Source organism: Esox lucius, chromosome 23 (genome assembly GCF_011004845.1).
Source record: "Esox lucius isolate fEsoLuc1 chromosome 23, fEsoLuc1.pri, whole genome shotgun sequence".
Taxonomy (NCBI): domain Eukaryota; kingdom Metazoa; phylum Chordata; class Actinopteri; order Esociformes; family Esocidae; genus Esox; species Esox lucius.
In genome coordinates, this window is record NC_047591.1 from 23,827,965 (window position 1) to 23,888,912 (window position 60,948).

General features: G+C 44.2%; 3 protein-coding genes across 5 annotated transcripts in view; 2 read left to right on the top strand and 1 right to left on the bottom strand.

Moving 5' to 3' along the window:
* thap1 (THAP domain containing, apoptosis associated protein 1) overlaps positions 1-3,702 on the top strand; it is a 4,275-nt gene extending 573 nt beyond the window's left edge. For 2 of the 3 annotated variants that reach the window (XM_010887620.4, XM_010887622.4), the window contains exons 2-3: positions 469-661; positions 903-3,702. In XM_010887620.4, coding sequence (XP_010885922.2) covers positions 469-661; positions 903-1,355 — 646 coding nt within the window. In that variant the 3' untranslated portion in view covers positions 1,356-3,702. Of the gene's footprint in view, positions 86-468; positions 662-902 lie in introns of all 3 variants that reach the window. The other variant, XM_010887623.4, reaches the window with a different exon arrangement.
* A 2,513-nt stretch (positions 3,703-6,215) lies between these two features.
* On the top strand, positions 6,216-28,814 carry LOC105020504 (MOB kinase activator 3B). Its single transcript, XM_010887619.5, has 4 exons — positions 6,216-6,561; positions 13,638-14,314; positions 25,398-25,600; positions 27,112-28,814. The coding sequence occupies exons 1-4, from the start codon at positions 6,554-6,556 to the stop codon at positions 27,139-27,141; spliced, it is 918 nt and encodes a 305-aa protein (XP_010885921.2). The 5' UTR covers positions 6,216-6,553; the 3' UTR covers positions 27,142-28,814.
* Positions 28,815-30,429: 1,615 nt separating this feature from the next.
* tek (TEK tyrosine kinase, endothelial) lies at positions 30,430-58,056 on the bottom strand. Its single transcript, XM_034290140.1, has 27 exons — positions 57,797-58,056; positions 50,656-50,790; positions 49,547-49,726; positions 47,659-47,772; positions 46,790-46,942; positions 45,545-45,676; positions 43,002-43,139; positions 42,582-42,707; positions 42,318-42,463; positions 41,946-42,090; positions 41,697-41,855; positions 41,123-41,257; positions 40,905-41,017; positions 40,407-40,488; positions 35,841-35,939; positions 35,142-35,239; positions 34,737-34,971; positions 33,979-34,139; positions 33,655-33,868; positions 33,434-33,544; positions 33,144-33,334; positions 32,882-32,995; positions 32,671-32,741; positions 31,278-31,318; positions 31,101-31,197; positions 30,859-30,958; positions 30,430-30,777 (listed from the first exon to the last, which is right to left on the bottom strand). Exons 1-27 carry the CDS (start codon positions 57,906-57,908, stop codon positions 30,703-30,705), a joined length of 3,477 nt encoding a protein of 1,158 aa, XP_034146031.1. The 5' UTR covers positions 57,909-58,056; the 3' UTR covers positions 30,430-30,702.
* Positions 58,057-60,948: the final 2,892 nt, after the last annotated feature.

Consider the following 60,948-nt stretch of genomic DNA (forward strand, 5'->3'; position numbering starts at 1 on the left):
GGCTTGTCATCGTTTCCTATTTACCATCCTCTGGGTGTGCTTCCGAATCACACTGGATTGGCTTGTTTATTTACTCAGCAGCAACGTATGTATCCAGTTGGAGTGATGACTTGATGATACTGTAGCAAAAGTGCTGCATCTAAATGGGATCTAATTGGCATTAGGTAAACGTACTGCAATAAATAGCAATACAGTAAAACGGTATTTGTGACCTTGTATCCGTAAGGAAGTTTTAGCATATGCCATTCGGCTGTTCCCACTGCATCCTATGTGGCTTGTCTAAATTGGAGGGGGTTGAAAATAGTTGTTTAGCTAGTAAAGTGGGACTCGAATGGAAGGATACAGCCAGTGTTGTGAACCCTAGACAATAAATGGACCTTTGTTTGAAGAATGCCTGTGAATTCTGGTTCTTCCCTATCCATAATGAAATGCAACAGTAGTTTCAACAATTGCTTTCCTTTATTGCAGGTTCCCGCTTGCACGGCCAGATGTGTGTGGAAAATGGGTTGCAGCCATGAGGAGAAACAACTTCAAACCCACCAAATACAGCAATATCTGCTCTCAACATTTCACTAAGGACTGCTTTAAACGGGAGTGCAACAACAGAGTCCTGAAGGAGAATGCTGTGCCTTCACTGTTCTGTTTCAACAAATTACAAATGGTAACAAGATTTATGATTGTGCCATGCTTTTATTGATGTGTAGGCTACAGCCTGGTCCCTGATCAGTTTCTACAACCCTTTATCAAACATACCTATCACCTCTGGTGTGACAGTTGGTATGGCAATGTTGACAAGATGTGTAAAAATTTCAAGCCAGACTAGGGAGCTTTACTAAACATACTAACAAACTGTCCTAAATCAAATTTTTGTTTTATTTTAAACATTTTGTTCCTCACTGTAGGCGGAGTCGTTGGTTGACCCGTTCCCTCCTGAGATGGAGTTCCCCTTGCCCTCGCTCCCCCTCTCCGACACGGAGGAGACCCAGGAGGTGCAGCCAGCCGAGGAGCCGCCGATGGTCCCGACACCTCGCGCTGCCGTCCCCCTGTCACCCCAGGAGGCCTTGGACCTCCCTCACAGCGCGTCCGTCTCCTGTGACCACAACTACACCGTGGAGGACACGGTTCAGCAGAAGAAGAGGGTGGAGCAGCTGGAGGAACAGCTGGAAAAGCTGAGGAAGAAGCTGAAGACAGTGCAGCAGAAGTGTCGGAGGCAGGAGAGACAGTTGAAAAGGTTCAAGGCTGTCGGGGAATTCCAGAGGGCGTACAAGGACCCGGCTCTCGGGGAGGGTTATGTGATCCTACCCAAACAGCTCTACGATGTCCTCAAAGGGATTGAACCAGTGGACGGCCTGTAGGCAAGGTGGAAGTCGCCTGGGAGACCGTGTGCGAAGGTGTGCATGGGACCTGGCTTGGGGCCAATGCACAGTCTGTTAAAACAAGCAGATGTCCTGAACATCTCACGCGTTTGACTGTGTGGTTTTAGCCGGTCTGGCTCCAGTGTACTGGGCTCGTCCCAAGGTTCACAACTTATGGAACCCCAAGTCTGGAGGTGGTAAAAGGGCCCCTGTGCCCCTTTCCAAAAACAGGCAACCACCTACACAATCATTTGGTATACTGTTTTTGTTGTTTTGGGTGGGGGGTGGGAATGTACAAGAACAGTGGTTTGCCAATCACCACAGCTGATTCAGCCGGTCACCAACACCTTGATCTGCATGTCTGGTTTTCTAGTTCGGAAGCAACATTGTTGTGTAAACTCGGGGTTCTCCTGTGGGCGGGTTCTAAAACCACTGCCTTAGAGTTTCTGTGATTGTCCCAAATACACACAGCGGCAGTCTGGCCGTGGCAAACAGCGGCAGTCTGGCCGTGGCAAACAGCGGCTTGGCAAAGGCCAGTGGAGTTTGGCGTGAGCACACACATTTGGGACCGCCAATTTAAAATATGCTGGGATAAGAACCCACGCTGGTGTTTCCCGGGGTTTCCAGAGGCGTATTTGGGTTGTCTCAGGTTATCAGAACATAGGCCCTGAGGGTACGCGTTTGGATTTTAGCCCTGGAAAATCACGCCTGATTCAACTTGTCAGCTAATCCTCAGGCCCTCAACAGAGTGGAATTTGGAATTCATCCAGAGCTACAACGAAAATATGTGCTATACTTTTTGGGAACCTGTGCTTTAGAAGGCCTGAGAAAGGGCTCCCCAAAACCCTTCTTAATATGGGTGTGCTGAAGGCCAGGGGCAGGCAACTCTGTTCCTGGGGCGCCAAAAGCGTTTTATTTTTCTTATTAGTCAGTTAATTGCACTTGCTTGGTGTCCCAGGTCTCATTCTCCGATTACACAGAGAGGATAAAACCAGACGTGTCTTGGCCATCCAGGAGAGGATTGTGTTATTCCTACTCCAGTGGCTTCAGGGTTGGGGAAACACATGTAGGAGCCAAATCCAAATTCTGACATTGATAAAATCAAGAGTTGGAAAGAACGCAAATACCTGCTTCCACCTTTCCAGCACCATTTTAACATACATCATGTGTCCTCGTAACCTACTGCAATGACAGCTTGAGGTGGCAACCAAAAAATTGCAATTTGGTCCAAATCAACTCGCTACTTTAGTAATCTGATGTTCGGCCGGCTGCTGTCTGTGAGCGGAGTTAAACTTTGACTCCCCTCTTCTCAGGCCTGGGGCACAACAGGATAATGAAATCATTGGCCATTATGTGGAATTAGCTAAAACCACAAGTCCAAAGCAATCCATGGCTATTTAGGAAAGGGTACCTTTTAGCTAGCTGGCCTCAAGGAGAACATTTCCTGAATAGTTAAATTGTTTTCTGTCAGTGATGTTTTGATGTGATTGGTGTTATACCTGATCCGTACAGACTTTCCTTGGGGGGTGTTTCTCGCCCAAAGGGTTTCCTAAAATTGAGCTCAGCTTAAAGTTAGCTGGTTAATCATTTTATAATTCTTTTCGTGAAGGGTTTCTAAACACCACTTGGCCTCAGTTAGTTAAGTGTAATGGTGGTTGGATTCCTTTCTACAGAGGTTTAGTCACTTGCAAAATTTGAAGGAAAATTTATGAAAAGATTAACCAAATTAAAAATGAATCCTTAATTCTTTGTTTTTATTGGTCATGTTTTTGGGGCTCTGGCTCCTGTGAATACACACTCCAGCTCCATTCCCTTGCTGAGACCTAAAGACCCATTTCCCAGATCCACAAAGGTCTTGTCCAGATCTGTAGGGTTGATGGTGCTTCTTGACCACGTTGTGTCACATATGCAACCATCAAAAGCACACTTGAGGGTTTTGATTTTGTTTTCTGATCTGTTAACTGTTACAGGCAGTCCTGCTGAAAGTCTGATCCAACTATTTGGGGAGTTTATTCTCGTCACTGCTTTTGTGGCATATAAATACTGTAGACCTACTCTGACTTTCAGTATTTTGTAATTTAGTCATGTACGCCAAATCTTGGATAAAACGAAAAGGAGATGATGGTTGATATTTCTTTTCTCTTGTGTACTGGTTGTCAACCAGATTGTCCACTCGGTGCTCACTGTTGTTTCAGTTGAAGATGGATTCCAGGCTGGATTATCAAACCGAGGGCAGAGGTGTCACGATGAACATCCCATTGGTCCTGCAGCCGATAAACCTGTGGAGCTCAAAGCTCAACTGTGTCCTATGATCAAAGGACTGGGCGGTTCAATATTTTGCATAAACCCCCGTTCTTTACTTTTAGAAAACGTATACTGTCTCAAGGGCAAAAAAAAAGAACTGTCTCAAGGGCAACGTCACCGTTGACCTGTGAAGACGATCTTGGCGGAGCGTTGTATTGTATGGGTGATGAGGAAAATACAAATGGTCATAAGCGTTATGTTGGAGCTATGACTGTCAATAATATTTAAAGCCATATTAGCTGAGGGAAAATGGACCTTAAATTTTACATATGTTTTTGCAAAAATGTAATTGCCTTAATTTACTGTGGGTTGCCTGATGGCAATCAGAAATAACTTGTTTCTCAAAGTCAAAAATGACACACTTCCACGTCCATACTCCATTGAAGTCGGTATCTGAACTACAGTGGCTTCAAAAGGTGTTCAGACTACTTTCTTAATATTTGATTTTAGACTGAATTTATAGTTGATCATACTTTTTGCCATCAGTCTACATGCAATACCCATACTGACATGACAAAACAGGTTTTTTGAGATCTTTGACAATAAAAAAAAAAAATGTACTTAAGTATTCAGAACTTTAATTCAGTACTTTGTTGAACAAATCCAAGCTTTTAGTCTTCTGGGTTATGCCTTTACCAGCATTGCACTCCTATATTTGGGCAGTTTCTCCCATTCCTTGCTTACACTTTTTGTAAGTAAGGACCCTTGGTCAGATGGGATTGGAACTGTGAACTTCAGGTCTTTCCACAGATTTTCAATGGGGTTCAAGTCTAGGCTTTGGCTGAGCCACTCAAGGACATTTACAGACATGTCCCAAAGCCACTCCAGCATTGTCTTTGCTGTGTGCTTTTTTTTTTATCTTGCTGAAAGATGGATCTTTGCCTTCCATGTTTGCAGAGAAATTCTGAAGCTCTGTTAGACCATGTGATACTTGGTCATCTCCTTGATGAAGCCTCTGTTACTCAGTTTGGCAAGAGGGACAACTCTAGGAAATGTCTTGTGGGGGGTTTCAGACTTCTTTTTAACTTTCCTCGGATCTACAGTACGACTCAACACACTGGTTCTACGGGGAGGCATCTGCGCGTGAAGAGTGGGACCTTATATAGGCAGGAGTGCCTTTCTAAATCCTGTCCAGTCAAATTAATTTTCCACAGATGGACTCTGATAAAGTTCTAGAAGTATCTCAAGGCTGATCGAAGGACCCTTTTGCACATGAGATATTTTTATATTTTCAATACATATCTACTTACCAGAAATTGTTTTCGCTGTGTGTGTGTTTGTGTGTGTGTGTGTGTGTTAATGGCAACACTTGTTTAATTTAATCAATTCTAAATTCAGTCTAACACAACAAAATGTGGAGAAAGTGAAGGGGTCTGAATTTTTTCTGAAGCCACTCTATATTGTTTTCATTTCTGCTATTGATTAGCTTGTGAAGCTTGATTTTTTTTTTTTCATGGAGCCCACTTGAACGTTGTTCATATTGGCAGAATCTTAACCACTGTGGTGATAGTTGATGCACTTGATAAATTATGGATTGCTCATTTTTGTCGGCAGCACAGTCAATAATCATGACTGATAATCACTTCTTTAAGCCACAAATACTGTCTGGCACCTTTAAAACTTTGCAATGAAGGAATATCTTGGCATAACTTTTGTACAATTGTCTGTGTGGTGTAATTATTGCATCTTGAGTCACTCAGAGTTCACTGTTAATTGATTTCAACTGCAACTACTTAATTCCTAGACTGTTTTTATATATTATCCCAGATTATTAAGGCACAAACCCATTTACCAACTTGGATGAGTTAAATGTGTTAAATGTACATAGTCTCGAAGTGGTGCTGCAACGTTAAGGCCACATACAGTTTAACTATCTTCCTTTTTCCAGCTTTTATCCATTCCTCAAAATAGTTTGTAGAGGAGTAAAGGGAGTGAAGAAAGGAAATGGGTAAAGTTAAATAGGAAATACAATTACTAAAGTTTGGTAGGAAAGGATTTTTGGAGGCCGCAGGTCTGGTTGGAGCATCTGATCAATAACCGAAAAGTAGCAAGAGCAGATTCCTGGGCTGGAAAGTTGAAATACTAACTGGTACTCAAAGTACTGTATTTCCTCACATCCCCAGTAGATGGCACCATATTCTTCCATAACTAGAATAGATGGACATCTTCAAGCATTGTAATCAAGCACCTCTAGGAAGCCCAACTGATTAAGAAAATGCTGGCGATAGAATAGCAACTCTATGATTATTATATTTATTTTTTTAAAGATGTCTACTTTCTGCGAAGAAATACATAAGAATATACAGCTCCGGAAAACATTTAAAGACCACTGCACCTTTTTCTTTCCTTTCCAAAAAAGTCGAAAAGGAAAGTTTTGAGTAAGGAATAGAAGCGTTCAATTTCACTGGTCTCTTAATTTTAAGCTTTCTCTTACTCAAAACCTTCCATTTCAACCTTTCTGGAAAGGAAAGAAAAAGGTGCAGCGGTCTCTTAATTTCTTCCGGAGCTGTATCGGCACCGTCATAGGCAGCAGTCCATTATATCCCCAGTGGATGGCACTGTTGTCACGAAGTTACTACACTATTCATTGTTGCCCTTAGGCTACTTCGTAACGAGAGCATTTCGAAAAAATTTAATACTGCGTGTACAACAGTAATGAATATATATCGTAACTTTATTTCCATCAGCTGTTATTGTGGCATAACTTAAAAAGGTACAGGAGAAACCTTTTCGGGCGGGTCTTGCATGAACCCTAATGGGCTATCCCCCACAGGGCCGTTTCAATTGGCTCTTGTATTCTTGGCTGTGTTACAGCACGAGCGGGATACAGGAATTCTTGTGTGGGAATTCAAGCCGAACGACCACAGGAGAGCATATGGTTGGAAATATAGCTGATGTTCCGGTAAGCACGACATGCGCTGAACTATATATTATGAATGAACTGTTTTTCTGTTTATTGTTCTGTAGCACAGAAGAGCGTCTAACATGTAAACTACAACGGTTCGTCAAAACCGTTCGAGTTACTGTTTCATTGTTTTGACGAAAGTTTGATGTTTAACTGTCCAATAGCTGTTTAGGTAGGCTATATCTGTGGTTAGAGTTTTCTTTCATGTTGACCTTCCAGTAAAGAGCACATGGCAACATTTTCTGTAGAATGTACTTCACCCTATAAACTTGAACAATTGTATTTTTCTACGAGCTTGGCATTTTCGGTGTTTTCTTTCTGCCAAACAAACGTTTTAGTTGCGAAAGCTTTCGTTCAGTTATGTGGACAGATGAAGGTAGCTGCCTTGTTTACATTTGGCTACTTTTTGTTTAAACGTTTCGCAACTTCATGTTTTATTCTCGGAATAAATATTCTAAACACTCTTGTCGCTTTTAAACCAATTTGTAAATTCGCTTTCTGTTGGCAAAATACAATGCTAGAAATGGCTTCAGATAAACATTTACTTTAGTTGAGCTTTCGGGAAGATTGCGCACTCATTCAGAATTTTGCTTCTGACTAGAAATGTCTTGGTTTCTCTAGAATACCTCAGACCATTTAAGAGGCTTATCATATTTTACAACGTGTTAGGTGTAGGCTACGTAATCTGTCGTCAAAGATTACCTGTATCCAAACAGCCGTTACAAATGTCAGGTAATTGTATCCAACCAATTTAGTAATTGGGGTTGCGTCATGTTTTTTCCATATTTGGTTTTGAGTTTGGCCCATTACTTACATAATTTTTTGTGCTAGTGGTGGCTTAAGCTATAGCTGTTTGTAATAGCTATTTAAAAAAACAAATCTTAACCGGTCACAATAATGTTGGGAGTTTTTAAGCGCCTCTGTGTTGCTGATGCGATTTGTAATTGGGGTCAACAGGAAAGTACCCTATTGGTCATCTGTTGTGAGGGGCCAATAATGTAGGCGTATTGCCTTTTCATGTTGGGAATAATGACGATGGATCAGTTGTTGTCCCTTGTTTGTTAACACGTTTTGCTCTGAGTTAGCATCTTGTTTGTTTCGAATGTTAAGGTTTAGAGCCAAGTTTATTTTCTTCTGGGTTTGAGGACTGCAAAAAAAACGAAGGATGTTGGGAAAAGTCCTGAATATTTTCTCGGTGATTTGTTGAAAGTACCTTTGAGCTTTGTCTTGCCCTGACATGCTCCTGTAGCTGTGTGCGTTATGAATGAATTTCTGCGGCTCCAATGATAAGTGCGTCATTTAGACACGCGTAGCGTATCCTCATTGGCTTAGCCCGCCCTCCGGTCTTCCATTGGTGCTCTGGTTAGGTATAGAAAATAGCCTTTTGGGTGTGACAAGTTGACTACTTGCTAAAAGAGCAATATCGGCAAATGGCTGCCTTTGAGACAGTCCGCAGAATAGCTGGGTAGTTTAGTATGAGCCAAAAGTTGGGTACTGCTTGAAATTAGCTTCAATTCTGTTCTGACCAGACATGATTTGTTTGAATAACTAGTTGTTAATGTGTTCAGGGTGTCAAGGAAAATGAACATTTGTGAATGTGGTTTTGTTTCTGCCGATAACAGTTACCTGGACATTCATTGACTGGACCCCTTTCTATCTGGGGTGAACGATAAGATTTATGATCCAAGACATGAGGTGGCATAGTGCTTAGGTCATCTGACTTGCCAAAAAGTCCCTGGTTCAAATCCCACCGCCACTAAGGGGAAAGTCATTCTGTTCCTGAGCAAACCATAGTTACTCCTTCTCTCCAGGTGACATTTCCCACAGGGAATTTTAATAATTGTTTTCTTTATCAACAAGTCTGATTAAATTAGTAAAATCTTAACAAAGGAAGAACATCCCAACACACATGCTATTTAAAGATGGGAACTATGTGCATGTTAAAGACCCTGGAAGAATAAACCGTGTTTACTCAGTCCACAAACAGTACAACAGTACATGCACCTGGACTCCGGAGCACAGCTTGGGGCCTTCTACATGGCTGTTGTTTGGAGCTCTTTGCTGGCTGCATTTTGGACCAGTCTTTTTCCCCCACTTTCGTCTCTGCACATGTGAAAGTGCGATAGAAGGTTTATTGTTCTTTCTATTTTACTGTGATGGTGGCTTGCATGGCTTTAATTTTATAGTCCAGATGTCCCTCCTACAGCACAGCTGTTGGGCCTTTTCAGGACCTGACTGGACTTGCATAAAGAGGACACTATTGTAGCCCATGTTGAGACACAGTGCTGTCTCGTTCGGGGCCCCCAGAGCTGCCTTGCTCTCTCGTTCAGGGCCCCCAGAGCTGCCTCACTGTCTCGTTCAGGGCCCCCAGAGCTGCCTCACTGTCTCGTTCAGGGCCCCAAGAGCTGCCTCACTGTCTCGTTCAGGGCCCACAGAGCTGCCTCACTGTCTCGTTCAGGGCCCCCAGAGCTGCCTCGCTCTCTTGGATAGGAACCAGATTAGCATCTGCGGCCCCCAGTGGATGCGGCTCAGGAATGTTTATAGCTTCTCAACATTGATGCTCTGAAAAGCAACACAGGATTAGGGTTGGGGGTGGAGGGAGGGGCTTGAGGGTGGGGCTTGGGGGCAGTGGTAGTTGAGGGGTCAGAGGGCAGGGGTTGATTTATTGGTCATGTAGGAGAATGTATAGCTGGTGTGTAATTATGCTGTAATGTCTAGCCAAAATGTAAAAACTCAGCTTTACCTTACAGATAATCTACAAAACAAATAGTCATTTCTCATTGTAATTTGTGGAAAAAACAACCTGTGTGATTGTGAGTATAATAGTTGGAGTTAAGACTGATGTCATTAGAGGCCAGGTGGGTGGCATAATAAGATCCGCTTTCCTCATGCTTCTTTTGTTTGGTTATATGCCTGGGAGGAAGTGGGAGGAGACTGTGGGCAGGTACAGTTAGCCCAGTGGAATAGGAATGTATGAGAGCACAACCAGTGAATGAAACAGCTACAGATGAAAGTTTCATTGTCATTCAGCCTCTCTAATCCATGAGTGCTGGTACTCTGGCCTGTTCCTGTTCAGTTGGATCATTAACCGTTCAAGTCCTGGAACTGTAAGGGACAGAAAGAGAAACCGAGAGAAGTTAGTCTCTGATCCCCTCTTCTGTGTTCAACGTCCCCCTCAGGTTGATGCAATCACTGGTACGAACTTTATCAAACACAAATTTGGTCTGTGTGATTTTTGCCACATCCATAGGGCTGTTGTCAGGGCCATAGGGCTGTTGTCAGGGCCATAGGGCTGTTGTCAGGGCCATAGGGCTGTTGTCAGGGCCATAGGGCTGTTGTCAGGGCCATAGGGCTGTTGTCAGGGCCATAGGGCTGTTGTCAGGGCCATAGGGCTGTAATTATGCATGCTACCACAGAATACCTGTATCTGGTGTATATGAATCATTAAAGCATAAAAAAGGCCCAAGAAGCCATAGATGTGACTATTATTTATTATCAGTTGAAAATGACTCTTAAATTGTCAAAATAGTGACAATGACTATTTTTGTGAGATGCTTAGAAATGTAGATGGTCTTTGGGGTGGGGCGGTACTTTTGGCCGACTGCGTGACATAATTTTGATTTGATGAATAGACCAATGACTGTTCAGCTGGGTAATGGGTACCCTATAGACTATCAGCCAATCATGTTTGTCTACAAAAAAATAGTTCCCTAATGCTCATTCAGCTAGACACCATTTAAAGGGCCCAGGAGGCTTAGGGAATGCATTGCTGATTCACTGTATGTTTTATATAACTTATAAATACACTGTTTAATTAAAGGGATGATTTGAAGTACTGCATGAACTAAAACCTATGCTTTTGATTCTGTTTTTCTTTGTGAGAACACATTCTGCATATTTGACTGTGATCTGGCTCTTGAACGTTTATACTTTACTGTACGAGGAAAGGCTTAAGGCTGGAATGTCAGTTTTCATTTTTAACATAGCCATTTTGTTTATAAACCATAACAGCATGCACCATGTTTATGAACCCATATTTATACCATGTTTATAAATCCATAAAACATCCATACCATGTTTATGAACCTTTAAAATCTATTTAGAAACTTTAACAAAATATTAACCAATTTTATATACCCATAACAGTATTTTTAGCGCGGTTATGTGGCCTGGGATGGTGCTGTTGTCTGAGCCACTTCCTCTGGTGTGTTGCTACAGCATGTGTTCGAGTTGCGGAAGAAACTCTGTCCTTTTATCTTTCACCACTTTACTGTCCAAAAAAATGCCTCAATAACTTATGTACCATGGTTATAAATGATTCATGGGACTCTGGCTCCACAATCAGAGCGTCTCCACTCCCATCACTGAACAAACCCTCACCCAGTCCTTCATACACTGCTTTTTATGTTTGCTGTTGTAATTATCATGCGTTTGTCACTTCGACTGTCTTTAAAACCTCTCAGAGGTCCCTCTGCTGGCAAGTGATAAACTAGAACATCCACAGGTTTATACCTTTTGGTCTGTTTAACTCGTGAAATTTGGCAATACATGCTCAGGGGTAAAATGGTCTAATTAACCTGTGCAAAATCTCAGTCAACACTTGTGGATTCTGACATGGTTGAATGATCCCTAGAGATTCATGCCTTGTTCTTCATGTGGTATTGTTACCAACTGCCAAGGACAAGGTAATATCTCATGACATACACTCAAGTGAAGCGTCAGACACTAAAAGTTCGGTTGGTGATATTGATGTTGTTTGAACCTTGCCATAGTCCACTGTTGACCTTTTTGCCACATACTACACACACAGTCAGTGTGGATTGATACGTGGACCTGGAGCGAGGAGCCCATTTGTAGGATGTAACCCCGCTCTTGGTTGGTGTAGCAACACATGACTGGTTGACGACTGACAGAACAAGGGAAGTGGTGAACGAAACCCACACAGGTTTAGATCTGGTCAGGCAACATTTCTCCTGACAGATGCCCCATTGATGGAGCTTCATTGTCCGATACACATCAGTTCTACTAGTCACGTAACCAAGCTGGTTTCAGGACCTGTTCATTTAGGGCAGTCAGCAGCTACACTCTCTAGACGTCTTCTCATAAATATGGTCAACTGTGTTTTAGATATCATGGAAAATCAGGGAACTTGCAAGAATGGCTGCCTCCACTGGGTGCTGAACATTTAAAAAAGAAATGGGAGGTATCTGTATTTCATTAGGACAAAGTACCTACGCTGGACATGTAGGCGGACTGCTGTATTGGATGTGTTACTGCTTCACTGGGGTGTAACTGCTTCACTGGGGTGTAACTGCTTCACTGGATTGTAACTGCTTCACTGGGATCTTTCTGGTCTTTGTCATCGTAACTCATTCTGATCAGTTACTGCACTGATCTCCAATTGTCCAGCAAAATAGCATGACAGTCGTATCAAATCCATTTGTCCTGGAAGACACTCAAAATTAATGGAAGTAGTGGAAGCTTCGACTGGGCTGAGAGGTCGTCCCGTAGGGGCGGGGCGGGCTGAGAGGTCGTCCCGTAGGGGCGGGGCGGGCTGAGAGGTCGTCCCGTAGGGGCGGGGCGGGCTGAGAGGTCGTCCCGTAGGGGCGGGGCGGGCTGAGAGGTCGTCCCGTAGGGGCGGGGCGGGCTGAGAGGTCGTCCCGTAGGGGCGGGGCGGGCTGAGAGGTCGTCCCGTAGGGGCGGGGCGGGCTGAGAGGTCGTCCCGTAGGGGCGGGGCGGGCTGAGAGGTCGTCCCGTAGGGGCGGGGCGGGCTGAGAGGTCGTCCCGTAGGGGCGGGGCGGGCTGAGAGGTCGTCCCGTAGGGGCGGGGCGGGCTGAGAGGTAGGGTTTGGGCCTAACATTCAGGTAAAGATGATCAGTGTCCTTTGCTGCTTGGTAGGCGAGAGAAAGCATGAGCAGAGGAGCGGGGTGACATGGGAGAATTTGAGAAGGTTGAACACCAGACGGGCTGAGGTTTAATAAAGTTATAATCGGTCAGGATATCTGAAAGTAAATTGATTCAGTACAATGTGTTCACATGAGGAATGAGATGTTTGCAATTCTGAATTTTTAAGAGGCTGTAATATAGTATAGTGTGAAGAGTTCCTAATCTGCAGATGTAATGTCTACAGATGTTTTCACTGGACAGAGTGAGGAATACCTTTCCAAAACAGATCACATACAACTCCAAAATGAATGTAATGGGATGACATGGGTCTCTTGGCTGATGTTATGACTGGATGTGCGCACTCCCCCAAATTCTGAAGACCTGTAGCCTGCCCCAACAGTGGCTCCCAGGTGTATCTCTAATCCCAGGTCCTAATCCGCTAACTATGGGAAAGAACCGGAGTTTCCTGACAAAACTGATTTAATCACTAAGCTGTTTCAGATTTTCATGTTGCGACAGGATTGCTGTGAAATATAAGTTCATTTCACTTTCATTTGAATCATGACTCCGTGCCAGAGAGAGCTCTATTAGTTGAATGTATAAAAAAGCCAAGCTTAAAGCTATCCCCCTTTTCTGCCTGTCGATGAACATAAGTTTAAACCAGAGAACAGAACTGTCCTATGTGGCATGAATCTAGGGGTCCTGTTGATGAATATCTGAGCTCCGATGTAGTTGCCTCTAGTCCAGACACCAACCCAGCAGCAGAATGGATAACTCTGTGTTGATGTCAGAGGCAGTTCGAACCAGGGTCTGTCAACACCTTGTTTACACTCCTGCTAGATCCCTAATGGAGTCCTATTCTCTACTTAGTTCACTACTTCCTGGTCAACTAAATGGGTAATGGAGTGCCATTTAGGACCCAGAAAGGTTTTTGTGTAGTTCGAGCCTGTTGCCAACACCATGTTCACACCTACACAGTGTTCTGGCTCTGTCAGATCATGTCTAACATGGAAAGGTCTGGCACTGTCTGCAGACCAAACACCCCACCTTTCTCTTATTTCAAGCTTTAGGGAAAACCAACAATGTGACTCGGTTCTCGGAAGCAAACAGTAAAAGTAAACAAAAAAAATAAAACCATCTGCAAAACCTAAACTAGATGTCTAAATTGTCTTCTTTGTTTCTCACAGAAAACTATGTCCTGATACGTTGCTTCAGACAGCAAAGGTCACGATCTTCCTGCCTCCCTCTACGTTGTTGCCTCCTCCTGCACCTCCTGCTTCCCTTCCAGAAGTGACTATTGGTACCGTCGGTTCCACCCAGGGGTCCTCCCCTCCTTCACGTCCGGCTGACAAGCCCCCCTTATTTCCCTCCTCTCTACTCTCCCGGTCCCCGTCCCTGATCCCCCTAAGCCCCGTTCTTGTCCCCTTGTCCCCCAGCCCTGGCAACATGTCCATCGCCCTGAAGCAAGTCTTCAACAAGGACAAGACCTTCCGGCCGAAGCGGAAGTTTGAGCCAGGCACTCAGCGTTTTGAGCTCCATAAGAAGGCCCAGGCGTCCCTGAGTTCGGGGGTGGACCTCCGAGCGGCCGTGGCTCTGCCCCACGGGGAGGACCTGAATGACTGGGTTGCGGTGCATGTGGTGGACTTCTTCAACCGCATCAACCTCATCTACGGGACGGTGTGCGAGTTCTGTACTGAGAAGAGCTGTCCGGTCATGTCCGGTGGCCCACGATACGAGTACAGGTGGCAGGACGATCACAAGTACAAGAAGCCCACGGCGCTTCCTGCTCCCACGTACATGAACCTTCTGATGGACTGGATAGAGGTTCAGATTAACAATGAGGACATCTTCCCCACCAGTATAGGTGAGTACAATGGTGTGGAGCTTTAGTGTGGCAGAAATCCTGGAACATTCCACAGTAATTATTTTCATGATTTGTTTCCGGGGCGATTCGTCCTGCCTGCCAACGCTAATACACTCACAGCTCCCAGGCCCCTCTTGAAGCTGGACTCTGGACCTGGCGAAGCCTGCCTGGTGCTAGAACATTCCTCTGTAGAGCTTTAAGAGGAGGTGTGTGTTGCTGAGGGCAGCCTTGCTTTTATCCTTAAAGCGGACGCTAATAAAACCACTCACAACTTCTGACCTTTGATCCCTGGCGTGGAATGTAACCGGTAAATTATACGGGTTTAAGAAACAAGTGCACTTAAACTTTTTCTGGCGCCGAACCGATCCAAATCGAACACCCTTGTTTTCCAATGTTCTGGTAAAAGTGAAGCTGATATTTGGGATTCTGATTGGCAGTTAAACTCAGCTCATGATGTGAGCGCAATAAGTTCTATCCTGTGATTAAAGAATGGATAAATTGAGTATAATACATTTTTAGGTCCTGAAATGTATCTAGTAACTCCTCAATACAGCAGTAAAGGTGGGGAGGAAAAACGGCACCCTTTACATTAGAACATCTCTGCTTCTCTCAGGGGATAGAGTAGAAATAAACTCTTATGGCTGGATAGGAGCCTCAGCACTGGAGGGAGAAAAGGGCCATGCAGAGAGCCAATGCAGGGGTAGCGTGCTGATCGCTGTTGTTATCTACTCCCAGCCAGTTGTGGCAAGACGTGACGAGCATCAGTGTCTGGAAACCGTGCCATCCCCAGAAAGGCCCGTGAATAATGTATCTCTCAAACCTCGTGGGAGCGGCCCCAATGGGACCCTATTCCCCACGCGGCCCACTGATCTGGTTTGGTGTTTTGTAAATCTCAAAACAAGTGTACTTGAGTTTAGTCTGTAGGACTGGTCACCATTCAGGACACATGCCTTGACAGAGTGAAACAATGAAACCCATCCAGGGTGATGCCATTAATCCCATAGTGAGTCCTCCTCATCACCTCCCCTTGTCCTCTTTCTGGGTTTTCTGTACCTCTCCCTCCCTCATGCTACTTTCCTTTTTCCTGCTCTTTTTTTTCTAACTCATCCTCCATTTCTCTTCCCTTTCTTCTTAGGTTCCTCTGTGCTTTCAGCTACACGTCAATAATTCACGTGAAGCGTTTGTACATACGTGTGTGTGTGTGTGTGTGTGTGTGTGTGTGTGTGTGTGTGTGTGTGTGTGTGTGTGTGTGTGTGTGTGTGTGTGTGTGTGTGTGTGTGTGTGTGTGTGTGTGTGTGTGTGTGTGTGTACATGTTTCTTTTAAACGCAAATAAACAGGGAGAATAGGAGAGAGGCTTTGATCCGTGCAGGTCTTCCACCAACAGACACTCCCAAGGGACTGAACAAATTGTCTAAGTAACTTTGTTTGTTTTTGGTCACTGATTAAGGCTTAGTGTTTTTGTTTCTGGTCTTTTTTTTCTAAGGCAGGTGCAGTCTTTTAGTTTTGAGCCAGGTTCAGTTTTCTAGGCCTTGAACCCAGGACTTTGCACCCATCTGCTTAGCCATTATGCCATAAGCTCAGGACACAGTGAGTTGTTTTGGTGGATGGTGTTGCCACAGTGTGGCTGAGGTTACTGTACCAGCATCGGAGAGGATCAAGACGGGAAGCCAGAGGCTTTATTCCCCTTAGTGTTGGGTTAGTTCAGTCAGCAGGAAGAGATTAACAGGGACTTGGAATGTTCCTGGACGGCTTCTTTGTTTATAGATCTTTCCCTTTCGCACTACCCTGTGTTCATATTTAACAAAGCAAATAAAATAATAATTAAAACTGCCTAGTGAATGCAGACCCTTCTTTGTTGGCCTTTCACCATCCTCCAACAGAACAACAGCCGGGACTCTTCTCGTTAAGACTGAATCGTCCCTGTCAGGCAACACAAATGGCTCTGTCTTTGATCCACACAGTTTCCTTGTTTCAGCTGCTTGGCCTCTGTCCTGGCTGTAGTTTCATGGTCCAGGTGGCAGTGGTGACCTTTCACCCTAGAGGGTGGTGTGTCTCTTTTGCCCTGGCTAAGGTGTCAGTGTCAGGTTATGGTTATGCAGGACCATTCAGGTGACCTTTCAACTTTTGGGCAATGCCGTAAGAGAGCGTATTTGTTTACCTAACTGGGCTTTGAAGTAAAATAAATAATTTAATCACCATTCACCACATTAGCCGTTTATGTTCAGCCTGCTTACTTGGTCAAACTACCACTAAAACCTACTTTAATTCATTTCTGTTCGTACTGCCGACTGGTTGAATTCTAACAGTGTCAACCTAAACTGATATTTCTGTTTTGATGTTTCCTTTTCAGTCAGCTTTTCATGTGTTTTCTGCTTTTCATGCTGTTGTATTACCCAGACCCATTTCAAAGTTCCAGTCCTGAGCGTCTTGGTCACTTGAATCAGTGTTGGTGAATGGAAACGGCCGTAGAGTTTTTACTGGTGATGTTTTGAAACGCGTTGCTGCAGGTTTTTTGGTGAGTCCATCATTGTTTCCTTTTCAGCCAGCTTTTCATATGTCCATCATAATGACACATGATAAACCAGCCAAAGAATTCCAGGAACAGAACTTTAACTGAAATCACTTTCCAGGGGATGCCACTAGACTGAAATGACTTTCCAGGGGATGCCACTAGACTGAAAGTGGAAATAATTTTAATACCTTGGCCAATAATGTAGTAATCCTCTCTAGGATTGTGAGATCCTCCTAGTCTCAGAATAATCCTGTTCCACCAGACTGAGTGTAGACTGGACCGGTCGGTCCCTCTGTAGTTCCCCTTGTTCCGGTCAGATTTAGTGAACTGTGTAGGTAATGGGATGCGTTTTGGAAGCCCGTGACAGGGCCACATGATGAGGGCTGATCAGCAATCGCTTGTTCTGGCCATTCACAGGGTAGTAGTCAATTATTTAAGTTGTTATTTCAAATACTACTTTTCTCAAATGTATCCAAGTACCTGAGATATTCCCCATTTAAATGTCCTCGCCGGTCCCTCTTTCAGTTGGCATGACTTGTAATCTCCATGGACTCTCTTTAGACAGTCAGTTTAAACAGTATGTGATAGAAACACAAAATGATCTATATCAGAATGTTTTTAATGGCATTTTCACCACTAACACCGAACATTACTGTAAAATATGTGACCGTTCAGATAGCTTTACGCAACCAGTACCTCACACTCTTTCTCGCTCCCATACCCTCTTCCTCACTTAATCCCCCACCCAGCGAAGTCCTCCTGAACACACACCCATCCTGCATGCAGTATGGAAACGTGTCTATAGATCGCTCCCTGGTCCGTTCTTCCGTTCTGATGCATTTCACCAATACCTGTGTAGCTATTTTCAGTGTTGTACACAGCATGTACAAGGTTCTGATGTCCACGCGGATAAAGTGCACTTAAAGGCTTAGTTCAGTGAATAAAGTGGGTTTTTGTTTTTGTACATTGTAATTTCTACACTATGAAATCAAAACAAAGCCCAAACATTTTGAAAATGATTATAATCCCATTGTGTAAGAATGTTTGGAATTTGTCTGTTCAGATGGCCGTGGAACTTCGGCTTATTTTAAGGTCAGAAATGTGATTTTAATGATGCCTGTTCATCTGGGTTTGATGTGACGTCTGGACCACTCTGTCAGCCTGTCATAGATGTATTAGTAAATATCTTCGGATTTGTTTCCTAATGCCCACATTAACAGACAGCATTTCTTAATGGGTTAACGACCTAAAACTACAATTTAAACTGCTTTATTCTAACTTTTAAATCAGTTGTGTTAGGCCTACAATGATGATGGAAGATTTATTGGACTTGGGGAAATAAAACCGGGACCTTCTGTACATCAACTCTACTCTCAAAGCAGCATAACCCATCGTGTCATAAAAACCTGTCAAGGAGAACAACTTGTTCCAACCTCCAGGGGTGTGGCTTGTCAAGGAGAACGACTGGTTCCAGCCTCCAGGGGTGTGGCTTGTCAAGGAGAACGACTTGTTCCAGCCTCCAGGGGTGTGGCTTGTCAAGGAGAACGACTTGTTCCAGCCTCCAGGGGTGTGGCTTGTCAAGGAGAACAACTTGTTCCAACCTCCAGGGGTGTGGCTTGTCAAGGCGAACGACTGGTTCCAGCCTCCAGGGGTGTGGCTTGTCAAGGAGAACGACTGGTTCCAGCCTCCAGGGGTGTGGCTTGTCTTGTCTGACGATGAGTGATGGTCCCGTTGGAGCAACATGGCGGTTTTCAGGGCTCAAACAGATGCTGGTTCCTGTGCTGGTTCTGTTGATCACCTGGTTCTCCTAAGGATTGATAGTTTAGTCCATCAAGCCGAGCAGTCCCAGTCAAATCCATCTTAAACCTTTGCTCTCTCTGCCGGCCTCTGTGACAAGGATTATGGAGGGCTTTACTGAAACACACACACTGTTTACTGTCCCTGATCCATGATCTGTTATTGTCCTAAACCTTATCCCTGATTAACAGCCATTATAGTCATAGAGCAGAAATTGGTGTGGGGGCGGAGCTCACCCAACGGTGTGACGCCGGGGGCGGAGCTCAACATCATCCGCTGTCATGATTCACTTTGGTCTTCCGATTTCAAGGAATTTTATTGTAGTTTTGTATAATTTACCAACCAATAATCAACAGCTGCTGCAAAGTATTTGGGGAAAGGACTGTTGTTTGGGAAGCTGCAGCAGTTGAAGCTTGAGTACATTAGGTTTTGTTGTAGCCTGTTAGTTTGGGCCTTCCAGAATGAGTTTGTTTAGGTAGATAGAATGAATCTTTGATGGTGTAATTGTGATTGTTCTGGGTCAAAGGACATAAAACAGGAAGTCACAGCGTGGTAGTTTTAGGATATCTAGAATGGCAAGGAAGTTCCTGGCACCAGGATGTGCTTGTCTCCCTGTGATGTCCCATCTGGACTGGAAGACCCTATGACCCTTGACCTTTAACCCCTCTGAGTCTACTGCTACATGTAAATAGATGTCTGGTAGCTATCTACTTTTTTACCTGTTAGTTGTCTGTTGACCTTTTCCAGAAACCTGCAGTTGGTTTAGTTAAATATCAGTGTCTAGTACAGGTTCATACCATGTTACCTTTAGGGTGCCATTTATAAAGAAAAGATTGTCTCTTTGTTTTCCCTAAATGTTTCAGTAGGTTGTGGGAACGTTACATAAGGATTCTAATCACGAAATATGCAATGTTTTTATTAGGTTACACAGGAGATTCCCTGAATGTATAACGAATGTTGATGGAACTCCCGGTATAATTTATTTAAATGGTGGAAGTTGTCTGTCTGTGATATTCACAAAGGCTGCATAGAACATATCTTTGACAATATTCCACCTTTTTCCAAGAAGCAGATTGTTAACGGCACATTTAAAGATTCACCTAATATTCAATTGACGTTCACAATATATGCATTATTGTAGATACTTTAACAATGCTCTATATGCTACATGTAATCATTACAACAGCTAGACAGTTTTTGTGTTATGAGGACATTTTCTACAACGTAAGATATGTTATAGTTATATGTGCAGTTTTCTGGGTTATGTTGGCGGCCATGACTCTGCTGTAGATGTTTTGTCTGTGATCTGCTACATTCCATGTTACTATTTCCAGCTACTATTTCCACCTACAGTACTGCTCCGCCACGCTGACCGATGGCCCATCGACCATAACTAGAAGAGATAATGAAGCATAGTATATAGTCCTCTTCATGGCAGCCACTGTCTGTTTCTTGTTGTTTTCCAGGACAAATGTCCATATGAAGTACGACAGATGCCTGATCTGTCTCTGGAATGGCACACAGTAAAACCATCTCTACAACTTCCAACTTTGTTTCTAACTCTGTCCAAAGCACCGTCATAATGAGCCAGATGAAAGTAAAACCAATATGAATTCATAACCGTATCCAGCTGACCTCTCATGGAGAACAAATGTTTTTGTTGTGGTGAATCAGAGATGGATGACATGGAAAGGATCAGAGCCCTGGGCTAACTGTCAATTACACACACACACACACACACACACACACACACACACACACACACACACACACACAGTTAGATGAGTACATTTGGCGTAGGTCCTGAACGAGAGCTTCTGTCTGAAGACTTGTTAAGTTCTGTGTCTGTTCCTGGATCATCAGAGGGCTGTGGAACAGGCAGTCATTATTTGGCCAGGACAGTCTGCTCAGCTCAAACAGAAAGGGGGAAAGTCAGCCCATGTGTGGAACGTGGAAACACTGTGGGAGTTGCTTGGTTCTCTTCTTATTTCTGCGGTCAACCACGGCCTGCTACTAACAAAAGCCCTGGTAGCTCTGTGAGCTTAGTGACTGTGTGATCCAGAATCTGTGTCCCTCTCCCTCCATGTTTGGCCCATCTGTAAGATCCTGGGTTATTGGCTTACAGCATGTTGAAGATCCAATGTTATTGGCAGTCTCTGTAGTTGGCGTTCGCTCACACACAACGCCATGTGTCTATCTGGTGTCCATGCCAGGACGTGTGTTTGGGCATTCCTGCAGTCAACATGGGCCTATTTCCCCTGTGGTTTTTCCCTCTGAACCACTCCTGTGTTGATGGTGGCTGATTGATCCTGCTGTATTTAGCACACCACCTTAGTGTTGTTGGGGATGTCTGTCTGTGATCTGCCTCTGTGATCCTGGCTGTGTGTCGTCCTTCAGACCCCTCTTTACTCGGACGGCTGTTTCTCCCCGCCTCCTTTAAAGTTTCCTGGCAATTTAAACTGGCAGGTAGGCAGACAGAATGTCTTTTCCCTCTTCCTGTTTTCTCCGGAGGAGTCTGGCTGTCATGTCTCCTGTCCTGGTCTTCAGCCAATCTTCTGGATCCTTTTCTTCACAGAGATAAACACCCATGTCCACATCCAATACACAGAGATCTGTTTGATTTGGGTCAGTGGCACCGCCGGGCCAATCAAGTCAGGGGGAACCTAGTGATGTGTTCTGGTCTGTTGGTCCCCATGAGTCATTTTGTAGTGGTGGAGGAGGAGTGTGGGGTTGATGTCAGGTTCTAGGGCGGCGGTGGAGGAGCAGGAGGAGTGTGGGGTTGATGTCAGGTTCTAGGGCGGCGGTGGAGGAGCAGGAGGAGTGTGGGGTTGATGTCAGGTTCTAGGGCGGTGGTGGAGGAGCAGGAGGAGTGTGGGGTTGATGTCAGGTTCTAGGGCGGTGGTGGAGGAGCAGGAGGAGTGTGGGATTGATGTCAGGTTCTAGGGTGATGGTGGAGGAGCAGGAGGAGTGTGGGGTTGATGTTAGGTTCTAGGGCGGCGGTGGAGGAGCAGGAGGAGTGTGGGGTTGATGTCAGGTTCTAGGGCGGCGGTGGAGGAGCAGGAGGAGTGTGGGGTTGATGTCAGGTTCTAGGGCGGCGGTGGAGGAGCAGGAGGAGTGTGGGGTTGATGTCAGGTTCTAGGGTGATGGTGGTGGAGGAGCAGGAGGAGTGTGGGGTTGATGTCAGGTTCTAGGGTGATGGTGGTGGAGGAGCAGGAGGAGTGTGGGGTTGATGTCAGGTTCTAGGGCGGTGGTGGAGGAGCAGGAGGAGTGTGGGGTTGATGTCAGGTTCTAGGGTGATAGTGGAGGAGGAGTGTGGGGTTGATGTCAGGTTCTAGGGCGGTGGTGGAGGAGCAGGAGGAGTGTGGGGTTGATGTCAGGTTCTAGGGCGGTGGTGGAGGAGCAGGAGGAGTGTGGGGTTGATGTCAGGTTCTAGGGTGATAGTGGAGGAGGAGTGTGGGGTTGATGTCAGGTTCTAGGGCGGTGGTGGAGGAGCAGGAGGAGTGTGGGGTTGATGTCAGGTTCTAGGGCGGTGGTGGAGGAGCAGGAGGAGTGTGGGGTTGATGTCAGGTTCTAGGGTGATGGTGGAGGTGTTCCATCTACGGCCTAAAGCCAGAAAGGGAGAGGAGGAGGGGGAGATTGGGAAAAGAATAGAGGCAGAGGGATGGGAGGAGTAGAGGCAGGGGGTTGGGAGGAGTAGAGGCAGGGAGTGGCTGGAAGGAGGGTGGGGCGTTCCTGCTGCAGGGTGCTGGTCTTTCATTTGTCTGCTCTTTGATCCTGTCTCTCTCATTTCCTGCTGGATTCTCCGTCCTCCACCTCATTGGCAGTGGAAACATTATTTACACGGGCAACACATGGGGGAAATACCACGGAGAACAAAACAACAATTGTTATATTTTCAGCTATTTTAGTGTTAACAATTTGCAAACAGTTTAATTTCTGTGGCTGTGTGATCTGAGGGAAATATGTGCTTCTAATGGGCCTGTATATGACTGGAGGTGTCTCGCAAAGTCTTTGTCTTCTAGGTGTTTATGTAAATAGGTTTAACCGATCAGGTCATTATCATGGTAGGTGTGTCTGTAGATTTCTCTCCCATCAGGTCATTATCAGGGTAAGTGTGTCTGTAGATTTCTCTCCCATCAGGTCATTATCAGGGTAGGTGTCTCCCAGGCCTTTTCCATGTTGAATCTTTGTTTCGTAGTTAAGTCTAACAGGTGTCAACCAGTCTATTCCTCCCAGTAAATTGGGATTTTTCAGATGTTAATTTCCAGTTTAGGAAAAACACCATAATAATGTCAGGCACATAACATACTAAACACCTCAATCATTTGACATGCTTTCTAACAAGGCGTGGCTGTGGTGGCATGACAACAGAGTCTGATAATGTGCTGCCTCGGGTTAAACTGTGTGTGTGTGCATGCGCTGGCTGGTCGTCTGTTTCTCCAGCGGATGGTGCTGCCTGATTGTTCTGCCTGCTGAACCATAACCACTGGGTTCACGGTACTAACCCCAAGGCTGTCGCTAAACCCTCACCCTGTAATTGGCATCTGGTGAGCTGGCGTTTTCCGTAAACCCGCGTCAACAACGGAGCCTGTGGACAGTGAAGGGTTACTGACGCACGCAGCTTCCTGGGTCACGTGTATCTGTAGGCTTCACCCACACGCCTGATGTCTGCCTCCTTCTGTCGGTCTGGTTTCATGTCTAATGCTCTGTGCTACTGACTTCAGCAGGTGATTAATCCAGTTCCCCCATTGTGATGAGTAGTGTTTGATCATTTACATCTGCCAGATTAGGAAAAGGATGGGTGTGGCCATAGTGGCCTGCCATTGGCTCACCTATTCAGATTATTGACTTAACCCAGATTGCCGGCTCTTGTTTCTATGATGTTATACTGCCCTACAAAGGAAACCTGTGGTAACTTCGCCAGTTAAACATTACACAGACATCAATGTCATGTTTTGTGTACAAGTTGATAGTTGCTGATAGTCCATAATGTAGTTTGGAGAGCATTATACTGTTGTTTTTTTATTTTCCTCAGAGTGCTGGTTTGATGTGATCAATGTACTTTAGGTCTACACTGAGCCTGAATGGAGAGAGACCGTAGACTCCCAACCTGCCACTCCATAACATGCAAGGAAATTCTATGTGAAGGTCAACCTCAATGTCCAAAAAACAAACGTTTTTTTCTGAATAAAACTGTGCCTTATCGTCCTTCCAGCCTTGTTTTGGAGTGTAGACTTTATTTTACCATGGTATGAAGGACAGCATGTGCAGTCCGGTCAAAACAGAGGTGACGAAGTCTGATAAAATGAAATCCTGGCCAATGATGTCCTGTGGCTTTAAGGTGTGACAGAGCCTGTAGACAGTTGAGTGTGTTTATAATGCTACCTTAGTGGGTCACAGCACAGCCTGTCTTAACTGTTCCCATTTGGGAAGCCCAGTCCTTGGTACTCTGGTATGTTTTATTCTGCCTGATGATAACAGACAGAAAGCCCTGTCTAATCCCTTCACTGATTAGCAGCCATGTTCTGGACACATTACGACATTCTGTGGTAGTATTTCACTTGAACCTCAAACCAAACTCATGCGTTCTGGTTGACAGTCTTATCGAATTGTTTCACTTTTTAAAGTTATTGCAGAGCAGAAAATATGTGTAGCTCTATTGAAAAGACTCTGACATACCCACAGTCTGGCTGTTGGTTATGCTGTCACCTTGTTGGGTTGACAGGAACAGTGGCGTGAAACAACATGGTGTCTTCCTCTGGCCTGCTGATCCGCTAATTGTGTGTTATGTAACATGTTAGGCCTTGGTCTGCGTTAGGAAGATGGTCGCCTCGGTAAAGCTGAGGGGAGATGTGGTGTGGTGTGGTTTGTGCAGTTGCCTGTTGTGTTACACACACACAGCTGTCGGTCACTGAGGGCTCTCGGCTCTCTGCTGCCCTCTGCCTACTAATGGGGGAATCAAGTCAATTTCTGTAGCCACATATTTATATTTATTTATTTGTTGAATCCAGGAATATAAAGTAAACCCATAGTTTAAGCTGTAAACAGCATTATACAGAGCAAGAGTCTCATGGTCCTTTGTCTTTCTGTGTAGTGGCTCTTAGCTCCTGTTAAATTCAGTTTGGAGGCTTATTGTACTCCGATGTCCCAATAATGTAAAATATTTGCTGAATACAGCAGACAGAACAAAGTCTAGTCCTCCCTGCCATAATTCACTCGGTTGGGTTGGGCAGGTGACTAAGTTATTTTGAAAGCGCTGCAGTAGCAGAAACATTTCCTTTATGTGCCAGAATAAGGACTGAGGTAGAGTACAAGCAGAGCATCCTGTGGGGACAGACAGTGGCATGGATTCAGTTTCAGCTCATTACAATAGGGTTTAACTGTCTTGTATTTGCAATAAGTTAAAATAGGGAGACAGTCTTTCTTCATAGCACCAGAAATGGCCCTCCAGTCTTTTCTGTTTGAATTAGCACACAGCAATGGACCAGTCCTGCCCACCCTCTCTATGCATTTAAAGGTGTCTGGTTCAAAGTTTCCGATTCCTTCATTCTGGCAGCTCTGCAAATGGATACCATGTTTATCTGTCTTCAATCAAGTGGGATCAGGTAAGGATTGTAATGGGGTCACTGTTGGCCCTAGGTCGTTTGGAACCAGATAAAGCCTGTGTAGGTGGGAGGGGCCGACCCTGGAGGGATGACACCGTAGACCTCATCGGTCATGTTGACACGTCAGTCACCCAGCCATAACCAGATTTAACCCTCCCTGTCCTGCAGGCATCCCCTTCCCTAAGAACTTCATCCAGATCTGTAAGAAGATCATCTGTCGTCTGTTCCGGGTGTTCGTCCACGTCTACATCCACCATTTTGACCGGATGATCCAGATGGGTGCCGAGGCCCACGTCAACACCTGCTACAAGCACTTCTACTACTTCAGCACGGAGCTGAACCTCATCGACCGCAAGGAGCTGGAGCCCCTGGTGAGTCCCCGGGCCCGGTTTACACCGGCTACTAACGTGTCCCCTGGCCTGATCCAGGCCACGTTCTGGTTGTGCCCACATTAATAAACGGGTGTAGATTATTAAAAGACACACGGTGTGGTGCGATCTCGGAGCGTCTCGCGGTAGGAGTGCGGCTCTAGGAGTGCGGCTCTAGGAGTGCGGCTCTAGGAGTGCGGCTCTAGGAGTGCGGCTCTAGGAGTGCGGCTCTAGGAGTGCGGCTCTAGGAGTGCGGCTCTAGGAGTGCGGCTCTAGGAGTGCGGCTCTAGGAGTGCGGCTCTAGGAGCTCTGTTGACATCCGGGGGCCATTTATCTGCCCTGGTTAAATCCCTTCGAGGTCAAGGTGGAAGGCAGTAAATATGCCTTTCTGATGGACGACCTGTAACTATCCTGATAGGAGGGGTCACGATGACCACGCCCCCATTCACAGAATATGGATGGTTACCGAATTGGTCTGATGAGCGTCAAAGTGACCTGACGCAAATTTCATGGCCTGTCTGTTTGCTGGTATTTGTCATTTAAACACCCAATAATCCTACTCTGCTTGTCTAATGACATAGCGCCACCATTCATACATAATGTCCAATTTGAAAGCTCACTTCATAGCTTCTCTTTCACCCACTGCGGATTCTTTCTTACGTCCCATTTCATAATTAAAACGCTGCGCTAAATGATAACCGTAAATGGAGCGAGAATGAGCGGTTATACATTCTACTGAGGAATCCCTTTTGAGTTGAATATAACAAAATACAAGTGAGGTTCTGTAAACAGAACACAGACAATGAACACTGGTTAGGGCCTGGAGGGGGTGAAAACAAGCCCAGCTAACAAGCAGGAACAATGGCTCCTTTCTCTCGATGATCATAAGAGATTCTCATGATCAGGGCAGGAGAATGCCAACACCCACACAGAAATGAAACAGCCCAGAGAGAGAGGGGGCCACTGTTGAAGTTTGGCTACCATCTGATGCAGAACGCATTTAACAAAGTGATCATTTGGTGATTTTAAGTTGAAGCATAATTTAAAATACACATTCGCCTTTTTTTTTTTTTTAAGCCATATCGAGCAAATGTCCTTGTCTGGTCAGTTTTATTGTCATCAGGAAACTTCAGGACAGACAGATTTGACCGGCTTCTGCTAACTCTTGAAAATCTTTCTCATGGTGGCTCAGGAAGGGAAAGGAGCGGTTCTGAGGAACTGGGGAGCGGTCCTGGGGTAATGGGGAGGGGTCCTGGGGTAATGGGGAGCGGTTCTGGGGAAATGGGGAGCAGTGCTGGGGAACCGTTTGTTTCACCATATTGAAGATTAGTGTGTCAAGTTCTGTGTTGGTACTGTGCTATACAGCTGCTGCTCTGGAACGCTCTGCCCGTCTGGCTGAACTTACTGGAGATGACTTCCAGAAAACCGCCTGAATGTTGTTTTTAAAGAGACTGGGAAGTTCTATTATCTTCACAGCCTGTTGTGACTTCTTCCTCCTGTCTTCTCTCCTGCAGAAAGAGATGACCTCTCGGATGTGTCACTGAGGCGTTGAAACCCTGGAGCTGGTTGCTAGAACAAGCAGGGTCTCTGACTCCCTACTCTGTTGGCATGACAGGTAACCATGGAGATACCCCGAGGTACTTGATCTGATGAGTTGGCTCTAAACCTTGATGACATTACCGTGATTCGGTTAATTAGATGTCATTTTGATCTCCAGAGAAGTACCTGCAGATAACCATTTCTGGATGGATGGATCCACACTTTAGTAAAGATGGACTCTAATCGTTTCTCCTATCCTCACTAGTAATTCTGCGGGACTCTGATCTCTAGCCATGTTTACACCCGGTGCTAAAATGCGTCCTCTACCCTGATCTCGTCCATATTTTAATTATGCCCACATTTTTTGACGGGTGAATAAAACATACGCAGTGAGTTGACTGATCAAAGTTAGGCCTTGTTTACACCCAATTCTAACATGCCTCCTGTTTTTCCTGATCTTGGCCCCATCTTGTCTGTTTACACTTAAAATCTGATCAAAATCAGATCACCATGTGTCTTTGTAATTATGAATCTGGTCAGGACTGGGACAAAGGGGACCTGTTGTTAAGGAACTCCCTCTATTTCACGGAGTCACGGAGGAAGAGCAAAGGAACACTTCCTAATGTAGGACTAGAAGGACGACCCCCCCCCGATGACTGACTGCTCACAGGGTGTGTCCTCCGTTCCATTCTTTTCCCCATATGTCACACTACACTTGACCTTGGCCAATGGAAATAACCTTAAGTGCACTAAGAATGTGATGCTATTTTCATCCTGAGGTTTTTGGACTGGGATCCACCAGGGGGCAGTCTACACTGGGCAAAAGCTGTGTAGCCGCGGTCGATACACCACTGTGCTGAGTGTGTACAATGACAGATTTACCTGTTGTTGATTCTCATGATAATTATTGGGTTGTTTTAGTGTTTGTCTCTGCTTTTTCCCTGGTAGCTAAAAAGTTAATACCTGAAAATCGTTGCAACATGTACTGTCTACATGTCTCTAATTTATCATTTTGGTGTGTAAAGACTAGATTTTATTAATGAACTGTGTGTTTAGTGAGTTTGAACTGGGCAATATGACACGTGTCTATGATGTTTTATATTTTAGCTGCTAAATGTGGTTGAGTCTGGGAGCGCTCAGTGGTTTTGAAACCGGGAGGTATATTAAGGAGTCTACAAACAGATGAGAAATTGGTTTATTTTTTAAATGTGTACGTTTATATTACAGCACCAGATCATACACTTGTGACCAAGTGATCCATGGAATATATTTAGAGGATTTAATACAAAACAATGTAATATTATAAATCAACACTGATGTTATCCACAGACCAAACGCTTTGTCAATGTAATACTTCAATTTGCCCAGTGAGGAAATGTGTAGAATAACAAAGGTCTGGTAAGGGCTCAAGACTTGCCTGATTCTAGTCCAACATGTGTTCTATTATTATGTCACTGATCTGATTGAGGGAGGTTCCATGAGGGGTGGGTTCCCTCGCCCCAACAAGTTTTGGAACCAATGGTTTATAACAGTAGTAGTGGTAAGTGATTTGGTGAATCACATTTTGGATAAATTGTGTGTGGATTTCATTATTCAAAAGCAAAGAGACTTTTATTCTTTCTGGCTGTCCTGCAATATTTTCTGAGCAAAATAAAATATTGATACCCAGAGTTCTCAATGACCTGGTGTGTTTTTTTATTTCACAGGTGCAACTCAAAGTTGTGTATCCATTATGATACATTTTGCCGAAGTCTTGAACTTCTATTGTAATCCGCTTGTGTTGCCGGTCGACCTCATCAATGTGGTGATAATGGCAGTTATTCTGTAGCTGACACTCTCTTGCTCTTTTTAATTCTGCCTGACTATTGATTATATCATGTTGAACATTACGGAAAGTGTATTTTGATTCCTTTCAGAAAATGTTCCTGTTGTTTCAGGAGGTGATTGAAATCAGCTTACTGTAACTGACTGTTGCTGAAACCCAGTGAACCAATCTCTTATTCTGAGCTCATTAGCTTAGCTTACACACTCCATGTAATCAGTTAAAATGTAGCACGATGCTGTGACTGCAGTGGGTTCAACCCTGAGAACCACTTGTTCCTTAATCAACCAGTGTGTTTTAATTTGCCTCAGAGGCTCTCAACTTGGATTAAAGTCAAGGTTGATACAAACTAGAGCTAATAATGAAAGAGCTGTTGATTTGCACCTAAATTCAAACCCAAAAGCGGATTATAGGTGTCACAGCTTTTTAAATGCAGTGTTCGCTGCTCAGTCTCAGGTATTGCTGTAAAAGCCGCAATGGCTGAAAATCGCTTTCTGATTGGACCCTGGCCTTAATCAGTCAGAACAATGTTTTGCAGGAGACCTTTATAATGTTCACAAAGCAGCGTCATACCGTTGCTCCATGGAGTGTCTGAAGTCTGGTGAGGAACGGGAGGTTTTACAGTGTCTGACCGTGTTGAGGAACGGGAGGTCTTACAGTGTCTGACCGTGGTGAGGAACGGGAGGTCTGACCGTGGTGAGGAACGGGAGGTCTGACCGTGGTGAGGAACGGAGGTTTTACAGTGCATCACTCAGCAGCTTGGGCCGTGTTTTGCGAGAGACCCAACTCTGGCAGCCCAGCCTGGGAGTCAATAGAACTGCCCAGATTCTCACTTGGCATGATGGGTGAAAAGGAGACCGGCAACCCGCCACTCTGTGTTCAGATCATGTCAGTGATTGGCCTGGTGTGTTTTGGCCTGTCCTGCATCGTAAAGGCTGTGTCGTTCGGCTTATTCAACTGGTGGTTCATCCTTGGAGGGTCTTGTATCATGGCGGCGGCTTTCGCAGCATTTCGTGTTTATGAGGTGTGTATCATCATGACCAAGAGGGAGATCCTAGAGGGACAGCCACATGGACCTGGACCCTAAGACCGCTACGGTACACCCCAGTGAACCAGGACCGCTAAGGACAGACTGCCTGGCGGAAAACCAGGACCGCTAAGGACAGACTAAAAAAGGCAAGCAAGAACGGGAGAGAGCCATACAGAGAGGGCCTTCACTCTGACCTATGAACTCCGTAGCATAGCTTTATGTACTGTCTGTTTGTTTCACAATTCAGTCTCAGCTCAGTAAAGGTTATGTAGCATGCTTTCCCTTTATTTAATACTCAACAGTAAAGGTTATGTAGCATGCTTTCCCTTTATTTAATACTCAACAGTAAAGGTTATGTAGCATGCTTTCCCTTTATTTAATACTTGACATGTCATTGTTGCCATGTGTTCTCAAAGTGGTGGCCTGAGAAAAGCAATACAGAAAGTTTACCATCACATTTTTATTAGTATTAGGAGTACAGATGTCTTTGTAGTGGTTTATAAAATGTGAAATATTTACAGTAAATCTGATGTGACCGTCTTGTAACTTCTCTGTACATTAACAGAACAACGGCAACATCAAGATGAAAGTCTTTAAGGTCGACTGTACAGAGTGAGCACAACTTTGGAATACACAATATCCACAGAATGAGTCCATGAATCCCCTGGGAAGGATTCCTTAAACCTTGTAAGTTTTATCTGGAATAGGACCAGGTCATCCAGCTTCTTCTGCAGAGCAGTCGATGCCAGCGTAGGTGAACTTCTCATAAAGGGTGGTGTTGACGTAAGTCTACAAGGGACAGGCAGAGGGCTTTAGTGGTGGAGAAAATGAACATAAACGTTGTATTCATGTCGTGTGTGTGTGTGTTACCTTCCTCTCCTCCAGCATCCTGTTAAGGGAGACCAGTATCTGCTGGAACGACGGTCTCTCGTAAGGCTTTTCTCTCCAACACTGTCTCATTAGGTCATACCTGGACACAGCCATGCAACTTCAATCAATATGGATGACACGCGTCTCTCCTACCGGTCTCTCTGAGTCTAGCCTGGACCCCAGACCGTTTCGGCTAAGTGATGGCATTACATTGGTCTGGCTGTTATCACCATTCTACTTACACCTCGTCGTCACAGTTGAGGGGTTTCTCCAGCCGGTAGCTCTGAGGGAGTTTCTCGTACAGCTCGGCACACGTCATCCCACAGTACGGGGTTCCTCCTGAGGTGCAGATGAATACACACGTCACCACTGTACATCATTTATCAGATATCCTTTATTCTGACGGGGTTCATACAAACCTAGGCTGACGATCTCCCAGAGTAGTACACCATATGACCATCTGAAGAGAATAAGATGCAAAGGAATGCGGTTATAGTGTGATACCAGCGTTAGCGTTTTTCTTTACCAATTCACATAATGTAGACCTGAACTGCCCTGGCAAAAAGAAAGTGGATAAGTAAAGAAAAACAGGCATCGTGAAAATGTCACAGTGGAGTTAGTCAATGTTGTCTATTTATTTAGGACCAGGAGCGCCAGCATTGTACATGAAAGGGCAGTTGTGTGGTTCTGTTGTGTTGGTGGGGCATGATGGCTGGACTTTGCCTCTGACCTATGAACTCATCGAAAGTAGCACAGCTTTATGTACTGTCTGTTTCACAATTCAGTCTCAGCCCAGTAAATGTTATGTAGCATGCTTTCCCTATATATAACTTGGTTGTGGGTTCAAATCCAGATTGTGAAGAAAGTATTTCTGAAGTAGTGTGGAACTTTTGTGGTTAAATGGACCGTGGAAGGGGGTGTTGGAGTGTTGCTGGTGGTTTGGTGCCAATGTTGGTCTTTGCACATACTGGTAGTGGGTTCAGTGTGTGTGTGTGTGCGCGCATGTGCTCTCGTGGGGAATATTTTCCCCATTTGTGCCTGATATTTGACCAAATCAACTTGATGATTTCTGGATGGGTCTGGTGGTTACTGCTTCAGACTTTCAGGGCATAACAATACTAAACCTAGTTTATAACACTGGTTTTCTCTGTTGACTAATACCATAACCATGAGTACCTGTACTAATCAGTAATAATAATCAATAATACTACCAATGTTACCACCTGTAATACTAATCACCAAGCCAAACTACTAGTTACAAGGAGCGGCACTACAGTATTTGTGTTTAAAATGTGTGGTACTACAGTTTTACTAAAGCTTCTGGTATTGACATTAAAAGCGGGTTGACGGCTATAATAGGACCTGTACTCACACATCACTGTTGGTGGCGTTATAATAGGACCTGTACTCACACATCACTGTTGGTGGCGTTATAATAGGACCTGTACTCACACATCACTGTTGGTGGCGTTATAATAGGACCTGTACTCACACATCGCTGTTGGTGGCGTTATAATAGGACCTGTACTCACACATCGCTGTTGGTGGCGTTATAATAGGACCTGTACTCACACATCGCTGTTGGTGGCGTTATAATAGGACCTGTACTCACACATCGCTGTTGGTGGCGTTATAATAGGACCTGTACTCACACATCGCTGTTGGTGGCGTTATAATAGGACCTGTACTCACACATCGCTGTTGGTGGCGTTATAATAGGACCTGTACTCACACATCACTGTTGGTGGCGTTATAATAGGACCTGTACTCACACATCACTGTTGGTGGCGTTATAATAGGACCTGTACTCACACATCACTGTTGGTGGTGTAAACACTGTAATTCAGTGACTCGATGGCCATCCATCTGACAGGTAACCGGCCCTGTGAAACACCGTAAAGATTAATAACATTTAAATCCCAAAGCAAATACTCAAGGGCTGTTAGTGGGCGGTCATTGTGTGACTCTCTGCCTTGGTGATGACTGTCTTCTGTTCTTGATCAGGATTGTGTGAAAATCTTACCATGGTCTTCTTCACATACACCTCCTGTCCTCTGGACAGACCGAAGTCTGCTATCTTGGCCACAAAGTTCTCTCCCACCAAGATGTTTCTAGCTGCTAGATCTCTGTGAATGAACTAGAAATTACAATTGCTTTGATCAGATAAATGTACCAGGCCCTGACCAGAGTGTGAAGGGTTGACAGGCTGACTGTTTAAGAGCTTAACATACACAAGACATACACTCTTGCCTGGTGCCAGATATATTTTGTGCTGTAACACTGACCTGTTTCTGGGCCAAGTAGTCCATACCACGGGCCACGTCGGCCGCGAAGTGCAGCAGCTGTTGAGAGGTGAGTGTGGACGCAGTACTGTTGGCGATGGCAAAGGCTGGGTCTGTCTCCAGCACTCTGCTCTTCCGGAGGAAGTCCAGCAGGTTACCGTGAGGGGCAAACTCTATGGCCAGGTACAGGTAACCTGTAGACACCGCAGAGACAATGATACAACTTATTAACGAGACCAGCTTCCATATTCCGGTACGTCTGCGGGCCTGTAGCCTGGGCTGTCCCTTGTCACCTCGATGTTCGCAGGCTCCCAGCAGGTTGATGATGTTGGGGTGGTGGCCCAGTTTACACAGCACCTCCAGCTCCCCTGCAAAGTCCCGATGGTCGTCTTTGGAGGCGTACTCTGTAGGACACAGATCAAAGTCACTGACTGTGCCTTGAAGAGGTTCACCAAGGTTGCAGTGTGTGAATGACACCGCTTGACGTGTCCAGTGGGTCAGCCCCCCTCCTCGCCTTTCATTCGTTTGATTGCGGCGTCCATCCTCAGCCCGTCTTTCTTAATGCGAGCTTTGAGCACCTGGCCGAAGTTCCCCTCTCCGATGACGTCCTGGAACTTGATGTCGCTCCACTCCAGTGCAGGGTAAGACACAGGCTGCTCTGGGTTCTTGTGTTTCTTGTTCGGCAGGTTAAGAGAACCGGAGCTGAACTGGACCACCGGCTCTTCTCTCTTTAGGAAAGAGCAAAAATTTAATAATTGTTGCTCTAGACTTGCATAGCTCTGTAAGGCCTTACCACTGTTCTGGAAGGCCCGGACCATGCATTTCTGGAAGGCCTTACCACTATGTTCTGGAAGGCCCGGACCATGCGTCTCTGGAAGGTTGCCCTCTTCAGCTGCAGGACAATACAGAAGGCTAGTAGGATGGTGATGCAGGTCATGCCAGCTGAACCCAGGATGGCAAAGAACAGCATGTTGTCCTTACTGCCAAACCCAGCCTGAGCTGGGAGGACAGGAGAAGAGATGGGATGGGAGGAGATGGCAGGAGAAGAGGGAGGGTAAGGACAATGTTTTAAACTACTTGGCTTGACACATTATGGTGGTTAAGCCTGACAAAGAACTTCAGGGGGAAACGGTGCAGAAGAATCCATTAGTTCATTAGCCAGAAAACCCCATGTGTTGGTGGGGGCGGCATGGGCTGCCTGTAGTAAAGTGGGGAAGACTGCTACTTCTAGTAGTTTCGGGTTGTAGTCGTTGAACCAGACTCAGAACCAGACTCCCATGTGCTCACCAGCTGCCTCATTCGGCTTAGTGGGGAAATGTGAACCGTGCTGTGATACTGGAAGGTTTTGTGAGCTTGCAACACAAGGGTTGTGTGTTCTATTACCACTGCAGTGTCAGAACACATGAAATGCTTGGATGAGGGTATCTGTTGAATGTAAATGTAGGGTTGACTGGTAAATTCAAGAGGTTGGATATTGAGGGTTTTCTTGCGTAGTTTACTGGGGCAACAGTTGTAGTTAAAATCAGTGGTGTGATTTATAGTGGGTATGTAACTGACAGGAGTATTCCTGTGATGCATCATGGGTAACTAACTTACGGGCACTCTCCTGAGATGGTGTGGTCCGGAGCAGAACCTGAGGTTTCCCCAGACTCTCTCCCATGTTGTTCTGTGACCACATCTCCACCAGGTAGGGCGTGTCAGGTTTGAGGCCGCGCAGCTGGAAATGCATCTGATTGGCTTCCTGACCATGCCACTCCCCTTGCTGTTGAACGTTGATCTCTGCCAGTTGGCTGTAGTCAGCCAGGGTGTTCTCTTGAAAACGCAGCATCACCTGGGGATCAAAATGGAAAAAACTGTTTTTTGCTGAAGTTACTAGAAAATAGGCCTTTAGGTTTTGTTAAATCCTCCAATACCTTTTTCAAAAAATTGAAGGATGTATCTGAATAGAGAATTTATTAATTTTAATGATCATCTAAATTCAATCAAACCGCAATCACTGACCTTTGAGATGGAGTGTCCCTCAGCAAGTGACCAAGTAATGATGGCAGAGGTGTCCGTGATGTTGCAGCTCTGGATGTTGGACGGTTCCGGGGGTAATTCTGGTGGAAAGAGAACAACACGCAACAGGTGTTAAAGAGGGAACTGTGGATAGAAGCAAGATTTTACCAAAATGTAGGAAATTAGAATTATAGTGTTCTGTATAGTTGGATATAAAGTCATACATTTGTTTTACATTCTAATGGTTCTTGTTTTATTTCATTATATCAATACAATATTAAACATCTGGTTGCAAGATATCTTTCAGTGATCCTCAGTTATAGACCATTATAACTATTGATGACCATTCAAGGCTTCATTACCGTTCTTCTAGCAGCCGGATATTTAAGCTAGCAGTGCTAACTCAGATTCTATTTTTCAAAATAAAAGCCATCATTGAAATATATAAGGTAATATAGTTAACAATCTAGTCTGTAGATTTTATGTTTACTGTCCATTTCAATGTTATTCTTGTCTGTTCTTTTTTTACAGACTAGATTCTTAACTATATTACCGTATATATTTCAATGACGGCTTTTATTGTGATAAAGAAAATCTGAGTGCTGCCAGCATAATATCCTGCTGCTAAAATAAGGCTAATGAAGACTTGTTTGGCCATCACTAATCCTCACAGCTATAATAGAATGTTCTTCCAGGTCTCACCGTTGCTGAATGTCCACGCGAAAACAGTCTGGCTGTGTTGTCCCACTGACAGTGTCATCATCCTCACCCTGCACTCATACCTGTGTCTGGGCTTCAGCTCTGTCAGAAAACAGTTAACACACCTTACTCTCATCACCAAACATCTTTCAATACACGCCTTACTTTCTCATCAGCAAACACCTTTTTTTGGTGTTTTTTTGTTTTGGTGATGATATAAGTTGTGTATAGTAAAATGTTTGGTGATGAGAGAGTACGGTGTGTTTGGTGATGACATACTAAGGAATGTATAGTAAGGAGAGTTTGTTAATGACAGTAAGGTGTGTATAGTAAGGTTTGCCTCATTAAACAGACCTTACTATACACACCATACTATGTCAACACCAAACATCTTAATATAGACACCTTACTGTCATCAAATATCCTTGTTATACACACACATCTTACTCTAATCACCAAACATATCTTATTATACATGGACAACATAATGTCAACACCAAACTTCCCTAACGCATCACCAAATTCTTCTTACTAGTCATCACCACACACTTTGCTATAGACAGCTTACTGTCATCACAAACTCTCCTCGCTATACACATACCTTACTATGTCATCACCAAACTCAAACACATCATACATACACAACATACTATGTTATCACCAAACTCCCCTTGCTATACACACACACACTTTACTGTCATTACCAAACTCCCTTTACTATATACACCTTACAATGTCATCACCAAACACAAACTCCCCTGTACACGCCTTACTCTCGTCACTAAACATCTTACAATCAACTCCAAACACACCTTACTATAGACAACTTGCTGTCATCACCAAACTCTCCTTACTATACACACCTTACACTCTCATCACCAAAAATCTTACTATACTCTGTCAACACCAAACTCCTGTTACTATACATACCTTACTGTAAACACCAAACTCCCTTTACTATATACACCTTACAATGGCATCACCAAACCCAAACCCTGTACACGCCTTACTCTCATCACCAAACTCCACTTGTCATCACTGAATACACCTTACTGTTATCACCAAACTCCCCTTGCTATACACAACTTAGTCATCACCAAACTCCCCTTACTATACACCTTACTCATCACAAAACACATCTTACTATACGTACACAACATACTATGTCAACACCAAACTCTCCTTACTATGTCATCACCAAACTCCCCATACTGTACACGCCTCAGTTATCATCAAACACCCCTTACTATATACACCTCACTCTCTCATCACCAAACATATCTTAGTATACATACACAACATACTGTCTTCACCAAACACCCCTTACTATACACAGCTTACAATGTCATCACCAATCCCCGCCCCCCCCACACGCCTCACTGTGTCATCATCAAACTCCCCTTAATATACACACCTTACACTCTCATCACCAAACATCTTACTATACACACCTTGCGGTCATCACCAAACTCCCCTTACATGCCTTACTATATAATCTTGCTATATCACCAAACACACCTTATTTTAAACACCTTATCACAAAACATTTTTCTATACAGAAATTACTACGTCATCACCACAGACCTTGATATATAGCACATTACTGTCAACACCAAAATCCCTTTACTATGTCATCACCGAATACACCTTACTATACACGCTTCACTGTCAGCACCAAACATCTTACCATACACACCTTACTGTCATTACCAAACTGCCCTTATGATACACGCCTTACTTTGGTGATGACAAACATCTAACTATACTCACCTTATTGTCATCACCAAACTCCCCTTACTGTACCCACATTACACATCACAAAACAAATGTTACTATACATACCTTACGGTCAACACCCAAATCCCTTTACTATATACACCTTACAATGTCATCACCAAACTCCCCTGTACACGCCTTACTCTCATCACCAAACATCTTACAATCATCTCCAAACACACCTTACTATAGACAACTTGTTGTTATCACCAAACTCTCCTTACTATACACACCTTACACTCTCATCACCAAAAACCTTACTATACACTGTCAACACCAAAATCCTGTTACTATACATACCTTACTGTAAACACCAAACTCCCTTTACTATATACACCTTACAATGGCATCACCAAACACAAACCCTGTACACGCCTTACTCTCATCACCAAACTCCACTTGTCATCACCGAATACACCTTACTGTTATCACAACAAACTCCCCTAGCTATACACAACTTAGTCATCCCCAAACACACCTTACTATACACACACACACACTTTACTGTCATTACCAAACTTCCTTTACCATATACACCTTACAATAGCATCACCAAACACATTATACATAGACAACATACTGTCAACACCAAACTCCCCTAACGCATCACCAAATTTTCCTTACTATACACACCTTACTGTCATCACCAAACTCCCCTTACAATACATTCCTTAGTATGTCATCACCAAACACATTTCACTATACACAATATACTACATCATCACCAAACTCCCCTTACATGCCTTACTATGTCATCACACACTTTGCTATAGAGAGCTTACTGTCATCACAAACTCTCCTCGCTATACACATACCTTACTATGTCAACACCAAACTTCTTACTATACACAACTGGCAGTCATTACCAAACTCAAACACATCATACATACACAACATACTATGTCATCACCAAATACACCTTACTATACATACCTTACTGTCATCACCAAATACACCTTACTATACATACCTTACTGTCATCACAAATTCCTCTTACTATGCATGCCTTACGCTCTCAGATTTATCTATACACAACTTAATTTATTAACACCAAACACATCTTAGTATACATACACAACATACTATGTCATCATCACACACTTTACTATGCCATCACTAAACATCTTACGATACACAACTTGTCATCACCAAACTCCCCTTACTATACATGCCTTACTCTCATCACCAAACACACCTCATTGTAGCCACTTTACTTTCTCTTGCCATGTCATCACCATACTCCGCTTACAACATTCCTTAGTATGTCATCACCAAACACATTTTACTATATAGAACATAGGTCAGCACCAAACACACTGTACTGTCAACACCAAACTCCCTTTACTGTATACACCTTACTCTCTCATCACCAAACATATCTTAGTATACATACACAACATACTGTCATCACCAAACACAGCTTATGTCATCACCAATCCCCCCCACTGTACACGCCTCACTGTCATCATCAAACTCCCCTTAATATACACACCTTACTCTCTCATCAACTAACATCTTACCATACACACCTTGCAGTCATCACCAAACTCCCCTTACATGCCTTACTATATAATCTTGCTACATCACCAAACGCACCTTATTTTAGACACCTTATCACAAAACATTTTACTATACAGAAATTACTACGTCATCACCACAGACCTTGATATAGGCACATTACTGTCAACACCAAAATCCCTTTACTATGTCATCACCGAATACACCTTACTATACACGCTTCACTGTCAGCACCAAACATCTTACCATACACACCTTACTGTCATTACCAAACTGCCCTTATGATACACGCCTTACTTTGGTGATGACAAACATCTAACTATACTCACCGTACTGTCATCACCAAACTCCCCTAACTGTACCCACCTTACACATCACAAAACAAATGTTACTATACATACCTTACGGTCAACACCAAACTCCCTTTACTATATACACCTTACAATGTCATCACCAAAACACAAACTCCCCTGTACACGCCTTACTCTCATCACCAAACTCCCCTTACTATACACAACTTAGTTATCACCAAACACACCTTACTATACACACACTTTACTGTCATTAACAAACTCCCTTTACTATATACACCGTACAGTAGCATCACCAAACTCCACTTGTCATCACCGAATACACCTTACTGTTATCACCAAACTCCCCTTGCTATACATACACACTTTACTGTCATCACCAAACTCTCCTTACTATACACACCTTACACTCTCATCACCAAAAACCTTACTATACACTGTCAACACCAAACTCCTGTTACTATACATACCTTACTATAAACACCAAACTCCCTTTACTATATACACCTTACAATGGCATCACCAAACACAAACACTGTACACGCCTTACTCTCATCACCAAACTCCACTTGTCATCACCGAATACACCTTACTGTTATCACCAAACTCCCCTTGCTATACACAACTTAGTCATCACCAAACACACCTTACTATACACACACACGCCTTACTCTCATCACCAAACTCCACTTGTCATCACCGAATACACCTTACTGTCATCACCAAACTCCCCTTACTGTACCCACTTTACACATCACCAAATACTTCTTACTACACACACGCACACTACTGTCATCACCAAACTTTCAACCAAATGTTGTCACCGGTCTCCGTACTATACACAGTAAAGTAAACAGTAGTTCAGTTCTTTGTTAACTTCAACCAAATACTGAACAACAACATGATACAATACGAAAGCGAGTTTTCTGATAATATCAGTTTGAATTGGTGGCTTTCTACCCACCTGTCAGACTTAAGCCAGAGGAGTTGGAGGGGAGCTGATACGTCTTCACATTTCCTGGGTCAGAGCTCTGAACACACTCCACCTGGTAACACAATAACACGTCTGAATCATGTCTATTGGTAACAGGACTTGGCGCTGACATTCTCTAATTTGACAGAAAAAGGCAACTCCATTTCTCTGAGGCCAGAGGGGTGACATTCCCTAGCAGACACAGCTGATTAAAGTAAATCCAGTCAGGTTGGCAGCTGGAGTCAGGTTAGTGGGCTGGGCTGTGACACCAATGGGCCCACTGGGAACCAGATTTTCCCATTCCTGTCTTCCATTAAACTGAATACACAGATCGATCCAAGACTGAAGGACCTACAAACATACTGTACAGACATCGCATGTGATTTTATCTAAAGCAAAACAAAAAGCTTAGTACGTTTTGTGATGCAAACTGGGGTTTATACTCTGGCCTTTCCTCCATCCAACCAACTGAGCCACATAACCCCATACCTGGTAGGTCAGGTCCTCCTTGGGGGACTCCGGACTCATGACTCTGTCCCAGGACAGGTCCAGAGAGGTCTGTGAGACCGGGACCAGCCTAACCCCTGAAGGGAGTGGGAGATCTACAGAAGGGCAGTGTGGAAAGATGTGTTTTTACCATAGGTCTGGAATGACAGTTCATTAGAAATCCTACCAAGATATTGTAATTATATTTTGATGGTTCCTACCAAGCATCTGTGTGGAGAAGCTGGTCTCTGGTCCTGGAAACCCCACCCCTCCAGCACCGTCACGACTCAGCAGGACAGAGGCTGTGTACTGGGTCATTGGAGACAGGTTCTCTAGCTTCACTACAGGGCCAGACACTGAGGAGAGAGGAAGGAGGGGAGGGAGAGAGGGGGAGGGGAGGGAGAGAGGGGGGGGGGGGAGGGGAGGGAGAGAGGGGGGGGGAGAGGGGAGGGAGAGAGTGGGGGGGAGGGGAGGGAGAGAGGGGGGGGGGAGGGGAGGGAGAGAGGAATGGGGGAAGGAGAGGGAAGGAGGAATGGGGGAGGGAGGAGGATCATTCATTAATTATGTGTCTTGATGACTGTACGTTTAGCACATCATCAATATCATTTGAGATTAGGGAGGTAAAGATCAGGTCCCACACTGTCAATTTCATTGATTATCATCTAAACAGCTAAAATGGTTCAAGATCACCAGTAACAATAAACGTGCTGGGCACCTGTAGTCACGCTGTGGCGTGTGGAACAGAGAGCGGAGGACAGACCTGGCAAAGGCAGGTAAGAATTAGTCTTTACCAACCTTCAACCGCCTCCCACATGGATCTGTTGACCTGCTTGTAAATGACCTTGATAGAGGTCACCGGTCCATCTCCTGTATATGGTTTATTTTTGACCAACAGGAGGACGTGGTACGGCCCACTATCGTTCAACATGGGGGGGTACAGTGGCATTGGAGGGACTGAGAGAGAGGGGAGGGGCCAAAACAACTGTTAATCAACGAAGACATTTGATGAAAGAAAAGATGATGAAGACAGCTTCTGTTTCCTACCTTTGACAGTGACCAGGAATTCCCTCTCTGTCTGCCCTGCTGTAGTATTCACCTGGCAGACCCACCTGCCTGCGTCTCTCTCAGTGATCCTGTCCACCTTAAACTGAGAGATGGTCTGGTTGCTCACTGTGTCTGTGTCAAATGCCTGTGGAATAATTACATGGAGCGTTTGGTTAAATTCTCTAGGTTTTCTGTGATCACCATTTGATCTGAAGAAATGCATTAGGACCTGATCAGCCGTGTTGATCTGTCTAAAACATGTAGCCTCATCTTAAAGAAACACACCTACATCCACACGCCAGCCTCATCACATAACACCAAGGAGATCTGGCAAGACCACACGGATTTGTGAGCACATTAATTAGCACTTACGTATATCTTGGTTTTATCTGGTTTTAGTAAGACGATGTCTCCATGTAGAGGAGCTGGCTGACCAGTGGCACTGCAGTTTACCAGGTAGTGGATCCCTGAGTTCAACTCTGTGTCTGTCAGTTGGCTGACCACAACAGGCGCCCTGTCTGAAGACGACGACAACAACAACAACTAAACAACAACAACAAACTCAACAGGAGTGTTGTCAGATCCACAGGGTGGATACCAGCAGGACAACTTGCACCCACGCTGAGAATGTTGTACCTTCTCTTTCACAGCGAGCCCCGTGTCTTCCTGGACACACGCAGCCACGGAAGCGGTCACACCTTCCTGTGTCGTCACACTGACACCGTAGCTTACAGCCAGCGCCGTAGTATCCAGGGGGGCAGGCTGGGGGGAGAGGGGGTGCACAACCATTGACCGAACAGATACGATACAAACCAACAGGGACAGACAACTAGTCATTATTGACTAAAGTTATTTGCAACACAGCAGTTTGATCAAAACCACGACTAAGAAACTCGGATAACTTTCTGGTGGTTTCTTTGTGTTTTACTATTGAATGTAATATAATCAGTGGGACGTGTTTTTGTCTCTAAATGTGTTTGATGTTTTCTGTGGATGCAGGATGTGGCTACTAAATGTGCAATAGTTAATTATCCATATAAACTAAGGTGAACTCACGTTCGCTGCAATTGAAGCCTCTCCATCCAGTTCCACAGGAACAGCCATAAGGGTCTCTCTGACAGAACACCATAGATCTGCAATTTCCATCTCTACACCACACCTTACAGCTCCTCCCAAACCTACCCTGACCACACACTGGAAAACACAGGCCTTTAATTACCACACACTGGAAAACACAGGTCAATAATGACCACACACTGGAAAACACAGGTCTTTAATGACCACACACTGGAAAACACAGGTCAATAATGACCACACACTGGAAAACACAGGTCTTTAATGACCACACACTGGAAAACACAGGTCAATAATGACCACACACTGGAAAACACAGGTCTTTAATTACCACACACTGGAAAACACAGGTCAATAATGACCACACACTGGAAAACACAGGTCTTTAATTACCACACACTGGAAAACAGTCTGCATACTGGCTACATACTGTATGCAGAAACAAAGAAATAAAACATTAAAAGACCTCAGCTGAAATATATAGAAAGTCACTTTACACTGCTTCCACTTGAAAGGGGTTTGACTCAGTTCCCTGTCTCTCCCCGCGACACTACATACACAGTCATGTTCAACAAATAACACTAAATCCATAGATAGGAAATGTCATTTGCTTAGCATGGCTGCTCTTAATTATCATGCACTGACCTCTGACCACACAGTGCAACAAACAAGCATTTGAAAACAGGCCACTCATGCATTAAAAGTCCCCTGCCTACATTCCTTGGACATTTGGAAGTATTCCAATGTTTGAGATTAGAGCCCACAGCCCAAATACTCAGCCAAAAAACATTTAGTAGACAATAAAACACATTCATCAGCAGGGCTACTTCAATTAATCTAAAAATAAATTTCCCTTAGGGAAATTAGACATTTTTAAATGCATAACTTTGTCATAAATCTCTGTAATAATGAGTGAATAGAAAACTAGGAAACACCCCAAATATCATTTTTCCCAGTGTAACCTGATTCCATCTTAGTGGCAAAAAATGCCTAAAAACTATTTGCAATACAACCTTGTTTCAACAAAATGTGGGACGCTGCGTAAAATGCAAACGGAATGCAATGATGTGTGAATCATTTATCCCTATATTTAATAGAAATTAGTACCAAGACAACATATCAAATGATCAAACTGAGAAATGTTATTGTTTTTGGAAAAATACATTCCCGTTTTGGATTTGATGCCAGTTGATGACAACTTTTTTTTCCCTAAAAAGTTGTGACTGAGCATATTAACCACCTCTTCTTTTAACAACACTCTGTAAGCGCTTGGGAACTGAGGACACCATTTGCTTTAGTTTTTAAAGTGAAATGCATTCCTATTCTTACTTGATATAGGATTTCAACAGTTCTCCTTTGTTGTATTTTTCGTTTCATTTGTCGTATTCTTCGTGCAAAATGTTTTCAGTGGGTGACAGGTCTGGACTGCAGGCAGTTTAGCACCCAGACTCTTACTACGGAGCCATGCTGTTGTAATACGTGCAGAATGTGGTTTGGCATTGTCTTGCTGAAATAAGAAAGGCCATCCTGAAAAAGACATTGTTTGGATGGCAGAATATGTTTCTCCAAAACCTGTATATATTGTTCAGCATTAATGATGCCTTCACAGATGTGCATGTCACCCATGCCATGTTCACTAATGCACCCCCATACTATCATGGATGCTGGATTTTGAACTGTGTGATAAGAAGCCGGATTGTCCCTCTCCTCTTAAGTCTGGAGTATGCTGCGTCCATGACTCCCAAAAATAATTTCAAAATGTGATTTTCTCAGTTTTTCACTTTGCCTAAGTCCATCTTAAATGAGCTCAGGCCCAGAAAAGGCGCTGGCGTTTCTGGATCTTGTTTATATATGGTTTCTTTGCATGGTAGAGTTAACTTGCATTTGTGGATGCAGCAACATACTGTGTTCACAGACAAAGGTTTTTGGAAGGGTTCCTGAGCCCATGCAGTGATGTCCACTACAGAAGTCTGTCTGTTCTTAATGCATTGCCGCCTGAAAGATCATGGCCATCCAATATTGGTTTTCGGCCTTGTCCCTTGCATACAGAAATGTCTCTGGATTCTCTGAATCTTGATATATATCTTGATATATAATGATATTATGTACTGTAGATGATGAGATCCCAAAACTCTTTGCAACTGTACGTTGAGAAATGTTACTCTTGAATTGTGGCACAGCCTTTCACAGAGTGGTGAACCCCTTCCCATCCTCACTTCAGACAGACCCATTCACTCTGGAATGATCTTTTAATACCCAATCATTTTAATGACCTGTTGCCAATTGACCTAATTAATTGTGTGATATTCCACCAGGTTTAGTTTTTTAGCATTACACAACCTTTCCATTTTTTTTCGAGGAACAATAACATTTCTCAGTTTCAACATTTTTTATGTTTTGTCTTTGTACCATTCTCTATTGAATATAGGGTTCACATGATTTTTTTACATTTTACGCAGCATCCAAACTGTTTTGGAAACTGAGTTGAATATTAATATCCTGATTAAGCAGATCTGCTGTTTTACCTGTTTCACAGCTGTGCCCCTTGAAGCCAGGTGGACAGATACACTCTCCTGTCTCGTCATGACAGATCCCTCCGTTAGAGCACTGAGGACATCTATGTTCACAGCCAGGACCCCACAGTCCAGACTTACACTCTAGGATCCAAACAAACACCAACTCCATAAAAAGCAATTCTCTGGGTCGATCATTACTCTGAACTGTCAATTTGATATCCCATTATGAAACATTGATTTGTACAAAATAAAAATCAATCTATATGGTATGTGTTCCACCAGCTGTAGAGTGGATTCTAAATGGATAATTTGACATCCAGTCTATTTGAAATGGGGTGATTAACCTCCGGAACATATCAACATTTCACACAAAACTGGTATTGGGCCGTGTAATACATGGACATGTGATGGAAGGGTGTAATACATGGACATGTGATGGAAGGGTGTAATACATGGACATGTGATGGAAGGGTGTAATACATGGACATGTGATGGAAGGGTGTAATACATGGACATGTGATGGAAGGGTGTAATACATGGACATGTGATGGAAGGCTGTAATACATGGACATGTGATGGAAGGCTGTAATACATGGACATGTGATGGAAGGCTGTAATACATGGATATGTGATGGAAGGGTGTAATACATTGATGGAAGGGTGTAATACATTGACATGTGATGAAAGGGTGTAATACATGGACATGTGATGGAAGGGTGTAATACATGGACATGTGATGGAAGGGTGTAATACATGGACATGTGATGGAAGGGTGTAATACATGGACATGTGATGGAAGGGTGTAATACATGGACATGTGATGGAAGGGTGTAATACATGGACATGTGATGGAAGGCTGTAATACATGGACATGTGATGGAAGGGTGTAATACATGGATATGTGATGGAAGGGTGTAATACATTGATGGAAGGGTGTAATACATTGACATGTGATGGAAGGGTGTAATACATGGACATGTGATGGAAGGCTGTAATACATGGACATGTGATGGAAGGCTGTAATACATGGACATGTGATGGAAGGGTGTAATACATGGACATGTGATGGAAGGGTGTAATACATGGACATGTGATGGAAGAGTGTAATACATGGACATGTGATGGAAGGGTGTAATACATGGACATGTGATGGAAGGGTGTAATACATTGACATGTGATGGGTGTAATACATTGACATGTGATGGGTGTAATACAGGGTGGCTTAGTGGTGCAGGAATATTCAACAGTACTAACTTCGTACAATGAGGCGGAGGATGGCTGACGTGGACTTGGCTCTAGCGATGTAGTAGACAGTGTAGAGGCCGGCATCGGTCAACGTCACCCCCTTGATGGGGTACACCAGGACGTCTGAGACCTCATTCTGAGGCAGAGAGTGGATGAAGGAGCCTGACAGAGACCAGAGGTTGTAATGGTGAGGAGATGATCAGTGACAACATTAGGGGTTAAATATTGGTGACCATGTGCAGAGCCCAGGGTCAAGTGCTGACCCTCCCAGCTTCTAAATGACCTCTTACCCCACTAGAGACCAGGGTTCAATTCCACATTCAAACATATATATTTGCATATGTCTAGTTGACCTGGATGAGGCTGGATTTATCAACACTCTCAGAGTAGCGGTGACATCAAATTAGATTATTATATGTCGAGGAGAAGCATGTTCATTAATATTAACCCATTGAATTAGATTATTATATGTCGAGGAGAAGCATGTTCATTAATATTAACCCATTGAATTAGATTATTATATGTCGAGGAGAAGCATGTTAGTTAATATTAACCCATTGAATTAGATTATTATATGTCGAGGAGAAGCATGTTAGTTAATATTAACCCATTGAATTAGATTATTATATGTCGAGGAGAAGCATGTTAGTTAATATTAACCCATTGAATTAGATTATTATATGTCGAGGAGAAGTATGTTAGTTAATATTACACGGAGAGGCTGATTTAGGATCTGTTGCTCCTTTTAGTTTACATATGAGAATAAAGCTGTTAAACATGCAGCAGAAATAATAAACGATACAGATAGAATGATAAAAACTGTACAGTTTCATGAAGGATTATGTTACAAAAACTAAACGGAAGAAGTAACCACATACTGTCATTCTTATAGATGACTACATCCTCTGTGAAGCATTTCCTACGAGTAAAAGAGATGTTGACGTCTTCTCCTATACTGACTGTGATGGTCAAGGTCTCTGGCAGGAATGCAGCTAGCAGAGGAACAAAAACAGAATGATGTCATTTAATCAAACTTGCAATGCAGTATTTACTCAGTAGCTCTTTTTCCCATGGTCAAATTACCTAGCGTACTGTATAAAACCTACAACTACTACTAGACTGGTCTTGGTACTGTATATAAACCCACAACTACTACCAGACTGGTTTTGGTACTATATAAAAACCTACAGATACTACCAGACTGTTCTTGGTACTGTATATAAACCCACAACTACTACCAGACTGGTCTTGGTACTGTATATAAACCCACAACTACCACCAGACTGGTTTTGGTACTATATAAAAACCTACAGATACTACCAGATTGGTCTTGGTACTGTATATAAACCCACAACTACTACCAGACTGGTCTTGGTACTGTATATAAACCCACAACTACTACCAGACTGGTCTTGGTACTGTATATAAACCCACAACTACTACCAGACTGGTCTTGGTACTGTATATAAACCCACAACTACTACCAGACTGGTCTTGGTACTGTATATAAACCCACAACTACTACCAGACTGGTCTTGGTACAACCAGAATGAACCCTCACAGGTTTGCTTTCACTTTCTTAATCAGAAGTCTTAGGTCATGCGATGAACACTGTAAACACTCTGCCTAAACACAAATGTCCAGTGTGAATGAATCCCAGCCTTGGTGGTTATAAAGAAGGGTAACACTATTTTTAGAGTCCCAAAAGTCTGCCTGTAAATGCTCTACAGATTGTATACTGACTATCTACTGACCCTAACCTGTTTCTCTCCCTAACCTTAACACTTACACTTATTCTAAACCTAACCCTAAACCTTATTCTTAACCTAACCCTAAACCTTATTCTAACCCTAAACCTTATTCTAAACCTAACCTTAAACCTTATTCTAAACCTAACCCTAAACCTTATTCTTAACCTAACCCTAAACCTTAACCTAACCCTAAACCTTATTCTAAACCTAACCCTAACCTTAGCAAGCAGTTGTTTATCAACCGATAGTTTGTTTAAAGTAATATTATCAACAAACTATCTATAGAACATCCACAGATGGATATTGGGACTCTCAAAATAGGAAGTATTGGACAACAGTTCAGCAATAGTGGCTTTCTGACAGATTTGAATAACTGTTGTTTAAATCTGTTACATTGCCACATAAATGAGTGTTATTTTAACAGGCTGCAGAAAACAATGGCACTCAGTTGAATAGCGGCACATGTTGGCTGTGACTGAAGCATGACATCGGGTCCATAACGGAAGGCTGCAAGAACACAAACCCTTAGACAGGAAGTCAAATAACATTTTCACAATCCAGCAATCTATCTCTTGGGTTGGCCCAGTTAGGAGAATATTAAGGAGTCTAAATAATAGTTCATCACTACACAATGGATGGTGTCAAACATGGTGATATGGGTGAACTTGTGAAATGCATTCAAATGCTGCAATTCAAGTGCCCACATCCTACCAAATACCAAACTGTTTTATTTTTTACCGATTTGTTCTTAGTTAAGAATAATTTACAGATTCTGTTTCAGTAAGAACACATTATTTTTTACAGTAACAACCTGGAAACAATTAGGATTAACTAACTGTCTTGCTCAGGGACAGAATGACACTTTGTTTTACCTTGCCGGCTCAGGGACTTGATCTAGCAACATTCCAGTTGCTTGTCATATGCTCTAATCACTTGACTACCCACCAACCACTAAAGAGCTGCCTATATAGAACAATAAAACACAGCAACAGGTTAAAGCCCAATGCATAATCACCTTCATTCAGCATCTTATATGTGTATATCTGGCTTGGGTCTCCCTTGCTGGCACGGCAGTAGAATTCCCCAAACATGTCACTGCGCGTCTTCCACTGGAGCTTGGAGGCGTGATGGTAGACTGTGTCAGGGCTGACAGCCTGGTTCTGAGGATAGGGCAGAGGGTAGGACCGGCCCATAACTACACAATGTGTGGGAGAGAAAACAATTCCACAGTAATCACTCCAACATGAATATTGAATTGTAAAACACCAGGTATTCTACAAACAACTGAAAAGTGAGTTGCCTTGCTGATTTTAATTGTGTTGTAAAGTGGTGTCCAGGACCTGGTAGTGGAACAGTGCAGGTAAAATGGTAAATCCTATCATTTCCATGTTGCATTGACCGCAGATGGAATCCATACATAAACAATGATTTCAGAAATCAACACAGAATTTACATTATTAAATAAATGTTTTATGTCTTATAATCATATTTGTTTTAATATAAAAATATACATAATTGTAATACAGACGGAATTTTACTAATAATTATCAACACATTTGGCAAATTCTAAATGTGCCATGGATCTGAAAGAACATCAGGCTCAGCCAGCTGTGCATGCAGTGTGTGTGTGTGTGTGTGTGTGTGTGTGTGTGTGTGTGCGCGCTCCTTGGTGGTTGTGTGGCAGTATGTCACGTGGAATTCCACCTTCTTGTTTGTACATAACATTACGGTAGTGAATAATGTCAAAGCGACATAATCTCGAGGAAGATGTGCCAAAAAACGACGGAACTGCACATTAACGGCCAACAGAGCAATAGCACACAATCGATTGGGTAAGAAAAAACACCTGTAACACCCAAAAAAACAAGGAACATAATGATTCTGCGCCCCTTCAAATGACTATGCCAACAAGTTCCGAAATCACGTTAACAAAACGTACAGTAGCTTCAGTTGAAAAATTTTATGTCATTTATTATGAGTCTACTAGTTGCACTGTATTGTACAAGTACTTTTGTTGTTTGTGTACAAAAAAGAATCACCAAAAAATAAAATGGAAACATTTTGAAAATAATAAAACTGAATTGGCCAAAAAAGAAAACAGATTTTAACAGGGTCGTCCCTCACCCAGAGTGCTGCTGGAAGGGGAACCGTCCTGCCGGGTGGTCCAGTCACTGCTGACACAGTGGAGGGAGGAGTCTGATGATGTCACCATGGGGTCGGGGTTCACCAAGGTCAGGTCGCCCACGTCTAGGGCCTCACCTGGGATAGCAAGACAGACCGGGAGACAGGAAGTCAGACAGACACGCCCGAAAACTAAATCAGAAAAGATTAAGTCCATCCCGTAGAGGACATTAACTTCAGGGTGGAGATGCCAGTGTTGCCAAAATCCCACAACACCCACAAACACCATGACGGACTCATTCAGTCGGCCAATACGCTACATGTACATGTGATCATGAGCACTGCAGCCGACGGCACAAACGCGTCTGAGACCTGGCTAATAAACGCACTTTGTGAATTCAACCCCGAGTCTACACTGCACGCAAGGTTCTCTGTGCTGCAGTGAACTGAAGAGGACAGTCTAACGACTAACCGTAGTTTAATAGCTCTAACGTCATCAACGTTATCAGGTCGTCTAGCAGGGAGAAACCAAGACTCAATCCCACAGACAAGAAGAGAGTCATCACCTAAATTCAGTCACATAGAAGACAAACAACAGGAGACAACAGGAGGCGAGCGGCCACAGCACATCGCCTCACAGAACACAACCTCAGGGCTCAGTGATTTCCCACTGAGCCATTACAGAGAATGGAGTGTGCGGTCTGCTATTGAATGACTTGTTCATGATGTCATAAGAAAACTCTGCGATGCCAGATGTTGCTGCCCTGATACGTAATCTCCAGCATCACATCAATCATCATCAGTTCTGAGGTGCAGCCCAATCAGCTATCGGGACGCCTTGCTCTCCAAGGTTACCCCCTGCCATTTCCCCAGTGGACGGAGTCAAAGGAAGGTTGCAGGGACCATGCCCACCTGAACACAATCCCCACATTGCCACTGAGAGAGTCAATATGTTGGTCCCGAATGTAAATCCGTGGCGGGAATCGTTTGACATGCATTGGAATTGTTCAAAATAATGTCCCCCCCAAACGGACACCCTATTCCCTTTATAGTCCAACTACAATTGACCAGGGCCCATTGGGAGCAGAGTGTAATTTGGGACACAAGTGTGGTCATGATGTTGTAGACCAGAACAATGTCACTGTTGTCTCCTTTCAACTGACCAGTCCACTTCAACCAAATTACACTGACCAGTCCATCCACCCAAATTACACTGACCAGTCCATCCACCCAAATTACACTGACCAGTCCATCGACCCAAATTACACTGACCAGTCCACTTCAACCAAATTACACTGACCAGTCCACTTCAACCAAATTACATTGACCAGTCCATCCACCCAAATTACACTGACCAGTCCATCCACCCAAATTACACTGACCGGTCCACTTTAACCAAATTACATTGACCAGTCCACCCACCCAAATTACACTGACCAGTCCACTTCAACCAAATTACATTGACCAGTCCATCGACCCAAATTACACTGACCAGTCCACTTCAACCAAATTACATTGACCAGTCCATCCACCCAAATTACACTGACCAGTCCACTTCAACCAAATTACACTGACCAGTCCATCCACCCAAATTACACTGACCGGTCCACTTTAACCAAATTATATTGACCAGTCCATCCACCCAAATTACACTGACCAGTCCACTTCAACCAAATTACATTGACCAGTCCATCCACCCAAATTACACTGACCAGTCCACTTCAACCAAATTACACTGACCAGTCGATCCACCCAAATTACACTGACCAGTCTACTTCAACCAAATTACATTGACCAGTCCATCCACCCAAATTACACTGACCAGTCCATCCACCCAAATTACACTGACCAGTCCACTTCAACCAAATTACATTGACCAGTCCATCCACCCAAATTACACTGACCAGTCCACTTCAACCAAATTACACTGACCAGTCCATCCACCCAAATTACACTGACCAGTCCATCCACCCAAATTACACTGACCAGATGGTCTGGTCCCGTCTGGGCCAGAGAAAATTATGGTTACTTCTCTTATCTGACCCTGAGCTATCTGTAATTTACAACTGCTGGAGAACAGACATTTGGTATGAAACAGCAGAGTAGAGAGAGATCCCAGAACCTCTGGTTCAAAGACACCTGGAATCAGCAAGGAATTTGCAGGAAATTCAGAGTCCAACAACCAGGATTTCTGGTAAACATGGGATTTTGCAACATTACACAGAGTTTGAGGGAGAAACAGAAGGAGAGAGAGACAGGCAGAGAGAGACACAGAGAAGGAGAGAGACAGGCAGAGAGAGACACAGAGAAGGAGAGAGAGACAGGCAGAGAGAGACACAGAGAAGGAGAGAGAGACAGGCAGAGAGAGACACCGAGAAGGAGAGAGAGACAGGCAGAGAGAGACACAGAGAAGGAGAGAGAGACAGGCAGAGAAAGACACAGAGAAGGAGAGAGAGACAGGCAGAGAGAGACACCGAGAAGGAGAGAGAGACAGGCAGAGAGAGACACAGAGAAGGAGAGAGAGACAGGCAGAGAAAGACACAGAGAAGGAGAGAGAGACAGGCAGAGAGAGACACAGAGAAGGAGAGACATATGGAAGACATCAGTGGAAGGCTGTACTCTGAGGTCAGTGCTGTGTTACGCAGTAACCATAGAGGCCAACACAAGTCCTCCCTCTCAGGCATAACGACCCCCTGGGCAAACCCCCCCAGGCACACCCCCATGCAGAGAAAGATCTGTGAAGACCCCAACACGCTATGTATCATCTGGCCCATTCTGACACGTCAAGCAAAAAAATGGCCCCACTCCAAAAACCAGCATCAGATTACGCCATCACTTTTCAGTCCCAGCAGCTTTCAAACACATTCAGCCATCACTCATCTGGGCCCTTTTCGTTGGTCTTAAACTGTCCTATGAGCTCTCCAGGTGTGAAACTACATTTTATCTTCTCGTTCCATATCCACAGCCAGATAGAAGTTGCTCACACCACATGGACAATGTTTGATTCAGTTGGAGCTTACTAACAAGAACTGCCTTGCTTGGTGGTGACAGATGTATTTGTTTATTTAACAACCTTCTGGTTACTGGTCAGATGTTCTAACCACAAAGCCACCCTACCATCCCAACTACCCCATAACTCTCTGAAATGGTTTTCCTCAAAAATACTACCACCTTTAATCCAGTTGATTTTAAACATAAAACCTGTGGACGCTGAGATTATACTGAAGGTCATTTTCATATGGTCTAATGAGTATCAGGATATCAGTAGGAGATGTTTGGGGAGTTACTGGTCAGAAGTAGTACACTATCTAGATAATAGGATGCCATTTGGGACTCAATGTTATTAAGACACTGGCGCCTGTCAGTTGTCTGTGTCTGTCTGTTTCTGCTGGTCGGCGTCTGTGTGTTTCTCCCAGCCGGTCTGGTTGTCTGTGTGTGCAGAGAAAGATCCTTGGCATAATATAAATTACTGTACTGAGAAAAGGTACCATTACTCTCTCATGTTCTAACCCAAACACCCACCTACACAAACACACACCCACCCACACACACACACACCCACACACATACACACCCACACATATACACACCCACACACACACACACCCACACATATACACACCCACACACATACACACCCACACATATACACACCCACACACACACACACCCACATACACACCCACACACACCCACACACACCCACCCACACACACACACACCCACACACACACCCACCCACCTACACACACCCACACACACACACCCACCCACCTACACACACCCACACACACACACCCACCCACCTACACACACCCACACACACACCCACACACATACACACCCACACATATACACACCCACACACACACACACCCACACATATACACACCCACACACATACACACCCACACATATACACACCCACACACACACACACCCACACACACACACACACCCACACATATACACACCCACACACATACACACCCACACATATACACACCCACACACACACACACACACCCACATACACACCCACACACACCCACACACACCCACCCACCCACACACACACACACCCACACACACATCCACACCACTTTAACCATATTGGCAGGCAGCCATGAATGGATCCCTCCACCCAGATTGTCCTATAAACTTCCCCCTGCTACAACACACACACACATACACACACACATACACACACACACATACACACCCACACATATACACACCCACACACACACACACCCACACATATACACACCCACACACCCACATACACACACACACCCACACACACACCCACATACACACACACACCCACATACACACCCACACACATACACACCCACATACACACCCACCCACACACACACCCACACACACACCCACACACATACACACCCACCCACCTACACACACCCACACACACACACCCACCCACCTACACACACCCCGACATTCCGCAGCCAGATAAATATTAAAAGTAGAGCACTAAGGGCTAAGGTTTAAAGGGTTATGGTGGAGGGGTGTAGTAAGGGGTTAGGGTGGAGGGGAGGTTTAAAGGGTTAGGGTGGAGGGGTGTGGTAAGGGGTTAGGGTGGAGTGGAGGTTTAAAGGGTTAGGGTGGAGGGGTGTAGTAAGGGGTTAGGGTGGAGGGGTGTAGTAAGGGGTTAGGGTGGAGGGGTGTAGTAAGGGGTTAGGGTGGAGGGGTGTAGTAAGGTGTTAGGGTGGAGGGGTGTGGTAAGGGGTTAGGGTGGAGGGGTGTGGTAAGGGTTTAGGGTGGAGGGGTGTAGTAAGGGGTTAGGGTGGAGGGGTGTGGTAAGGGGGTTAGGGTGGAGGGGTGTAGAAAGGGGTTAGGGTGGAGGGGTGTAGTAAGGGGTTTAGGGTGGAGGGGTGTAGTAAGGGGTTAGGGTGGAGGGGTGTGGTAAGGGGTTAGGGTGGAGGGGTGTAGTAAGGGGTTTAGGGTGGAGGGGTGTGGTAAGGGGTTAGGGTGGAGGGGTGTAGTAAGGGGTTAGGGTGGAGAGGTGTAGTAAGGGGTTTAGGGTGGAGAGGTGTAGTAAGGGGTTAGGGTGGAGGGGTGTAGTAAGGGGTTAGGGTGGAGGGGTGTATTAAGGGGTTAGGGTGGAGGGGTGTAGAAAGGGGTTAGGGTGGAGGGGTGTAGTAAGGGGTTAGGGTGGAGGGGTGTAGTAAGGGGTTAGGGTGGAGGGGTGTAGAAAGGGGTTAGGGTGGAGGGGTATAGTAAGGGGTTAGGGTGGAGGGGTGTGGTAAGGGGTTAGGGTGGAGGGGTGTATTAAGGGGTTAGGGTGGAGGGGTGTGGTAAGGTGGAGGAGGTCACCCAGACCTCTGACTGTCAGACATCTAAAGAGGTTTGATTTGCTCCATATCCCCAGTAAGACGTGTAAAGTGATATTCAGACATGGTTTCTGGACAGGCGGCACAATCCTCCAGTCACTGAGTCACCGCTACCTCTGAGATAAAACCCATGAACCCTCTTAGCAGGGTTAAGGAGCGGCCAATAACGTGACTTTCTAAATAAATAACCTTAATGTTGTAACCCGCGGTGTAGAAAGTAAAACGGTCTGTAACCGTCTGTTGTAACCTCTGTCATCTCTTATCTTGGGACACATCCCATATGGGCTTCTATGCTCTATGTGGAGTTCTCCATAAGGCTCAGGTCAAAAGCGGTGTATTGCTGAGGGAATAGGATGCTGTTTGTGCTGACACAGAGCGAGACAGCAGACAGGGCTGTCAGGGTGATGAACAGCCTGCCTGGTCTGTTATCTCAGAGGATAAAGGGAAAGAGAAGAGGAGACCTCATGGAACCAGAATGCTGCTGGATGATTTGTGTTAAACCCCAGAGGTTCTGGCCTTAGAACGTAAGTCTGTTTGTTGACCAAACAACACATTTAAGAGGAAAGGCTCTGTATAACATAATGAAGTAGTGCGGGTGGCTCTGGTGAAACATGCAGGCTGAAGTGTTATTTGGGCCCTGGGGGATTCTAGGTTGAGGGGTTAGGATGGAAGTCATTCTTAAGGGTGTTCTTGACTGGGTCTGTTATTCATAATATAAGTCTGGATCTGTCTTATTTCAAAACAAAAACATGTTTAGTAACTGTTGACTACATGTAGGCCTAGAGTGACACATTGCTATTATATTTGATTAGGCATCATATTAAATGTACATTTTATATTTAAGACATTTAGCAGAGGCTCTAGTCAAGAGGGCCTTGCAGTGATGAGTTGCACTGGTCCCCTGTGGGATTCAAACCCACAACCCTGACGTTGCACAACTGCCATGCTCCACCGCCAAGCAAACAAACAGGTTCTAAACATTAAAAATAAACACATTATTAAGCTCTATTTGGTCCTAAATTAAGTTGTTTGAAATAATCAGGATGAATGTTTAACATATGGAAGATCAATGGCGCAGAGCTACATGTAAAGTACCTCAGTATGGTTGGCACGGCAACATGCAAGAACCAGCCATGGGTAGGACTTCATGGTCTTACATTTATTATCTATATACGTTTTATTATTACCATCTGTTATTACTGTATTATTACTGTCCATTTCAGATTTTTGTCATATTTTGGATTGACCATGTGCTTTTAAAGCTAAGGATTCACATATAATAATTATATAGCTCAATTAATTTATCGCCAGAGGCTTAAAAGGGACTAATTAAAAGCACTAATGGAGTGTACGGTACCCAAACCCCAATAATATTCAAGAGCAACATCCAACCATTATGGCTTCTACAAGTACTTGCCAATGACAAATGTGATAGTATCTATCTTATTTGATGAAGTCATGTGATGATCAACTTTCCATAGATTCTGTCCCAATATGTTGTGTAACAGTAACAAACACCATTACACCAAGTCAAACTGAGAATGTGCAGATGAAAATAGTGATTAAAGGAGATTCTTACTAAGCTGAGTAATGTGACAGGGCTGTTCTGAGGCGGTCATCAGGGACCAAGACTGCCCACATAATACGCCATGACATCACAGAAATATAACAAGATTGACAACCGAAACATCACCGTCTCTAAGCCCAGGGCCGTTTATAGACCTCATAGTGTCTTCTTGGATAAAGGGTCAATCTCATGTAGTAATTACAGACAGTGTACGTACCTGGAGTGAACCGGTAGATCAGGCATACAGCCAGAGAGGAGTAGAGGTAGCTCATGATATTCCAGCGGTAGGCTGGCAGGGGCTCCAGAGACGGCGTGTCCAGGGGGTACATCCAGAGCGTTAGGCTGGTCCGAGCAGCTCAGATTCCTATTAAAAAGAGACGGACCTAAACCCTGAGGGTGTCAGAGAGACTCATCAAAACACATCTCTTCACAGACAGTCTGGATTTGAAAACTCTCTAAAGTTCTCCAACTCTCCCTCCCTGTCCGGCTTCCCCTTCCTCCTTCCCCCACCCGCCCAGACCCCCACCTCTCTCCTTCCCCCACCCGCCCAGACCCCCACCTCTCTCCTTCCCCCACCCGCCCAGACCCCCACCTCTCTCTCCTTCACCCAACCCGCCCAGACCCCCACCTCTCTCTCCTTCCCCCACCCGCCCAGACCCCCACCTCTCTCTCCTTCCCCCACCCGCCCAGACCCCCACCTCTCTCTCCTTCCCTCCCTCCCTCCACCCGCCCAGACCCCCACCTCTCTCTCTCTCTCCCCACCTCTGTCTCTGTCTGTCTCTCTCTCCCCCTCTCTCTCTCTCTGTCTCTCTCTAGGCACTGGGAGTTGGAGTTCCTTTTTCCTGTTTCCTCTCCCTGTGAGGATGGGAGGGAAGGGGCGGCCTTCTGAACAGAACAATGTCATGACTTTAATTACCACTCCCATCGTACCTTCCAAATGGCATGCTATTCCCTACTGAGTACACTACTTTTGACAAAGAGCCCATAAGGCTCCAACCAAAAGAGCACACTACATAGGGAATAGGGGGGTATTTGGGAGTCATTCTTAAAAGCCCACAGGGGAGGGTTTTTTAAGGAATGGTCCTTATCTATTAGGGAGGGCCCATATCAGGCCAGAAGCCAGCGAACAGACCATCATATAATGCACTTCTGTGTATTTATGACGCGTGATGGAAAAGGTTAGGCTCCCTTTGGAGTAGGTCATAGTTATTTATATTTATTAATATTTGGAGCAAAATACTTAAGGTGAAGCTCTGGGACGATTAAGGCATTAAGGTCTTTAGCTGAAGCAGGCTAAAGCTGAATAACAAAGTGAAGGTCTTTAGCTGAAGCAGGCTAAAGACAAACAGCAGTGAAGTTCTTTAGATGAAGCAGACTAAAGATGAATATGGAATGAAGGTCTTAAGATGAACCAGGCTAAACATGTATAACAATGTGGTGCAAAAAGGGCTTCAGAAAATACATTTTATTTGATATAAGTTTTAACTTTTTCTATTTTTACCCTTTTCGTCCCTCCATCTGCATGGTATAAAATACAAAATTTTACTGGTTGTGCAGTTCCATGCTTAGATATGTAACACTGTAACTACTGGTTTTCTTTTACCAGTAGATTCTAATTTCAGTGTTTGTGTGTGTGTATCAGTAATTCACTTAGACAAGAATATTACCATCACATCCAAATGATTACCCAATGTTTAGGTAAGACTAACATGATATTTTCTTTCCACTACAGCAGTCAATCTTCTCTCTGGGGCCAGGGTTCGGTTGAATATTTCAGAGCTACCTCAGTGGGAAGAACTGAACGGCTGGTCAGAGGGAATAGAGGGTTATTTAGGACACAGACATTTGTAGATTTTGAAATAATTGGTTGGTTTTACCTTAACAATATTAACTACTGCTTTAAGCATGAGAAACATTTAAATATAAAGCACAGACAACTATTGGGAGAAATGTCAATAGGAAGACAAGAGAGACCTGAGACACAGAGAGACCTGACAAACCAAAGAGACCAGTGAAACCGTAGACACCAAACAAACCTTAGAGACACCAAAGAGAGAGTGAGATCAGAGAAACCTGAGAGACCAGGCTGGCCAAAAAGAACCTTGTTATGAAAGACTGACAAGACTTATTTTAGCACATGGATGTGATTGAGCCTTTTCTGAGTCAAGCTGCCTCACTTAGGTTTGATCAGCAGATGGAGAATTCAAAAGGAAAAACTATCAAGCTCAACTCAGTCAGCAAAGTGGCCTAGATCTCATGTATGTGGGAAAAAGATTCTCACAGCTTGACCTTTGACCCGGGAAGGGAACAGGTTGAAGACTTGTTATGACAGAGGTCCATGTTTCTTCCTCCCTGATCCCAGCAAGAAGTTGTAGCCGGTCGGCTGTGGAAACACTGAGACATCAGATCTCTACTGCAGGAGGGCTACAAAAACGAGTTAAGATATATTGGCAATTACATAAAGAGAGTGGTAAAGACGTAAAGAGAGTGGTAAAGACGTAAAGAGAGTGGTAAAGACGTAAAGAGAGTGGTAAAGACATAAAGAGAGTGGTAAAGACATAAGGAGAGTGGTAAAGAGAGTGGTAAAGACGTAAAGAGAGTGGTAAAGACGTAAAGAGAGTGGTAAAGACGTAAAGACAGTGGTAAAGACGTAAAGAGAGTAGTAAAGACGTAAAGAGAGTGGTAAAGACGTAAAGAGAGTGGTAAAGACGTAAAGAGAGTGGTAAAGAGAGTGGTAAAGAGAGTGGTAAAGACTTAAAGAGAGTGGTAAAGACTTAAAGAGAGTGGTAAAGACGTAAAGACAGTGGTAAAGACGTTAAGACAGTGGTAAAGACGTAAAGAGAGTAGTAAAGACGTAAAGAGAGTGGTAAAGACGTAAAGAGAGTGGTAAAGACGTAAAGAGAGTGGTAAAGACGTAAAGAGAGTGGTAAAGATGTAAACATAATGGGAAGAATAAAGATTATCTCCCCCACAAACATTCTCTTTCCCAGTATCATATTATATTTATTTGTATTAAAATATAAAACCGCCTGTAATCTCTCCAAGGGTAGATGTTAGCCAGGCTAATGATCTTGTAGAGTAGAGGTGGAGAACATTTTACAGACATTCAACAATTTTGGATTGTAAACAATATTTTTCTCACTGGAAAGACAGTCCAGTGGACTTCAACATAGATATCAGCAATGCAGACAGACAGTTCTGTGGACTCCAACATGGATACCAGCAGTGCAGACAGACAGTTCTGTATATTTCAAACATGGATAACAGGAATTGCTCCTCTATCATTCACCACCACTATATTAAATTCTGCCCTAACTACATAACTCATTACCCTGTGGAGGAAGAGGATATTCAGTTTCTTCCAGAAGG

What these genes read in the sequence shown, in the direction of transcription:
- tek (XM_034290140.1), bottom strand. Translation starts at nt 57,908, where the DNA reads ATGTACCCCCTGGACACGCCGTCTCTGGAGCCCCTGCCAGCCTACCGC. An exon ending in CTCTGGCTTAAGTCTGACAG is followed by an intron (nt 35,940 to 40,406) that starts GTGGGTAGAAAG and finishes GTTTTCTGACAG; the next exon opens with AGCTGAAGCCCAGACACAGG. An exon ending in TACACCACCAACAGTGATGT is followed by an intron (nt 31,319 to 32,670) that starts GTGAGTACAGGT and finishes TATTCTCTTCAG; the next exon opens with ATGGTCATATGGTGTACTAC.
- LOC105020504 (XM_010887619.5), top strand. An exon ending in CATCTTCCCCACCAGTATAG is followed by an intron (nt 14,315 to 25,397) that starts GTGAGTACAATG and finishes CCTGTCCTGCAG; the next exon opens with GCATCCCCTTCCCTAAGAAC. An exon ending in GCAAGGAGCTGGAGCCCCTG is followed by an intron (nt 25,601 to 27,111) that starts GTGAGTCCCCGG and finishes TCTCTCCTGCAG; the next exon opens with AAAGAGATGACCTCTCGGAT.